The sequence below is a fragment of the Balaenoptera acutorostrata genome, chromosome X, assembly GCF_949987535.1.
Source record: "Balaenoptera acutorostrata chromosome X, mBalAcu1.1, whole genome shotgun sequence".
NCBI lineage: Eukaryota > Metazoa > Chordata > Mammalia > Artiodactyla > Balaenopteridae > Balaenoptera > Balaenoptera acutorostrata.
The window spans coordinates 76,990,348-77,062,436 of record NC_080085.1 but is presented as its reverse complement, the minus strand read 5'-3'; positions in this window follow the sequence as shown (position 1 = coordinate 77,062,436).

The window sequence follows — 72,089 nt, the reverse complement described above, 5'->3', positions numbered from 1 at the left end:
TATGATCACTAAAAAGCCATAGAGTTCAATTAGTGCATGCAGGATTGCTAGATATAGCAAATAAAAATACAAGATACCTAGTTAAATTTGAATTTTAGATAAACAATAAATATATCTTTTTAGTTAAGAATTTCCCATGCAATATTTGAAACACTCTTTTGTTTCAAAAGATCATTGTTTATCTGAAATCCAAATTTAACTCTGCTTCTGCATTTTGTCTGTTAGTCATATCTATGCAGGAACTAGCATATAATGGTATTTACCAGGGGCTGAGGAGAGTGGGAAATGGGATGTTGATCAAATGGTACAAAATTTCAGTTAGTGAAGATGAGTAAGTCCTAGAGATCTACTGGACAGCATAGTACATATAGTTAATATAGATTGTTAATGTATATTGTATACTTAAATATTTGCTAAGAGAGTAGATCTTAAATGTTTTTGTAGCAAAAAATAATAATGAGAGCAAGAGGAAACTTTTGGAGGCAATGGATATATTTATGGCATAGAGTTTGGTAATGGTTTCATTGGTATACACTCACCTCCAAATTCATCAAGTGGTATACATTAAATATGTACAGATTTTTGTATGTCAATAATACCTCAATAAAGTGGTTAAAAACTAATTGGATTGATCATTTTGAGCTTTATTAATTACTTGATATTTTAACACTACAAGGGTGTGTGATGGTAGTTGTGTCAATCCATGTGATAAAGATTGATCTAGTTTTGTCATGGGGACAAAGTAAGTGATTTTACAAGTTTTTAATCATTTCAAAGTTCATCTATGTGGAGGAAAAATGTTAATTTTAATGTGAATATTACATAGTATTAAGTCCATTTATATATATTTAAAAGTGGTATGATAAACATCCAACAATCTAGTGCAAGATATATGAGCTTAAAAAGATACAGCATTTAACTTTTTTGTTTTCTTAAACTGATACAAGGCAAGCTATATCTTTGACTCATCATCTAAGTTACCCCAAAGCAATAAAATAAATAATATCTTAAATACATGTATTACAATGTAGTATGAATATAAATCATAAAATGGGGAAATGGGTAAATATTGAGGATTACTACACTGTTGGTATTTTTAACAGCTTTATTGAGATATAATACAATTCTATTCTATTGATTTATATGTCTATCCTTAAGCCAGTCCCACACTCACTTGATTACTGTTGCTCTGTACCATTGGTGTCTTACTTTTTTATTTTTTTAAAGATTTATTTATTATTTATTTTTTTATTTTATTTATTTCTGACTGTGTCGGTTCTTAGATGCGGCACGTGGGATCTTTTGTTGTGGTGCACGGGCTTCTCTCTAGTTGTGTTGTGCAGGTTTTCTCTTCTCTAGTTTTGGTTCACAGGCTCCAGGGCACATGGGCTCTGTAGTTTGCAGCACGTGGGCTCTAGTTGAGATGCACAAGCTCAGTAGTTGTGGCACGCTGGCTTAGTTGCCCCACAGCATGTGGGATCTTATTTCCCTGACCAGGGATCAAACCTGTGTCCCCTGCATTGTAAGGCAAATTCTTTACCACTGCACCAGCAGGGAAGTCCCCCATTGGTGTTTTAAATTTAATTACCTTTGCTTCCATACCTTTGTTCATAGACATTATGTGTTTTCATCTATGCTTATAAATGCAGAATCACAAATTTTGATACTTCTGAAAGCTTCAGGAATAAATAACAACATGAAAATGTTTTTGTTTGTTTGTTTGCTTTCATTGGGATAGGCTGTTGAATAATGTCCTACATTATAGAAAGCTCTTTTTTAGGTACTTTGAAATGACATAGTGTTTTATAACTGCAATCCGTTGCGAAATGGTCCAAATGAGAGTGTTTTGTTTCATGAGTGATTTGGAGTGGGAAATGAGTTAAGAAGGGCTAAATTGGATGACTTGTTACAAACATTTGACGCTAAAAATAAGCCTCAAAACATTATCCATCTCATCCTTTGGATAGGAAGAAAACTTTTTAATTAATTAAATCAAAGCGTGATTGAACTAAAACATCCCTTAAATTTGAGGTACAAATAAAATCATTACTCTTATTTTTTCATTTATTTTTGTGCTACCTTGTAATGAGGAGTTGAAGTATTTCCCTATGGGACTGTTTACTTGGATTGTCATAAAAACACTGAGTTTTATATTGTCATTACTTTTCTCTGTCAAGCAGGTTTGTTGTTTCATTATTGAAAATAGGTCATACTCATTTTTTTTACAATTTGACAAATAAAATGATTAAATGATTCTGCCATGGTTCTGATATTTGCACAGGATGAAGTGATTCTTTGAGAGAAGGCAATGCCACTACTGTAGAGTTAAGAATTATAATGTGCTCAAACTTAAGCTCACTAGGTTGTACATTTTTCATAACATTTCTACCTCAAAGGCTGTCAGTATCCCCAGAAGCATATAATCAGGACCAGTAGGTATACCTGTAGTTCCACGAACCATCAAAAATCAACCCCTCCTCTCCTTAATGTTTTTGTTTTTGTTTTAATCCTCAAAACACTTTTTTGTCTGCTAACAGTACCTTTCTCCTGAATATGGTGCTACTATTCCTATTCATCCCTTTTTGCAAGACAACCCTCTGTTAATCTGGGAGCCATTACCTACTCTTTTAAAGGCATTTATCTTTTGCAATTCAAAAATTATTTTCCCTTCTAAATGAAGCTTCCCAAAGTGTCCATATCTACCCTTCTATGAGGAGGTACTTCAGTTACATAAGGGGATTTTCTAATACCACTCTTGCTAAGAAAATAAAGAGAGAGAGAGAGAGAGAGAGAGAAACTCTACCTGAGTACCCCATCTTTAATAAGCTCCTTACTAAACTGAAATATTAACATGTCTGACTGTGAAACATTCATTAATGTGAAAATCCTTAATAATTAATTCACCAGTAAGAACAGCCTGATTGGGTGGCATTTTGATATTATCACAGTAAGGTTGAAGGGGAGTTTATAAAAGGTTAGAAAATTAAATTAGAGAAAAATTTTATACTAAAAGTGATGAATGAACAAAGATTGTTGTACCTACACATAAATGCTGCTATTATTCTGGTGCCTAACACTGTGCTATATGTTTCAGCTTGTAAGAGAAAATTAAAGATGTTGTCCCTGGAAAGTCTGGAAGTATTTCTAATCTCTTTGCATAAATATGACCTGCATACATGAAATAATTAGAGAAGTTTAAGAAAGTACTGTGTGTTCAAGGATTAAAATTAGTGATATAATAACAAATGTTTTAACCTGATGGAACAATGCTTCCCACTTATTAATTTCAATGATAGTCTTCAGGGAATAAACTACAAAGGAATTTTTCTGATAAAACTGCATATGCCTTTTTAATGCTTGATAATATGAAATAACAGCTAATCAAGGTTATCTAGGATGGTTATTACTTCCTGCAACATATATTAAGGTTGGCTTTCAAACCAGAAGAGTTCCTGAGGATATACTTGTGCTTAATGTTTTCCATTGTTAACAGTGTTAAAAATTTATCAGTATTTAACCAAGTCTTAAATTGTCTGTAAAAATCAACAGTAAAAGTGCTTTGAATTTATTTTATCATTGCAATACTCTGCTACTATACAACATAAACAATATAATATATATTTATCATATATAAACAGCCATATTGTGCATTGGGGGAAACTTTATAATGATACATGAGAAATTGTAAGTTTTCATTAATATTAATGGTACGTTCACATCTAAAACACAGGCTACTACAATATAAGAATTTTCTTTGTTTTGGAAAACTGGAAAGCACATTTAGTTGAAAAGTTTACTCTGTATATTCTTCTGCAATAGTTTCAACTAAATAATGTATTCGTGTAGGATTAAATCCACTCTATATTTAGTTTGCCCATGAGATAAGAAACTAAAAGGTTATAAACATTATTACATTGATGAGAAATGAGAAGGCTAACAGCCATCAAGTAATTATTTTTTATTATAAAGATAAATGGAGAAAACTTCTGGCTGTAAGGACAATATATCATAAGATATATTAAAGATAATTTACTTACAAAAATTACAAATTGACAAAATCATTAGTTGTAAAGGGACATTTATCTTACGATTATATTCAAGAATAGAAAATTACTGACTAGACGTATGAAAACAGATAAGATCATACACTAAACACCAAGAGTGAGCAAATATGTCCTCCTTGGGTAAGAATAGGAATACAAACATTCCTATTTTTAATGCACAGAGGGGCAATTAAATCCTTTAGCAATTGTTATAGGATACAATATAGATGACAATCTTTCAAACTTGTCTTATTGATTTCACCAAAGTGAAATGCTTAGCAAAGTAGCATTAATTTTAAAACTTACAGGAGAAAAACATTGTGCTATTAAAAATGAAAAATTTTCATACTGTATCAAAAGATTTTCTTTTTAAAAATGCATATAACTCCCAATTCCCACATCTAATTGTGTGCAATAATTTAATGGACAAGAATTCGTATTTCAAAATTTGGACCTCTATTGGGTGAGATGGAAAGAGACTTTGGGAAAGGGTTTATGAGATCATAACAAGAACAAGGTCCAGTCAGACCCCAAAATGGTATAGAAACGTTATGCTTCCCATGGGATCTGTTTGGGAGTTTTCTCCTGAATTAATATCCTGAAAAAATTATATTTTTTCTTCATTTTTTTTGTACCACAGATGTTTTTGGCACAGTGCTGTCAATTTACATAATATATTATATTCATCATATTTGCCTTATTTCTTCTGCACATCTGCCTTGGATTTTAAAGCATATGATTCAGAGTAATATTTAATCAAAGAAATTTTATAGATATTATGCAGATTTGTTTCACCAAAAAGACTGTCTAAATTGGCTAATGACAAAATGTATATTCTAGGCAAGGGATTTCTCTAGACATGAATCTAAGGGAATATTTTCCAAGACAGATAATTTTTTTAAAAAATGTTATTGTCTACTTTTTCATCAGCACGTTGAAAACAAAAATGCTCACAAACAAACACTGGTAAAGGTGTAAAAAAATTAGATACATAAGTAACAAATTGTAAGAAAATATTAATGGTACTGATTATTCTAGTTTAAAAACAGGGTAAATATTAAGATATTGATACATGAATGAGCCAGGTAAAGAATATACCAATTTTATAGTCTTCCTAGATTAAAATATGTACTGGTACACCCCAACCAGAAGCAGCTTACTTGCATGTAGTAAATCAAATTTTAAGAATTTTTGCCAACATTGATGATTTGAGTTGATTTGCAGGCCTATCCACCCCACCTTAAAATACTTTAAATTACTGGATAAAATAGAAAACATAACAAAGCAAAAACAACACTGAAAATAAAATGGATGAGTACAAAAGAAGAAAAAGAAAATCCTCTGGTTCTGGAAACAAAAAGGAAACAAAATCAGATATTTTAGGATTATCTTCTCCATAAATGGCAGAAGGCCAATAAGATTGTTTAAATATATGTCCACAAATTCTGTGATAGTAATCTTGTTCAAAGGTGCATTTGAATTGCCTTCCTCCTTGAATATGGGTTAATCTCTTTTTTTTTTTTTTTTGGCTGCATATAGTGGCATATGGATCTTAGTTCCCCAACCAGGGATCAAACCCATGTTCCCTGCAGTAGAAGCACAGAGTCTTAACCACTGGACCACCAGGGAAGTCTCAAATATGGACTAATCTTAATGATTCATTTATAATAAATAGAAGAATGCAATGGAAATGATTTGTATATTTTCTGAGATTAGATAAGAAAAGGCAATACATTTTATGCCTGTATCTTTATGCTTGCTCTTGGAATCCAGCAATGATACAGTGAGGAAGCCATGCGGCTATAGAAATAGGCCACTAGTAAGTGTTCTGGCCACAGCACCATTCATTCACTTGAGCTCCCACCATCAATCACCATGCAGGTTGTCAGCATCTTGGTGGTGTAAGTCATTCCTTCTTTCTCTCCCATTTTTTTAAACAACTAGACATCCATACATGAACAAAAGTGCCTTGACACCCTATTCCAAGGGATCTGGGAGGACTCTTGCCCACCTATGCATTTGAAAATAAACAAAATGATAATGGCTGTGGGTCCAAGGGAATTGGAAACATTTCTCACTGGTACTTGCCATACTTGTCATGGTGAGGAAAATGAACATGGAGAGTGCTGCCCTGGGTAGATAGTCATAGTGAGAAAGAATTTGTCGAAGTCCAGTCCACCTGAAGGGAGATTCCAGAACACCATCAGAGTGGGATAGAGATGAGTATGGATGAAAAGGACATAAAGGAATTTTGCCAAAGCTGCCCCCCACCCCTGGGTGACACTGCATGGGGCTAAGTTGTCATGAAGCAACCAGAGCAACCTCTCTCACAGAGAAGGTGGGAAGCTAGGACCTCTCTTGTTGAAGAGGTGAAAAAAGGTGTGATCACAGCTGGAGAAACCTATTTTTCACCTGCAGCACCCTGGTCTTTGAGATGGGATCTCCTTGACTGGGGGGAGGGAAGAAAAAAAGAAAGGAAACAGATCAGAATATCAAGGGACATTAAAGGAATGTTGTTCCTGTGTCTGCTTCAGGACATAAGAGGAAGTCTACTCATAAGCTTCTGGGAATACTTCACTTGAGGATCTCCCCACTGGGTCAGTGGGCAACCCCAACACCTCAAGTGCTATACCCACACCTCTCCCCACCCTGTGTCCAGCTTCTTATGTGCACTCCCAAGTGCAGCAATGAGAGCAGGTGGGGTAATTGGAGTGGTCTCAGACAAACAAATCAGAGTCTGTGGGCAAGGGAGACACCACAAACTGGAGCTATATTGCCAACTTCCAAAAAACAAAAAAAGACGTTTCCTGAAGCCAGCCTGGTGAATTATAGAACAAGAGAAAATACAAAAATTAAGAAATCTGCCACAAGAGGTAGTAAGAAGAGTGGAGCAGATATATTCAAAATAAGCCTAGGAAACCCCAGATAAGCAGCACAATAGAGTGGTACCCTATCTGAAGATGGCCAGTAAAAATATTTCAAATATGAAAGAGCAGAGCAAAAATACAAGGAACTTAAAAAATCAAGGGATTATTCCATCATCAAAATATATCTATGCTTCTCCAACAACTAAGCTCAAAGACATGGAATATTGCAATTTAGCTGATAAAGAATTCAAAAGAACTGTATTGAACAAACTCAACAAGCTACAAGAAAATTCAGAAAGTCAGTTCACTGAGATTAGAAAAAAGATACATAAACAAAAGGAGCTCTTTACAAAAGAGATAGAAACCATCAAATATAACCAAACAGAAATCTGGAGCTGCAGAATTCAATGAATGAGATAAAGAATAAAAGAAAGAGCATCTATAGTACAGCAGATGGAAGATAGAATCAGTGATTTAGAGGATAGGAATTTTGAAATAATATAGTTATGAAAGAACAACAACAACAATGAAAAGACTATAAATGAGTGAAGAAAGCATGTATGATCTATGGGACTCAATCAAAAAAGAAAATCTGAATAGTATTCCAGAAGTAGAAAGAAAGAGAAGAGAGCAGAAAGTTTAGAAGAAGAAATAATAGCTGAGAACTTCCCAAACCTGGGGAAGACTTGAACATACACATCCAAAAAGTCAATAGAACACCCTATTATATCAGTGCAAAAAAGACCTTCTTCAAGATACATTATAATGAAACTGCCAAAAATCAATGATAAAAAAATAATCTTAAAGGAAACCAGGGAAAAAAGAGAGTAATCTGTAAAGGAACCTTGATTAGGCTACAAGTGCATTTCTCAGCAGAAACCCTACAGGCCAGGAGAGAGTGGAGTGACATATTTAAAGTGTTAAAAGGTAAAAATTGCCCACCCAAAATACTTTATCTGTCAAAGTTATCCTTCAGATATGAAGTAGAAATAAAGGTTTTCTCAGACAACAAAAGCTGAGGGAGTTTACCATCATTAGACCTGCCTTTCAAGAAAGGAGTTCTTCAAGCTGAAATGAAAAGATGCTAATCAGTGATATGAAAGTACACAATACACAGGTAAAGTTAAAAAATAAACCACCAGAATTAGAAAACTGTAACTCCATATTAGGATGGCGTTAGAAATAATTCTAATTTTCCTCTCTCATCCATTGTATCATTGCTGTCATTCATTTCAATTATATAAAAGAACATATATACATATGAAGATATATGTATATACAAAAGCATACATAATTAAATAAATTGTTGCTTTTATTATTATTTTGAACAAACTGTTAACTTATTTCAATTAATAATAGGAGAAAGAAAAATTTGTTATTTTACTTTAATTTACTCCTTCTTCTATGTGAGTTTCTGATATATATCATTTTCTTCTCTCTAAATAACTTCTTTTAACATTCCTTGCAAGACACGTTTACTGACAACACATTCTCTCAATTTTTGTTTGTCTGAGAAAGTTTTTATTTCTCCTTCACTTTGTAAGGATAATTTTACAGGGTACAGAGTTCTAAGTTGGTGCTGTTTTTCTCTCAACACTTCAAATATTTTACTCCACTCTCTTATTGCTTACATGGTTTCTGAGAAGTTGATTTCATTGTTATCTTTGTTCTACCATAGGTGAGGGGTTATTTTTTTCTTACTTCTTTCAGAATATTTTCTTTATTTTTGATTTTCTGTAGTTTGAAAAAGATATACCTAGTTATAGTGTTTTTGTCACTTATTCTGTTTGGTGTTCTGTGAGCTTCCTGGATCTGTGGTTTAGTATCCATCAATAATTTGGAGAAATTCTCAGTCATTATTCTTTCAAATATTTCTTCTGTTCCTTTCTTTCCTTATTTTCCTTTTGGTACTTACATTGTAGTTTTCCCACAGTCCTTGGACATTCTGTTCATTTTTTATTCAGTCTTTGTTGTCTTTACTTTTTTTCACTTTTTAAAGTTTCTATTGATAAATTTCAAGCTCAGAGGTTCTTTCCTCAGTGCATCCAGTCAACTTAAAAGCCCATATCAAAGGCATTCTTAATTTCTGTTACAACGTTTTTGATCTCTAAAATTTCTTTTTGGTTCTTAAGATTTCCATCTTTGCTTACATTGCCCATCTATTTTTTATGCTCTCTATATTATCCATTGAATCCCTTAGTATTATTAATCATAGTTGTTTTAAATTTCTAGTCTGCTAATTCTAACATCCCTACTATGTCTGGCTTTGATGTCTGCTCTGTCTCTTCAAATTATGTTTTTGCCTTTTAGTATGCCTTGTAATTTTTTTCTTGATAGCCAGACATGATGTAGTGGGTAAAAAGAACTGCTATAAATAGGCTTTTATTAATGTGGCAGTAAGGTATGGTAGGAGGGTAAATGTTCTATAGTCCTACAATTAGATCTTAGTCTTTTGGTGAGCTTATGCCTCTGCACTGATCTTCACAAGTATTTTTCAGTTATTTTCCTCCCCTCTTAGGTGGGAGAGAACAGCTACAGTGGACTGGATTTGTGTGTTTCCCTTCTCCCTCATGGAAAGCTAGGTCAGTTAGGGTCTTATAATACCCCAGCAGGTTAGGCTCTGGTTAACTAGTTTCAGCTGAGGGCAGTGCTCTTGTGTATTTCAAAAGGGTTCCATATCCCCTCCTCCTGCTGGAAGCATTGGGAGATTTTTCTCCAATGTTTACTGTGGGAACCTAGTTGAGCTCCTGGACATAAATCTCAATATTGTGGGGTCCCTTTATAACTGGGTTCCCCTGGATTTTTTAACTCTCAGAATTGTCCACATTGAGCAAGTCATCAATTACAATTCAGGTATTTCTACTCTGACAGTGTTTCCTGCAGCAGTTTACACTCATTATTCTCTGTTCCAGTAAGCCATGACTCCATGTATTCACTTAGCTGTCTTTCCAATCTTGGGCACAGCAGTTTACCCTGTGTTCTCCCCTCTCTTATGGACCCAAGGAGAGTTGTTGATTTTTCAGCCTGTTCAGCATTTTACTTATAGTTAAAACAGTGAGGCAACTCCCAAGCTTCTTACATGTGGAACCAGAAACCCATTATTTTAAGTATAGTTTTAAATTTTCTAAATGGAAGTCTATTTAATAGATGTTACATGTTTCTAGTTTTATTGCAGTGTGATCAACATATTTTTGCCCTTTCTGCTTTATTGAACTTATTAAGGATTTCTTTATCATTTATTACAAGTCCCTATTGTGTATTTGTATCTTCCATATATGCTTGAAAAGATTGTACAGTCTCTGTTATTGGGATATATATATATATATGTGTGTATATATATATAAAACAGTATACACTAATCAGAGATGCTATGCTATTTAACCTATTTATTATGTTCCCATTTAACCTGTCTTAGAGTGTGAGTGTTATAAATTCTCCTAAAATTAGTTTGTTTCTGTTTATTTCTTCTTAGATTTTTTGTAGTTTCTACTTTTTTGATCATTGCAGATTTATTTGGACAAGGCAGCTATTCCTATTTTATCCTCATTTTGTGTTGTGGACTTTATCATTATAAAGATTTCTTCTTTGGCAGTTATAATGCTTTTGTTCTGACTTCTACCCTGCAGAGTACCAGGTTCATAACCTTTGCTTTCTTATTGTTTGCCTTTTCTTTGTAAATGTTTGCCGATCCTCTTATTTTGGCCCTTTTAAATCACTTTTCTTCATGTGTTGTTCTTGTAATCATCATGTATTATTTCTCCACAGAGTTTGCTTTCTTTGATTGTTATGGATTTTGTTTTTATATTTTGTTTTTTATTTAGGAGGTTTATATTTTTATTTGAATATTTATTTTTACCTTAATATTTTTACAGTATCCTTAGTCCCCTCTTTTCTTACTCAGGCTTCTACTCTTTAGTTTGCCATCTTTAACTGATATCTTTTTACTTACATTTACTACTATGTGGCAATTAATGAGATTATTCTGGATACCACATTCTCTGATCCTTCTCCTTTTATAATATGCATCCTTTTTACATTATCAGAACACATAACATCAAAATACATCCTCTTCTTACACCCTTGCCCCATCTATGTTTTAGTCCGTGTTTTGCAATTGCACATGCTTAATGATGTGCACCAATCCTTTCTCTAAAATTTCCACAGTATTACCTTGGTTAGGAGAAATTTGTCCTCATTGAAATTTATCATGAAGAGCTTGTGAGCACAGTACTCCCTAAATCATTATATGCTTGAAAATATCTTATTTTTACTTTGAAACTTGAAGGGCAGTTAGCTTGATAAGTTCTGTCCAAAGACACAGGAAAACTATATTATGGATCAATTATTGAATTAAATTATTTTTATCATGACATTTAAATATCTTCAGTGTAAAGCCTGGTGTAATTTCAAATCCTTATATCAATAATTCTTAAGCTTTTATAGACTGAAAAGCATTCACAAACCAAATGAACAACAACAACAAAAAAACAAAGCTAATTTAATTTAAATTTCAAAATTAATTTAATAGGGTGTATGAATATGACTTTACTAAAATTAAATTGCTGTCCTAAATGAAAATATAATACTAACTACTAAAACATAATTTCATTTGATTTCAAGTGCATCATTCCTATTATATGCCAGAACATTTGTTATATATGAATATTTGCTTAATATTCTCCTATTAAATACCAGAAATATTTGTTCATATAGACTGCTGTGAGAATTCAATACATGATATGCAAATGATATCTACTTCTATTCTAATCTTATTAGCTAGTGATAATTTGTAGCAGTTCTCTTTGGTACTAGTATAATTGTTAATTCCACAAAACTTCTCAGTCATTTATTTATATCATAAGTATTTATGGAGCACTAATTGTGTGTGGGTTACTGTTCTAGGTGTTAAGAATACAACAGTCAAACAGAGCATCTGTCCACATAAAACTTAAATGCTGGAGAGGTATATGATATATAAATAAGCAGATACATAATTATAATGTCAGGTAATGATAAATGATATAAAGAAAAAAGAAGCAGCATAGGAAGATTTTGAGTGATCATTGTCAGAGAAGGCTCCAAATATTGTCTTTGAGCAGAGAGGTAAATAATGCAAATGGAGTGAGGCATTCAGATACCTGGAAGGACGTTTCAAGCAGAAGATACAATAAATGCAGAATTTTTGAAGTAGTGTACTCACAAGAGAATTCAGATGATCTTAAAAACATTTTAAAGTATAATTAAGATAAATATATACATTGTATAAAAGTGTAGAGCAATGAGAAACATTTCATATTATGTCTATTGAAAGCAAATTAATAAAAATTGACATGAGTTGGACATATTTTCTTGCAATTGTAAAATAGTGCTCCATATTTAATGTTTTTATTTTGGAGAAATTACTTTTGATTATATTCAACTTTGGGGAAACTGGTGAACTACTTAAATTTCTGGAAACTGACAATTGTGATTGGAATACATTCACATTTTTAAATTTTAGATGTTTTGTCTTTATTGCATTTTTATATTATTTGTACTTTGAAACAATGTCAAACTTAGAAAAATATGGCAAGAATCATACAATAAAATTTTTCCTGAAATATTTACTAGTATGCTGTTAAACTGATGTCCCATTACCTCTGAAAACCTCAATACAAACCATCACAATCAAGAAATATACATTGATATGTTGTAGACATATTATCCTCAGACCCCATACAAGTTTCAACAATTGTCTCAACAATGTACTTTATAGTAAAGAAAGAATTCAGTTCAGAATAATTCAGTTCAGAATCATGTGCTGTATTTATTTCTCATGCCTCTTTCTCTATTCTCTTTCATCCTTCCTCAGTCTTTATCTGCCTTTCATGAAGATTACAAGCTTGATATTTGGGTATGTCTAATGTTTCCTTGTGATTATATTCAGAGCAGGCATCTTTGGTAAGGATACCACTGAAGTGATGCTATGCCATTCTTACTGTGTTGTATAAGAACTCATAGGATGCCAGTTTGATCACTTTGATCACTTGACATGCTTCTTCCCTATAGTTACATATTTTCCTTTTGCACTTAAAAAGCATTTATGAGGAGATATTTTGAGCATCCCTTTCCTTATCAAAATTTCAATTTATTATTTTATATTAGTACAATTTAGTGGTTTCTAGTTCAATTTCAATTTGTTATTATTATTTTTTTTTTAATTTTTATTTATTTATTTATTTATTTTTGGCCGTGTTGGGTCCTCGTTTCTGTGCGAGGGCTTTCTCTACTTGCGGCAAGTGGGGGCCTCCTCATCGCGGTGCACGGGCCTCTCACCATCGCAGCCTCTCTTGTTGCGGAGCACAGGCTCCGGAAGCACAGGCTCAGTAGTTGTGGCTCACGGGCCTAGTTGCTCCGCGGCATGTGGGATCCCCCCAGACCAGGGCTCGAACCCGTGTCCCCTGCATCGGCAGGCAGACTCTCAACCACTGCGCCACCAAGGAAGCCCTATTATTTATTCTTAATGCCAAAATTGACAAGTGGGAACACCTTTAAGTGGGATTCTATAGCCCTTTTTTTTGTTGTTGTTTTGTTTTAATTTATTTTTGTTAGATATCACTGAAGTATAATTTTCACTCAATAAAATAAATCTCTTTTAGATGTGCAATTTGATGATTTTTAACGAGTGTATCTGGGCATATAGACACTTCTACAAGATATAGAATGTTTCCAACTTGGGGGAAAATTTTCACTGAGTCTCTCACATTTTACACATAAGACATCAACAGTCAATTTGTTCCAGACTATTTTTTTAAAAAATATTTCTATAAGCAGATAATCCTGGAATAATAGAGTTGTTTCTTACTTTCTAAAAATGGAAGTGTTTTCCTCCTCAGAGCAGATTTATTTACATTCTAGGATAGTAAAGATAGAGATGTTTCCCTCCCCTCCACAAAGCAGATTAGCGTACCTCCAAGGAAATAAAGAAAATGCCCCTCTCCAGATGGGATTGTGTTAAGGTAATTTGTGATGCCAACTACAGATGGTTTTGGAGATAAAAGTGTCTCAGAGTTTTTCAAAGTGTGTCTAGGCTCCCTTAGTGAATCTGGATAAATTATAATAGTTATTGTCATTACTCTAGAAAACTCCCTTAGGTTTTATGTTAAAACAAGGAAAACAGTTAAGAAATGTTATAATGACAAAGGGTCAGCAGATTTCCTGTATTAAGGCAGCCCCTTTTAAAAAGGTCACCTCTGTGTGAGAGATGCTTGAGTTAGTCAAGGAGTATAGACACTGGAGACACTCAGAAAGCAATGTGGATGTGGCTGTTGAACCAAAGGATTCCCAAAGCTGAAATAGTTGCTATCAGTAATAATGACCTTGTCATCTAGTATAGGGCTTTGGACAGGTTGAAAACATTGGAAGTTTATGTGGTTGAACCATGAATAGCTTCTTTGATGTTCAAAATTGAAAGTAAATGTGCCTTGCTTATTGGGATGAAGCCACACTCTCCATCCATATCCCTGATCCCTTACTCCCCATTCTACCTTGGCATCAGCAGCTTTAAAGCAAAAAGTGAGTAGGGGTTAGATTGAGATCTCCCAGTTCCTAAAGAGGACCAGTGAACTTATGCACCCAGCTGAATATGCTGGGGACCTCAATCAAGGAAGTAACTAAAACTTGAATGACTCTGATGTACACCAGTGCCCAAGTCACCATCCTACCCAGTCCAAAAGAGGTGTAAAACAGAAGAGGGGTTGGATAAGCACCTGAATAAAAACTGATGCATTTTTTCAGGATTCTTGGTATCGAAGGGAAGCTAATGTAACTTTGTGGGTGGGGTGCTTTGGGCCAATTTGATATACTGTTAGTATTGCTACTATATGTAAACATATAGTAAGAATTTATGTGTTATATGCTTGTATTCCTCTATCCCATAAGTGACAGAGGGCAAACTTCCAATCATTACATGCTACATGTAGGGTAATGGTAAAAAATATATAAATTGTTCCCCAACACATCTCTCTGAAACAATATTGAATCCTAGAAGAAAAAAATGTAGACTACAGATTGGATTGAAGTTTTAAAATAAGTTGGGATAATAAGAGATGATATATCTAATACAATAACTCTGTATAACCAGTAAAAATGACCAATGAGAGTTGGAGGCTTAGAGTGGATTATCATCAACTCTGTTTCTCCTATAACTCTAGCTGTACCAGATATTGTGATTGTAACTGAATTGACTGCACAGACTGATGGCACTTGGAAATTGCAAATGCCTTCTTTTCTATTCCACTGGTACCTTAGGACCAAGATTAATTTGCATTCACATGTCAAGGCCTCCAATATAGGTATGCAGTATTCTTCCAGAAGAACCTAAACTCTGCTTCATGCAACCAGCGGGTGGCACAAGATTTAGCATGATTGCCTTGGCCATCTGTTCCAAAGTCCTAACTATATATCAATAGATGATGACCTAGTGGTTGTTGTAGAGTCAGAAGCTTCAGTATCAACAGCCCTGGTTGTAAATGTTATTACATCTCCACCAGCATGGGCTGCTGATAAAACCTAGTAAAATTCAGGGAACCACTCACGAAGTAACAGTTTCTTGGGATTATTTGGGTAGATTCACAATGTTTAATCTCTCTGGCAGTCAAGGAAATATTGCTGTCTTTTGGCTTTACACTTGAGACTCAACAATATATGGGACTATTTGAGTATTAGAAACAGTAGGTGCCTTACCTACGCCTTTCAATTGATCTTTCATATTAAGTAACCTGCTAATCGGCATGCTTGGAAAGGGACTCAAAACAACAGGATTATTTGGAAGCTGTCCAGCAAGCTACTGCATGCTATCTACCTCTTATCTCCTCAACCTTAATGACCCCACTTGAGCTTCAAGTTTTTAACTGATAATTTTGCCATTTGTTGGCTCTGGCAAAGGGAGGTAATGTCTACCAGGATGTGCTCCTTGAAATTTTGGACCCATCGCCTTCTTAACACACCTACCAGTTACACTACTTTTGAAAAGCAGCTATCAGCCTGCTACTGGACTCTGGTCACAATTGAACACCTGATTAAAGAAGACATTGTGACTCTTTGACCTGATGTTCCCATTTTGGAGTGGGTTAACTCGGACTCAGTGATTAACAAGGTTACAAGAGCCCAATAAGTCTCACTTGTCAAATGGAAATGGTATATTCAAAAAAACAGCCAGCTTGGACTTAATGTAGCATTGCAAGATAAAATACAGGACATCCAATTGAACTTAAATTTCAGATAAACAACATTTCTGGTATAAGTACATTAAAAACACTTTGGGGAGTATAAGTTTCAATATTGAAATTGTCTTAAATTCAACCTTAATTGGGAGTCTTGTATTTTTATTTCCTAAATCTGGCAACCCTACCCAGTGGAATCTTGGCTTTACATTGAAAAGTTACATCTATCCAATTAAGGGAAAGTTCATTCTTGTTATACCGCCTTACGCAAAGCTGCTGGCTTGATGGGGTCCTGGATTTTCCAAAGCTCTCTTAAATGCCTGAGTCTGGTTCATTGATGATTCAGCTAATCTGAATCTATTGATGATACCAGGTATGCTGTAGCTGTTCCTCCTCAGTGCCAGCCATACTGAACCAAATATGTGTGTGGATGCTCTGCTCAAAGGACAGAACTCTAGGTTAATTTCATACATTTGGCCAATAGCCACCTTGATAAACTTTGTTATATTTTCACTGACTCTTGGACTGTTGTCAACAGCCTGGCTATTTTGTCTGCTGTGTAAAACTACAGAATGATAGATGAATTTCATAAATTTTTGAGGCTATAAAATATGGAAACAAATCATGAGTGATGATTGAACTATCTGGTTCATTTCATGTAGATGCTCATTGTAAGAGCCCATTCTATGATGATATTGACTGGAATCAACCTACTGATTGAGACTGCACTACTTGGAATGCCATGATTGTTGCCTGGATTCATCACCATAAAGAAAATGGTAACAGTTAAAGCATATGCTGTTTCTGATGCAGAAGATATGATTGCATTTCAGATTTGTGATTCCTGGCAACATTTGACCCAATTGTCTTAAAATGAGAGAAGGTACACTGCCTGGGATTGGCCCTGCCTGCTCCTGACAGATTAATTGCATCAGACCTTTTACTCTATTTTCAGGCTGTCATAAAGTTATAAAGAAAGGAATGCTATAATCTCCCAGTATCATTTTGGATTTTAAAAATGTTTTGATTTTATTGTTTTTTGCATATTATATATTTATGGTTCTTTTGTTTGGTACATAGAAGATCAGAGTGGTTAGATCTTTTAGATGATTTGTTTCTTAAAGCAATATGTAGAGATCCTCTCTATCAGGGGTTAGCAAATAGTTTCTTAAAAGGACCAGTTATCTGTAGTTAATAATACTGTATTGTACATTTTTAAAAAGGGCCAGTTAGTGAACATTTCAGGATTTGTGGGCCATAAGTTCTCTTTCATAACTCTGCTCAACTCTTACTCAACTCTGCTTTTGTAGTACAAAAGCAGCCACGGGTAATGTGTTTTTAAAAAGGAGCATAGTTGTATTCCAACAAAAATTTCTTTATAAAAACAGGCAGTGGGCTTCCCTGGTGGCGCAGTGGTTGAGAGTCTGCCTGCCAATGCGGGGGACGCGGGTTCGAGCCCTGGTCTGGGAAGATCCCACATGCCGCGGAGCGACTGGGCCCGTGAGCCACAATCGCTGAGCCTGCGCGTCTGGAGCCTGTGCTCTGCAGCAAGAGAGGCCGCGATGGTGAGAGGCCCGCGCGCCGCGATGGGGAGTGGCCCCCACTTGCCGCAACTGGAGAAAGCCCTCGCACAGAAACGAAGACCCAACACAGCCATATATAAATAAATAAATTAAAAAAAAAAAAAAAAAGCAAACAGGCAGTGAGTCAGATTTGGCCCATGGACCATAGTTTGATGAGCCTTATTCTATATTATAATTATTTCCTCCTCAAATTCTACTTTTTGTAATGTAAATCTTACACCAAAGTTCTTTAGACTAGTATATGGTGTGTCTATTTTCATTCCTTTATTATCAAATGTACTTTATAAATATCTTATAAATGTGTCTTTTAAACAGAATATAATTTTATTTTTAAATCCATTTACAAGTATAATTATTAATACATCTATGTTATTTCTACCTTCTTAATATGTTCTTTCTTTTTGTCATACTTTTACTTTGTGTATTTTTCTTTTTCACTAATCGTGTTGGATTAATAGATATTTCAAAGCTCTTTCTTTGTTTTAATCTCTCTGGTTTGGATGCTATTCTTTTATTTCTATTTTTAGTGGATACTGTCAACTCTTTAATCTGCATATTCAACATAAAAATTCAAGCATTAAGCATTATTTCTATTCTTTTCTAAGGAAGCCCAATTACTGCCACTAATCTTGGTTGTTATTAATCTTGGACTTTTTCTTTTTGGTTGTTAGTTTGTTTGGTTTGGTTGTAATTAAGTTTTTGTGGAAATAATTCTAGATTCACATGCAAGTATGAAAAATAATGCAGAGAGATCATATATATATAACTTATTCAGTTTCCCTCAATGGTAACACCTTGCAAAGCAATAATACAATATAAAAATCAGGATATTGACATTATATAATCAATGGATGTTATTCAGATATGTGGTTTTACTTGTATTTGTTGTGTGTATGTGTTTATTTATTTCAATACAATTTTATAATAAATGTAAGTTCATGTATCCACTACTACAGTCAAGAAACTGCACATTCCATAACTACAAGGCAAGACTCCACTTATTCTTAGCTCTGGAAACCACTAATTTTTCTCTGCTTCTAAAATTTTGTCACTTGAATCATACAGTATGTAACCATTTAAAATTTGCTTTTCCTATACTCAGCATAATTCTCTAGAGATTCATCCAGGTTACTACATCAAAGAATAATTTGCTTATTTTAATTGAACAGTCATATTCCATGGTATGAATGTACCAGTGTTTGTTTATTCATTCACTGAAAGATATTTGGGCTATTTCCAGTTTTTGGCTAATAAGAATAAAGCTTCAGGACAGAGTAATGATGGTGGAGTAGGAGGATGTGGAGTTCGCATCTCCTCACAACTAGGGCAACTACCAGGCACTGGTGGGGGACCTCGGACACCTAATGGGATGGGAGGAATCCCCACATGACCAGGTAAAACATGAGGGGAAGGAGGGGGGAGAAAAAGTGGTGGCAGGATGGGACTGGCGTCCCTGAGGGTCTGCTGGGGTCAAGGGTTTCCTACACTTGGAGAGACCCACTCACAGCAAGGGAATCAGCAGGGATGGGGAGAGACCTTTGGAGGATCAGGGGATCGGAGGGGAATGCGGCCAGTGTCTTCCCTGCCTGCTCAGGCCCCAGCAAGCATGCTGGGGTCCCAGACCTGACACTTCACCCTCCAGGGTGCCCTCCAACTGCACAGGTCCTTAGCCGAAACCCCCCCCAACCCTCCAGATCCCCGCCCCCTGCCCACCCCCCCGGCTGCCAAGACCTATTCTGGCTTCTTTTTTCTTTCTTTTTTTTTTTTTTTGTTGTGGTTCTGTTTTGCCTTATTGTTGTTGTTTCATTTTCATTTTTATTTTTTCTAATATATTTTTATGTTTCTAATTTTATATTTTATTCTTTGTTATTGTTCTGCTCCTTTTTGCTTGTTGGCTTTTTTTTTTTTGCCACACTGTGTGGCTTGTGGGGTCTTGGTTCCCAGGCCAGGTGTCAGGCCAGAGCTCCTGTGGTGGGAGTGCAGAGTCCAAACCACTGGACTAACAGAAAACTCCAGACCCCAGGGAATATTAATTGGTGTGAGTTCCCCTGGAGGTCATCTCATAACCAAGACCTGGCTGCACCCAACTGCCTGCAAACTCCAGTGCTGGACGCTTCAGGACAACCAGCAAGAGAGGAACATAGTCCCACGCATCAAAAAAAAAAATGAGATGACAAAAAAATCTGTTACAGACAATGGAGCAAGGTAAAAACCTAAAAGATCAAATAAGTGAAGATGAAATAGGCAACCTACCTGAAAAAGAATTCAGAGTAATGAGAGTAAAGATGATCCAAAATCTCAAAAATAGAATGGAGGCACAGATCAAGAAAATACAAGAAATATTTACAAGGACCTATAAGAACTAAAGAACAAGCAAACAGTGATGAACAACAAAATAACTGCAATGAAAAATACACTAGAAGGAACCAATAACCGAATAACTGAAGCAGAAGAATCAATAAGTGAGCTGGAAGATAGAATGGTGGAAATAACAGAATAAAGAAAAAGAATGAATGAGGATGGTCTCAGATATGTCTAGAGTAACATTAAACACAGCAACATTCAACTTATAGGTGTCCCAGAAGAAGAAGAGAAAGAGAAGGGTCTGAGAAAATATTTGAAGAGATTATAGTTGAAAACTTCCCTAACATGGGAAAGGAAATAGCCACCCAATTCCAGGAAACTCAGTGAGGCCCATACAGGATAAACCCAAGGAGAAACAAACAGAGACACTATTAATCAAACTGACAAAAACTACATACAAAGAAATATTAAAAGCAACAATAGAAAGGCAACAAATAACATACAAGGGAATCCCCATAAGGTTATCAACTGATCTTTCAGCAGAAACTCTGCAGGCCAGAAGGGAGTGGCAGGATATATTTGAAATGATGAAAGGGAAAAACCTACAAACAAGATTACTCTACCCAGCAACAATGTCATTCAGATTTGGTGGAGAAATCAAAAGCTTTACAGACAAGCAAACGCTAATTCAGCACCATCAAACCAGCTTTACAACAAGCACTAAAAGAACTTCTCTAGGCAGGAAACACAAGAGAAGGAAAAGACCCACAAAAACAAACCCAAAACAATTAAGAAAATGGCAATAGGAACATACATATAGATAATTATCTTGAATGTAAATGGAGTAAATATTCCAACTAAAAGACACAGACTGGCTGAATAGATACAAAAACAGGACCTGTATATATACTGCCTACAAGAGACCTACTTCAGACCTAGGGACACATATAGACTGAAAGTGAGGGTATGGAAAAAGGTATTCCATGCAAATGGAAATCAAAAGAAACCTGGAGTACCATTTCTCATATCAGATAAAATAGATTTTAAAATAAAGAATGTTATAAGAGATATGGAAAGACACTACACAAGGATCAAGCGATCAATCACAAAGTAGATACAACAACCGTAAATATTTAAGTACCCAACATAAGAGCACCTCAATACATAAGGCAAATGCTAACAGCCATAAAAGAGGAAATCGACAGTAACACAATAGTAGTAGTGAACTTTAACACCTCAGTTACAACAATGGACAGATCATCCAGACAGAACACAAATAAGGAAACACAAGCTTTTAATGACACAATAGACCAGAGAGACTTAATAAACATTTATAGGACATTCTACACAAAAGCGTCAGAATACACATTCTTCTCAAGTGCACGCGGAACATTCTCCAGGATAAATCACATCTTGGATAAAAAAACCAAGCCTTGGTAAATTTAAGAAAATTGAAATCATATAAAGCATCTTTTCCGAACACAAAGCAATAAGATTAGAAATCAATTACAGAAAAAAAAACTGTAAAAAACACAAACACATTAATGCTAAACAATACACTACTAAATAACCAAGAGACCACTGAAGAAATCAAAAAGGAAATCAAAAAATACTTAGAAACAAATGACAATGAAAACATGATGACCCGAAACCTATGGGATGCAGCAAAAACAGTTCTAAGAGGGAAGTTTATAGCAATTCAATCATACGTCCAGAAACAAGAAAAATGTCAAATAAACAATCTAACCTTATACCTAAAGCAACTAGAGAAAGAAGAACAAAAAAATCCCAATCTTAGTAGAAGAAAAGAAATCATAAAGGTCAGAGCAGGAAAAAAAAAGAAAAAAAAGAAATGAAGAAAACAATAGAAAAGTTCAATAAAATTAAAAGGTCATGCTTTGGGAACATACACAAAATTGATAAACCTTTAGCCAGACTCCTCAAGAAAACAAGAGAGAGGATTCAAATCAATAAAATTAAAAATGAAAAAGGAGAAGTTATAACTGACAGTGCAGAAATACAAAGGATCATAAGACACTACGACAAGCAACTGTATGCCAAAAAAATGGACGACCTGGAAGAAATGGACAAATTCTTAGAAAGGTCCAACCTTCCAAGTCTGAACCAGGAAGAAATGGAAAATATAAACCGATGAATCACAATTAATTAAATTGAAAGTGTAACTAAAATTCTTCCAAGAAACAAAAGTCCAGGACCAGATGGCTTCACAGGCAAATTCTATCAAACATTTGGAGAAGAAGTAACATATAACTTTCTCAAAATCTTCCCAAAAAATTGCAGAGGCAGGAGCACTCCCAAACTTGTTCTACAAGGGCACCATCACCCTGATAACAGAACCAGACAAATATATCACAAAAAAAGAAAATTACAGATCAATATCACTGATGAACATAGAAGCAAAAATCCTCAACTAAATACTAGCAAACCAAATCCAACAACACGTTAAAAGGATCATATACCATGATCAAGTGAGATTTATCCCAGGAATGCAAGGATTATTCAATATATGCAAATCAATCAATTTGATGCACCATATTAAGAAATTAAAGAATAAAAACCATATGATCATCTCAATAGATGCATAAAAATATTTTGACAAAGTTCAAAACCCATTTATGTAAAAACTCTCCAGAAAGTGGGCATAGAGGGTACCTACCTCAACCTAATAAAGGCCATATATGACAAATCCACAGCAAACATCATTCTCAGTGGTGAAAAACTGAAAGCATTTCCTCTAAGATCAGGAACAAACAAGGGTGTCCACTATCGCCACTATTATTCAACATAGTTTTTGAAGTCCTAGCCATGGTAATCAGAGAAAAGTAAATGAAAGGAATGCAAATTGGAAAAGAAGAAGTAAAACTGTCACAGTTTGCAGATGACATGATACTATACATAGAAAATCCTAAAGATGCCACCAGAAAACTACTTGAGCTAATCAATATATTTGGTAAAGTTGTGGGATGCAAAATTAATGCACAGAAATCTCTTGCATTCTTATACACTAACGATGAAAGATCAGAAAGAAATTAATGAAACTATCCCATTTACCATTGCAACAAAAAGGAAAAAATACATAGGAATAAACCTGTCTAGGGGTGGCAAAAGACCTGTATGCAGAAAACTATAAGACACTGACAAAAGTAATCAAAGATGACATAAACAGTTGGAGAGATATACCATGTTCTTGGATTGGAAGAATCAACATTGTGGAAATGACTGTACTACCCAAAGCAATCTACAGATTCAATGCAATTCCTATTAAATTACCAATGGCATTTTTCACAGAACTAGAAAAGAAAATTTACAGCTTGTATGGGAACACAAAAGACCCTGAATAGCCAAAGCAATCTTGAGAAAGAAAAATTAAGCTGGAGGAATCAGGCTCCCTGACTTTACACTATACTACAAAGCTATGGTAACCAAGACAGTATGGTACTGCCACAAAAACAGAAATATAGATCAATGGAACAAGATAGAATGCTCAGCAATAAACCCACACACGTATGGTCACCTAATCTATGAAAAAGGAGGCAAGAATATACGATGGAGAAAAAGCAGTCTCTTCAATAATTGGTGCTGGGAAAACTGGACAGCTACATGTAAAAGAATGGAATTAGAACACTACCTAATCCCATACACAAAAATAAACTCAAAATGGATTAAAGACCTAAATGTAAGACTGGACATTATCAAACTCTTAGAGGAAAACATAGGAAAAACACTCTTTGACATAAATCACAGGAAGATGTTTTTTGACCCATCTCCTAGATTAATGAAAATAAAAATAAGAATAAACAAATGGGACCTAATTAAACTTAAAGGTTTTTGCACAGCAAAGGAAACCATAAACAAGATGAAAATACAGCCCTCAGGATGGCAAAAATTATTTGCCAATGAAGCCACTGACAAAGGATTAATCTCCAAAATATACAAACAGCTTATGCAGCTCAATATCAAAAAAAACAATCAACTGAATCAGAAAATGTGCAGAAGACCTAAATAGACATTTCTCCATAGAGGACATACAAATGGCCAAAAGGCACATGAAAAGATGCTCCAAATCACCAATAATTGGAGAAATGCAAGTCAAAACTGCAATGAGGTATCACCTCACACTGGTCACAATAACCATCAACAAAAAGTCTACGAAAAATAAATTTTGGATAGGGTGTGGAAAAAAGGGAACCCTCCTACATTGTTGGTGTTTATGTAAATTGGTTCAGCCACTATGGAGAACAGTATGGAGGTTCCTTAAAAAACTAAAAATAGAACTACCATATGACCCAGCAATGCCATTCCTGAGCATATACCATGAGAAATCCATAATTCAAAAAGACACATGTACCCCAACGTTCATTGCAGCACTATTTGCAAGAGCCAGGACATGGAAGCAACCTAAATGTCCATTGACAGAGAAATGGATACAGAAGATGTGGTATATATATACAATGGAATATTACTCAGCCTTAAAAATGAATGAAATCGGGTTATTTGTAGAGATTTGGATGGACCTAGAGTCTGTCATGCAGAGTGAAGTAAGTCAGAAAGAGAAAAACAAGTATTGTACATTAACTCATATATGTGGAATCTAGAAAAATGGTACAAATGAACCTATTTGCAAGGCAAGAATAGAGACGGAGATATAGAGAACAGACAGGTGTACATGGGGTTGATGGGGAGGTAGGGATGAACCGGGAGATTAGAATTGACATATATACACTACCATGTATAAAATAGATAACTAGTTGGAACCTGCTGTATAGTACAGGGAGCTCAGCTCAGTGCTCTGTGATAACCTAGATGGGTGGGATGTTGGGGGTGGGAGGGAGGTCCAAGTGGGAGAGGGTATATATATACATATAGCTGACTCACTTTGTTGTACAGCAGAAACTAACACAACATTGTAAAGCAATTATACTCCAATAAAAATAAAATAAAATAAAGACTAAAATGGCAAAGAACACCCATGTACTGATCATTCATTTTTTAATGAACATATGTTTATATTTTTCTGAGTTAAAAATTTGAGTGTAATTTTTAAGTCAAATAAATAATTATAAGACCTCCAACCTTTTCATTTTTAATTTTATTTTGGATATTCAGAGTCTCTTGAGATTCAATATTAATTTTAGGATGGATTTTGTTTTTTTTTTTTTTTTTTTCTGTGAAAAAAAATAGCCAGCCATGATTTCCTTAAGGATTGCATTGAGTTTGTAGATTGCTTTGGGTAGTACTGTCATCTTAACAATATTAAGTCTTCCAGTCCATGAACATAGTATATATTTCCATTTGTTTGCATCTTCTTTTATTTCTTTCAACAGTATATTGTGATTTTCAGTGTACATATCACAGACTTTCTTGGTTAAATTTATTCCTAAATATTTTATTCTTTTGGATGCTATTATAAATATAATTACTTTTGTAATTTCCTTTTTGATTGTTCACTTTTTAGTGCACAGAATTGCAACAAAACCCTTTTGAGTGTTGATTCTGTTACTGAACAAACCTTTGGTCCACTCACCAAACACAATACTATAAAGCCAATCTACTGACACCAGGTTGTGGTGAAGGAAAGTACAGAGTTTATTGAAGGGCGCCAAGCAAAGAAAATGGGCACCTCATGCTCAAAAAACCCAAACTCCCCAATGGCTTTCAGGAAAGGGGTTTTAAAGGCATTGTGAGGGAGGGGGCTGCAGTGTGCATGATCAGCTCATGCATAATTCTCTGATTGATTGTCGTCCATGTGCAGTTTCAGGCATCATCAACCTTCTGGTTTCAACCAGTCTAGGGTCTGTGTTCTTGCAGTAAGCTGTTTTTATCTGCTGAGGGTCTGTTTCCTGTAAAAGCAACTTAGGAATGTATGTCAGGCCTTTGTCTGTATCTTTCAGGGAACTGTGAGTTCAGTGATTTTGCTATGTGGCGGATATGGTCTAAATTGTTACCCGTTTCCCAGTCCAACAGCTATTCTTTGTTTCTACATCTTCACATTCCTAATCGTTAACTCTTGAGTCAGCCTTCTGACACTCAAGGAAGGCCTGGGAGGCTAAAGAAAAAGCTTTTTCCTTCAAAGGACAGGGACACAGGGTCTTGCATACAGTTTCAATTTTCTATCTTGCAACTTTGCTGAATTCTTTCTTTCCAATTTGTTGGCCCTTTATTTCCTTTTATTGCTTAATTGCTCTGGCCAGATCTTCTAATACCTTGTTAAATAGAAATTGCAAAAGTGGCATACTCGTTTCATTCCTGGTCTAAGGTAGAAAAAGTTTCAGTCTTTTACCATTGAATATAATGTTAGCTGCAGGACATTTCCTTATACTCCTAGTTTATTGAGTTCTTTTTTATTATGAAAAGGTATTGCATTCTGTCAAATGCTTTTTGTGCATCAATTGAGATGATCATGTGTTGTTCATGTTCATTCTATTAATGTAGTATATTATATTGTTTGATTTTCTAATGTTGAACTATCTTTGCATTCTGGGAATAACTCTCAGTCATGGTGCACAAAACTTTAATATGTTGATGAAATTGGTTCACTAGTATTTTCATTTTAAAGATTTTTGTTTCAATATTCATGAGGGATATTGTTCTAAATTTTGTTATGGTGTCTTTGCAGAATTAGATATCAGGATTACTTTGGCCTCATATAATGAGTTCTAAAGTGCTCCATCTCTTCAAACCATATTGAAACATTTCAGAAGGATTAGTGTTTATTCTTTTTTTGATTAAAAATAATTGACATATAACATTGTGTATGGTTAAGATGTACAATGTGTTGATTTAGTACATTTATATACTGCAATATGATTACCACCATAGCTCTAACTAACACCTCTACAGTGACACATAACTATCAATTATTTTTGTGGTGGGAACAATTAAGAACTACTCTTTTGGCAACTTTGAAGCTTATAATACAGTGTTGTTGACTAAAATCACTCGGCTGTACATTAACTCTCCAGGACTTATTTATCTACTAGTCTCAAGTTTGCACCATTAAACAACATACTCCCAGATCCCCCATCCCCCAGCCTCTGGTAGCCACCATTCTACTCTCTGTTGTTCTGACTTTGGCTTTTTAAAATTACACATATAAGTACTATCAAAGAGTATTTGTCTATCTTTGTCTGACATATCACTTAGCATAAGGCCCTTAAGGTCCATTCACATTGTCATAAAGGCAAGATTTCCTTCTTTCACATGGCTGAATAATATTCCATTGTGTGTGTGTGTGTGTGTGTGTGTGTGTGTGTGTGTATCTCACAACTTGTTTATCCATTTTTCCATTGATAGACACATAGGCTGTTTTTACATCTTGGCTATTGTGAATAAATACTGCAATAAATAAGGGAGTACACTCATGTCTTTGAATTCTTGTTTTCATTTCTTTTGCAAATGAAACCAGAAGTGGAATTTTTGGATCATATTGTAGTTCTATTTTTTTAAATTTTTTAAGGAATCTTCCTACTGTTTCCCATAGTGGCTGTACCAAATTGTATTCCTACCAACAGTGCATTTTGGTTACCTTTTCTCTACATCCTCATCAACAACTGTAATCTCTTATCTTTTGAGGATAGCCCTTCTAACAGGTTTACATTTTTCTCATTGTGGTTTTTATTTGCATTTACCTGATGATTACTGATATTGAATGTCTTCCTATGTACCTTCTGGCCATTTCAATGTCTTCTTTGGAAATATGTGTATTTAGTTTGACCATTTTGTTTAATCAGATTGTATGTTTTTTGCTATTGAGTTCTATAAGTTTATATATTTTGGATTATTACTGCTTTTCAGATACATGATTTACAAATATTTTCTCCTATTCCATACTTGTTTTTCCATATTATTGTTTTTTTTAATTTTTATTTTTTTTTTGCTGTGCAGAAGATTTTTATTTTCATGTAGTTTTACTTGTTGACTTTTGCTTTTGTTGCTTCTGCTTTTGGTGCTGTATCCAAAAAAATCATTACCCAGTCCAATGTCAAAGAGTTTCTTCCCTATGTATTCTTCTAGGAGTTTTATAGTAATAGGTCTTATGTTTATGTCTTTAATCCATTTCAAGTTAATTTTTGGAGTGGTGTAAGGTAGGGGTCTTATTTCATTTTTCTACGTTTCATTATTCTGTTATCCCAATACCGTTTGTGAAGAAATTCTTTCTTCACTGAGTGTTCTTGTCTCCCATGTAAATGTAAGTATATTGTACATGTGGGTGTTTATTTCTGGGCTCTCTATTCTGTTCAATTGGTCTATGAGTCTAATTGTATGTCAGTACCATACTGTTTTATTTACTATAGAATTGTAATATACTTTGCAATCTGGAAGTATGGTGCCTCCAGCTTTATTCTTCTTTCTCATAATTATTTTGAATATTTGAGGTCATTTGGGGCTCCATACAAATTTTAAGACGTTTTTATCCATTTCTGTGAAAAATATCATTGGAATTTTCATAGGGATTGCATTGAATCTATAGTTGGCTTTGGGTAGTATGGACATTTTTAAAATATTTATTTTTCTAATTCATGAACACAGGATATCTTTCCATTTGATTGTGTCTTCTTCAACTTTTTTTTTTTAAATCAAGGTCTTGTAGCTTTTGTACAAATCTTTACTTCCTTGATTAACATTATTCCTAAGTATTTTATTGTTTTTGATGTTATTGTGAGTGGGATAGTTTTCTTTAGTTCTTTTTCAGATATTTTGTTGTTAATATATAGAAATGAAACTGTTTTCTGTATGTTAAATTTTATATTCTGTAATTTAACTGAATATGTTGATTAGTTCCACTTTTTTTTAGTGGAATCTTTAGTATATTCTACTTTTAAGACCATATTATTTATAGACAGAAGTTTCCGAACTGAAGTCCACTCACCCAACACACAGCAAAGCCAATCTACTGACACCCAGTTGTGGTGAAGGAAAGTACATTTATTTACAAGGTGCCAAGCAAGGAGAATAGTTAGCTAATGCTCAAAAAGACCCAGACTCCTTGATGGCTTTCAGGGAAGGATTTTTAAAGGCAGCATTAGGGGTGACGTTAGCAGGGTGCATGATCAGCTCATGGACATTCTTCTAATTGGTTGGTGGTGAGATAACAGCATGGTATTTTTGGAATCTCTATCATCAGTATTCTGGTTCCAACCAGTCTGGAGTCTATGTACTGGTGGTCAGCATGCAGTTAACTTCCTCCACCTGGTAGTGGTGGGGTTCTTGATTTCTTCAAAACAAGTCAAGAATATGTGTCAGGATAATATCTATAGCACTTGAGGAGGAACTAGGGTCCTTGACTTAGTTTTATGGGTAAGCTATTATTATTTTGTCTTGCTTGACTGCTTTCCTTTGTTTCTGCATTTTCTCACTTTTATAATTATTAACTGATTGAATTTGTTTTGATTTGTTTTATTTTATTTTATTTTATTTTATTTTTGAATTTGGGGAAGGCCTAGGAGGCTAAAGCTTTTTTATAAACAAGAAGTGAGAGACACAGGGAGGGAGTCTGTTCCCAGGAAGACCCCACAGTGTTCTGCTTGGTTTCACAAAGACAATTTACTTCTTCTTTTCAATTTGGATACTTTTTTCCTTTTCCTTTCCTGATTGCTTTGGTTCAGACTTCCAGTACTATTTTGAATTGGAGTGGTAATAGTGGACAACCTTATCTTGTTTTTACTTTAGAGGAAAATCGACCTCTCACCATGGGTATGATATTAGATGTGGTTTTGTCATATATGGTATTTAATATGTTATTGAGAGTTTTACTCAAGAAATACCTATCTAGAAATGTATCAATTTCTTCTAGGTTATTCAATTTTTTGACACATTTTTTGGTTCATAATAGTCTCTTAACATCTTTTGTATATTTGTGGTATCAATGTCTTCTCTTTCATTTTTTATTTTATTTGTTTGAGTCTTGTCTCCTTTTTTTCTTAGTCTAGCTAAAGTTTTGTTGATTGTTTTATCTTTTCAAAACAATCTCTTAGTTATGTTAATCTGTTCTATTAATTTTCTGGGCTTTCTTTCATTTAATTCTTTTCTGATCTTTGTTATTTCCTCCCTTCTGGTAACTTTAGGCTGATTTAGTCTTCTTTTTCTAGTTCTTTAAGTTACACATTTAAGTTGTTTATTTGAGAGCTTTCTTTTTCTTAATTTAAACATATATCACTATAAATTTTGCTCTTAGCAATGCATTTGCTTCTTCCCATAACTTTTGGTATGTTGTATTTTCATTTTTATTTGTTTTAAAATATATATTTAAAAAATTTCCTTTAGATTACTTCTTTGACCCATTGGTATTCAGGAGTGTGTTGTTCAAGTTCCACATATTTGTATATATTCCAATATTCCCCTTGTTACTGATTTCTAGTGTCATACCATTGTGGTCAGAGAAGGTACTTGGCATGATTTAATCGTCTTAAATTTGATAAGACTGTTTTGTGACCTAACCTATAATCTATCCTGGAGAATGTTCTGTGGGCATTTGAGAAGAATGTTTATTCTGGTGCTGTTGAAAGGAATGTTCTCTATATATCTGTTAAGTCCATTTGGTATATGTACAATTGAAGTCTTTCATTTTCTTATTGATTTTCTGTCTGTATAATCTATCCATTGCTGAACATGGGGTATTGATGTCCACTACTATTATTGTATTCTGACTCTTTCTCTCTTCACATCTATTAGTTTTGCTTAATATACGAAGATGCTCCAATGTTGTGTGTGACTGTATATTTATTGCAATTGTTATATCTCCTGGATGAATTGAGCCTTTTATCATTATATAAATACCTCCTTTATCTCTTGTCACTGTTTTTGGCTCAAAGTCTATTTTTTTTTCTGATATAAATACACCCACTTCCATTTCTTTTGGTTTTCACTTGCATGGAATAGCTTTTTCCACATCTTGATTTTTAGCCTATGTGTGTCTTTAAAGCTGAAGTGAGTTTCTTGCAGGTAACATATAGTTGGGTCTTTTTCTTTTATCCATCTAGCTACTATGTGCCTTTTAATTGGTGAATTTACTCCATTTACATTTAAAGTAATTGTTAATATGTTAGGACTTACTAATGTAATTTTATTAACTGTTTTCAGGCTGTTTTGTGGTTCCTCTGTTCCTTTTTTCTCTCTTTTTGTCTGTCTTTGTTATTCGATGCTTTTCCATAGTAGCATGCTTTGATTTTCTTCTTTTTTTATCTTTTGCTTGTATACTGCAGGTTTTAGCTTTGTGGCTATCATGAGGCTTACATAAATCTTCCTATAGTTAAAACAGTCCATTTTAAGCTGATAGCTTCAATTGTGTAAAAAAAAAAAAAAAAAAAACAAACCACACAACTCTGTCCTTTTATTCTCTCCTAATATTTTATGTTTTTGATGTCACAATTTATGTCAATTTTTATTGTGTATTCATTAACAACTTATTGTAGCTATAGTAATTTAACACTTTTGTCCTTTAACTTTTATATATTAGAGTTAAGTAGTCAACGCACTATCATATTAACCTATTAGAGTATTCTAAATTTGTCTTACCTCTAACAATGTTTTACATATTTTTATATATTTCCATGTTACTAATGAGTATCTTTTCATTTCAGCTTGAGGAATTCCTTTTATCATTTCTTGTAAGGCATGTCTAGTGTTCATGAACTCCCTCAGCTTTTGTTTGTGTGGGAAAGTTTTTATCTCTTCTTTATTTTGGAAGGACAGCTTTACCAAATATTGTATACATAATTGTCAGGGTTCTTTTTTGTTTGTTTTCTTTCAGAATTTTGAATATATTAACCCCCTCCATTTTGGCCTGCAAGGTTTCTGCTGAGAAATTTGCTGATAGCCTTATGTGAGTTCTCTTGCATTTGAGGATTTTTAATTCTCTCTTTGTATTTAATTTTAGACAGTCTTATGTCTTGGAGAAATTCTCTTTGGCTTGTAACTGTTGGTGAATTATGAACTTCAAAACTTGGATATTCAAACACCTGACTGTATTTGGGAAGATCTCAGCCATTGTTTTTTTTAATAAGCTTTCTGGCCCTTTCTCTCTCTCTTCTCCTTCTTGGAATCCCATCTTGTGTATGTTGTTTATTTTTATGGTATTCTATAATTCACGTAGGCTTTCTTCATTCTATTTCATCCTTTATTCTTTGTTCTTTTCTAACTGAATCATTTGAAATGATGTTCCTTTCACTTCACAGATTGTTTCCCTCTGTTTGATCAAGGCTACTGTTGATGCTCTCTATTGCATTTTCATTTCATTCATTGTATTATTCAGCTACATATTTTTGTTTGGTTCTTTTCGTGATTTATATCCCTCTGTTAAATATCTCATATGCTTGTGTATTGTTTCCTCATTTTAGAGAATTTTCTCTCTGTGTTTCCTTGTAGCTCACTGAGCTTCCCTAAAACAAACATGCTGAATTCTTTATCAGACAAATCAGTTCTTCATTTTGGGGGGATCAATTATTGGAAAAATATTGTATATTTTGGTTGTGTCATGTTTCCTTGATATTTCATTTTCATTGAAGTGTTACATTGCTATCTTTGCTTTTGAGCAAGCAGTCACCTCCTCCAGTCTTTACTTACTGGCTATGAAAAGAAAAACCTTCTGGCAGGTCTCCTAGAGATTCTGAGGCTTTCTCAGATTTTTTTCTGTGGGTACACCTGATCCACACTTCTTGTTCCCTTTTTGGTGGGATTTCTTAAGGTTACATGTCTTCTTTAGTTCTGAAAGACTTTCATTTGCTTTCCTGAGGGTGGTGCTGAATGCTCAAATTTATGTGCTTTTTCCTAATCCTACAGAGTTGTGCTGGCTTTCTGGGTGTTTTCAGTAGCCATATGCAAAGGCTTGTGGTCACCACCCTTGGGGGTGTGCACTGGGTGCCAGCCACTACATGGGGGTGTATGTTGCTGTAACACACAGAGGATCGGTGATGCCTCTGGGCCACTTGAGGATATCTGCAGGTGAGGTGTTCCCAGTGGTTTGTGGGTTGGCCTCCTGATGGAGTTCATGATGTGGTTAATAAGATATGTGTCTTTTTAATGAAATATAAACCCTGCCTACCTTCACCCAGCTTATTTCTGCCACTCAGTTATGCAGCTTACCTCAGTATTTTGGCTGGGGTAAAACCAAATTGGGCTTCTTTAGCAGCATTCACACATCTGGGGAAACAGAGCCTGTATTCACAGATTCTCACTTTCCCCCATGGTAAAAATCATGAGTTGAGAGGCTCTCTGTTGGCCTTGAACTTTGTTACATGGGGGGAGAGGTGACATGGAAAGTGAATCTATTCCTCTTACACATCTGAACACATCAGGGTTTTTTGCTCTAATTGTGTAGTGGGATTTCTTCACTAGATTCCTATATTTCCACAGATGTACTCTCATCCATGGATGATTATCAAAATCAGTTTTCTTTAAGGGCAAGATGGTAGAAAACTCCTATTCCACCACTGTGATAATATCACTTTCATAACCATTTATTTTTCTAATTCTTTTTTCATTTGCTAAGACTTTGAATCCTTCTGGAAATTGTTTTTTAATTATGTTTAATGTTTTTAATTATTTTTAAAATATTTATATTTCCTTTAGGATTCTTTTCTATTATATCAGAGTTTAGAGTTTTAATAGTGAAGTTGTGTCTCTTCACTGTCCTTAGTAGATAGTTTTCTCATATTTTGTATTTTTGAAAGTTCCTATTTATAGAATTAAGTTTTTGTGTAAGACTTCCATTTGGCAGGTGTCAAGTTATCTCCTGAAAATGGTTTTATATTTAGTTGTTAAGGCATATACTGTTTTTCACCATCCTACTAAAAGAAAATGTTTGTGATTTTCTAGAGCAGGGGACATCAAAAACATTTTCGTAAAGGGTCAGAAAGTAAACATGTTAGGCTTGTGAGCCATGAAGTCTCTGATTCAACTACTCAACTCTACTATTGTAACATTAAAACAACCATAAGTAATAATTAAATGAATGTGTATAGCAGTTTCCAATACAGTTTTTGTTTACAAAAACAAAAATCTGCCCCCAGGCTGTAATTTGCCAACCCATGATCTATAGGCTTACATCCTCATGAATCTCATTAGTAATGGCCATTTTTAGTCCAAATCATACAAAATGAAGGTTTAATAATTGATATCTCATGGTGGACTCCCATAATCCCTGGTACTTTATATTCATGTCCCAGGTAAAGAAACTATTATGTTTACCCCTAGTGCCAGTGAGTACATAGTCTTCAGTCAACTATTTCCTTATGCTTGAAGCACTTCAAGTAATATGGCTTTTCGTAGGGAATACAAGTAAAATTCTTAACATACAGCAAGTCCAGCTTCATTTTGAGTGTTAGAACCCAAGATTCTGAATTCAGACTTATTTTGACACTATAGTTGACTAGATTATTTTGATATCCCTTCTAATAAAAAAACAAAGAGATGATGAATAAATCATAAATTTTGCATTTCTGTGTTCTCAGGAAGTAGGAAATTTTCCAAGGGTCAAAAGTAAGCCAATAACAGCTCTGTAAGCAGCAAATTAAGCTGTGAGATGTGATTACATGTGAAGGGCAAGGTATTGGGGTAACGGTTGCAATGTGGACTTTGTGCTCAGAGCACACATTGGACACAAAGTAAGTATAGTAAGGATTAAGGTCATTATATTAATTAATTACACTACTAGTTATAACAGATTTTTCTTCAAATTTTATAGTTTTAACAGAGGTGACATGTGTTTCTCATTTATATGAGATTCAAAGTCACAAGGTTCCCTCTCACTGTGGTTCCATCATATTCAGATATGTCTTCCTAAATCATAAAACTTATTTACAACAAGCAGGACTAAAGGGGAAGAGCATGGACAATCATGCATGATCGTGCATGGAAAACTTATGTTCCAGGCTTGGTAGTGGCCTTATCACTTCCACTCACATTTCAAGAACTAGACCTCAGTTATATTTTCAGAAAAACTGTTAAGTATGCTGTAAATGTTGTTTAGCTCTGTGCTCAAGAAAAAAAAAATAATTTGGTGATCATCTGGCAGTGTGTCTCATCCTCTTTTCTGGTTGCTAACTATCCTTTTCACCCTCTTCATTCATGCAGAATCTACTTCCCAATTCCCAAGTAAGACAATCCAAAATTCTACCCAGTCACTGCATACATATCAATCTCCAGGATTCCTCATTGATTCCCATCCCCTTTCACAATGTTATAGATATTCATGTTGTCTGCCAACATATAATCTCAAAAGACAAGTCATACTCCTATCCCTCCATCCATGTAATGTATGATGGTTGATATGTAACAAAATAACAACAATAAAAACTTACATTTGGAAAATGGAACAAAGAAGCCTCCTAGAAGTAACTGATTCATAGAAAGGATGAAATACTGCTAAGCAGGCATTGTAAAATTTTTGAACACAAGCAGTCATGTAAGGTACTTGGTTATAATATATGTATCATATTATATATATTTTATCTATATTCTCTATGAGCATATTTAAATCAGGTGTTAAGTAGTTTTCTCTAATACTTCCTTCTTTTGCAGGTTTAGGGGCCTGAGTGTTGCTTTTTAACTTGAATAGTCAAAGGAATTTTTAGTCCAGGTTCATGTTATCTTTAGTAATGTATTTACCTCCAAGCCATAGTAGACTTGAAAAATTCGTAGCAGAAGGGAAGGAAGGAAATAGCAAAGATCAGAAGAAAAATAACTGAAAAGAGACCAAAAAATAATAGAAAACTCAACAAAGTGAAGAAATTTTTTAAAAGACACAGAAAACTTACAAACCTTTAGCTAGACAAATGAAGAAAATGAGAAAAGACTGAAATAAATAAAATCAGGACTGAGAGAGAAGATATTACAACTGATATCACAGAAATACAAAGGTTCATAAGATACAATCATGAACAATTACACACCAACAAATAGGATAACCTATGATAAATGGATAATACCTAGAGACATAAAATTCACAAAAGCTGCATCAGGAAGAAATAGAGAATCTGAGCAGACCAATAAAAAGTAAAGAGATTTAATCAGTAATCAAAAAATGTCTCAGCAAAAACAGTAAGACCAGATAGTTTCAATGGTGAGTTCTACCAAACATTTACATAAGAATAAATACCAATCTTTATCAAATGCTTCTAAAATTTGAAGAAGAGGGAAGAGTCCCAAACTCACTTTAAAAGGCCATTGTTACCCTTAGAAAAGGCAAATAAGGACACTCCAAGAAAATAAATCTATGTCTCAGATGAACTTTTAGATGCAAAAATTCTCAAGAAAATTTGAGCAAACTGAATTCAGCAGCACATTCAAAGGATCTTAACCATGATAAGATGAGATTTACCCCTGGGATATAAGGATGTTTCAACATATACAAACCAATAAATGAGATACATCACATTAGTAGAATAAAGATAAAGATCATATTATCATCTCAATACATGCAGAAAAAGCATTCAATAAAATTCAACATTTTTTCATGATAAAAATTCACTACAAATTGGTATAGAATAAAAAAGACATCAACATAATAAATGCCATATATGACAAATCCACTGTTAGCATCATACTGAAGGTGAAGCATTGAAATTGTTTCCTCTAAAATAAAGAACAAAGTTCCCTATTCTCACCACTCTTATTCAATATAGTATTGGATGTTCTAGACAGAGCAGTCAGACAACAAAAAGAAAAGAAGGCATCCAAATTAAAAAAAAAAAATAGTTGTAACTGATACAGATAATATAACCTTATATGTAAAAAATACTAAAGTCTCCACCAAAAACTGCTAGAACTAATCAATGAATTCATTTAAGTTGCAGGATACAAAACCAATATGCAAAATCAGTTGTGTTTCTATATACTAACATTGAAACATTTGAAAATGTAATAAAGAAAGCAATCTCATTCACAATAGCATCAAAAACAATGAAATACTGGGAAATAAAGTTAACCAAGGAGGTGAAAGATTTGTTTAACAAAAACTGTAAGGCTTTGCTGAAATAAATCAAAGACAAAAACAAATGGAAAGACATTCCATGTTTATGGATAAGAATAATTAGTATTGTTAGAATGTCCCTATTACCCAAAGCCATCTATAGAGTGAATGAAATCCCCATCAAAATTCCTGTGGATTTTTCACATAAATAGAAAAAACATCTAAAATATATATGGAGCCACAAAAGATGCTGAATAACAAAAGCAGTCCTGAGAAAGAAGAACAAATGTAATGGTATCACACCTCCTGATTTCAAACTATACTACAAAGGTATAGTAATCAAAACAGTATGGTAATGGCATAAAAATAAACACATAGACAAATGGAATAGAATCCAGACCCCAGAAATAAATCCTCTTATAAATGGTCAACTAGTATTTTAAAAGAAAGTCAAAATAATCAATGGAAAAACATTGTCTCTTAAATAAATGGTGTTGGGATAATTGGATAACCACATGTAGAAGAATGAAATTGGATTCCCTACTATACCACTCAAAAGTTAACTCAAAATGGATTAAAGACTTAAACATAAGACTTGAAACCCTAAAGCTCCCAGAATAAAATGTAGAGAAAAATCTCCTTCACACCGGTCTTGGAAACTACATTTTGTATGACACCAAAGCATAAGCAACAACAACAAAAATCAATAAGTGAGACTACACTAAACTAAAAGGTTTCTGGGACTTCTCTGGAGGTGCAGTAGTTAAGAATACGTCTGCCAATGTGGGGGACACAGGTTCGATCCCTGGTCCAGGAAGATCCCACATGCCGCAGAGCAACTAAGCCCATGCACCACAACTACTGAGCCTGCAGTCTAGAGCCCATGAGCCACAACTACTGAGCTCATGTGCCACAACTACTGAAGCCTGAGTGCCTACAGCCCATGCTCTACAACAAGAGAAGTCACCACAATGAGAAGGCCGTGCACCACAATGAAGAGTAGCCCCTGCTCACTGCAACTAGAGAAAGCCTGCACGCAGCAACAAAGACCCAATGCAAACAAAAATAAATAAATACATAAATAAATAATTAAAAACAAACAAACAAACAAAAACTAAAAGGTTTCTCCACAGCCAAAGAAACAATCAATAAATTGAAAAGTATCTATGGAATGGGAGAAAATATTTGCCAATTACATATATATGATAAGCAATTATAATTCAAAATAAGTAAGGAACTCATGTGACTCAATAGTAAAAAATCAAACAATCCTAATAAAGAATGAGCAGAGGAACTAAATAGATATTTTTCCAAAGAAACATACAAACAAACAGACAACAAGTACATAAAAAGACTCCCGACATTACTAATCATAAGGTAAATGCAAGTCAAAACCACAATGAGTTATAACCTCACAACTATTAGAATGTCTATCATCAAAAACACAAGTAATAAGTGTTGGTGCGAATGTAAATTCATACAACCACTATGGAAAACAGTATTTAATTTTTTTCTTCAAAAAATTAAAAATAGCACTACCTTATGATCTAGCAATTCCACTTCTAGGTATATATCCAAAGGAAATGAAAACAGGATCTCAAAGAGACATCTGCACTTCCATGTTCACTGTAGCATTATTCATGACAGTCAAGATATGGAAACAACCTCTGTGTCTGTCAACAGATGAATGGATAAAGAAGAAAAAAACATATTATGGAATGGAATATTATTTAGCCATGAGAAAGAAGGAAATTCTACCATCTGTGACAACATGGATGGAACATGAGGCCATTATGCTAAGTGAAATAAATCAGAGAGAAAAAGACAATTACTGTATTACATCACTTATATTTTGAATCAAAAAAGGTCAAACTCATAGAAGAAGAGAATGCAATGTTGGTGAATAGGTGTGGGGTGGAGGAAATGAGATGTTGGCTAAAGAGAAAAAATTTCCAATTATAAGATGAATTAATTCTGAGGAATATAATGTGCAGCTTGGTGATTATAGTTGATTATATTGCATTATTTACAATATATATAGTGATGAAGCCAGTAGATCTTATGTTCTTACCACAAAAGGAAATGGTAATTATGTGAAGTGATGGAGGTGTTAGCTACTGATATGGTGGTAATCATTTTGTAATATATAAGTGTATCATATCAACATATACATACTTTAACTTACATGCTATATCTCAATTATATCTTAATAAAGCTGGGAAAACAAAACAAAACAAAACATAGTGGTCTTCATGTCTACTTTCTCCTGATCAGTTTCATGTGCCAGTAGCCATATCCAAGGTTCTTTCTTGATATAATTTTTAGGTCAGATTTAGTTTTTGCTTGGCCCCCATGCCTCTTTGTCTCTCACATTAATGTTGGCTACTATAAATCTATCAGAAACGACATTTTGGAAGACCATATATCCTTAATCTAATCTTTGTTTCAGAGCTGAATTTTTCATTCAATTATGTAAACTTATGGTATCTTTATCCCTTAAGACCTTAACTACTATCTTTTAATATGTAGAGTAGAAAAGCAATGGACTTTCCCATTTGTATAAATCCCCTGGTCTCTGGATTTTGTCTAGTATTCCCATCAATACTCTTGAATATTTGCCAAATCTCACTTGAGTTCATTTATTTCTAATAATACCTTGCAAAATGCAGACAATTCTATCCAAAGCACAGCATCTCTGATTCTTCTCAACCACTTCTTTTAGTGTTACAGACTCAGTCAGTAAACACAAGATGTGTATAATATATTGTAGGCAACCATAAAAAATACATTTTGCCATTTCATAATTCAGATTTTCCAGACTCTGATTTTAGTTTCCTTACCCTACAACTGAGCCAATCACAAATATACTTTTTACTTTTTTGTAGAAGCTTACTTTGATTCATTCTACTTGATATACATTGTGCATCTTATAAAAGACTCAATGAGAAATAACTATTTTAAAAGGTTGATAAATTTGACTACAATAAAATTAAGAACTTTAATTCATCTTAATATCTATTAAAAAGTGAAATACAAATGACAGTCTTAAAGAAAACATTTAAAAACAAATTGAATAAAGGGTAAGTATCCAGAATATATTAAAGCAATAAGTTTGAGAAAAACAACTGATTATAAAATCGTGGGGGGGGGCTTCAAGATGGCAGAGGAGTAAGACGTGGAGATCACCTTTCTCCCCACAAATCCATCAAAAATATGTCTGCTTGTGGAATAACTCCTACAGAACACCTACTAAATGCTAGCCGAAGACCATAGACTTCTCAAAAGGCAAGAAAATCCCCACACACCTGGGTAGGGCAAAAGAAAAAAGAAAAAACAGAGACAAAAGAATAGGGACAGGACCTGCACCTCTGGCAGGGAGCTGTGAAGGAGGAATAGTTTCCACACACTAGGAAGCCCCTTCAGTGGTGGAGACGGGGGCAGGGGGGAAGCTTCAGAGCCATGGAGAAGAGCACAGCAACAGGGGTGCAGAGGGCAAAGTGGAGATATTCCCACACAGAGGATCAGTGCTGACCAGCACTCACCAGACTGAGAGGCTTGTCTGCTCATCTGCTGGGGTGGGTGGGGTCTGGGAGCTGAGGCTCAGGCTTTAGAGGTCAGATCTCAGGGAGAGGACTGGGGTTGGCTGCATGAAGACAGCATGAGGGGGGGTGGGTAGTGTACAACAGCTAGCCATGAGGGAGTCCAGGAAAATCTCTGGACCTGCCCAAAAGGCAAGAAACCATTGTTTTGGGGTGCACGAGGGAGGGGATTCCTTCCCTGTCTGACCACAGGAGGCAGAGCACCGCCTAAATGAGCTCCAGAGATGGATGCATGCCATGGCTATCAGCTCAGGCAGCAGAGACGGGCATGAAACACTAACACAGATGCTGCAGCCACCAAGAAGCCTGTGTGCAAGCACAAGTCGCTATCCACATGCTCCCTGCACTCCCCCTGGGAGCCTGTGCAGCCTGCCACTAACAGGGTCCCGTGATCCAGGGACAACTTCCCTGGGAGAACACACGCATGCTTCAGTCTGTTGCAACATCTCACTGACCTCTGCCACTGCAGGCTCACTCTGAATTCAAATTATAAGTAACTTACCCCTCCCTAGCCCCCAGCATGAGTGAGTCAGAGCTCCCTAAACAGCCACTGCTTTATCCCTGTCCTGTCTGGATGGGAATAGAAGCCTGAGGGAAACCTACATGCAGAGGTGGGGCCAACACCAAAGCTGAAACCTAGGAGCTGTGCGAACAAAGAAGAGAAAGGGAAATTTCTCTGTGCAGCATCAGGAGCAGTGGATTAAATCCCCACAATCAATTGAGGTAACCTGCATCTGTGGAATACCTGAATAGACAAGAAATCAACCCAAAACTGAAGTGGTGGACTTTGGGAGCAACTGTAGACATGGGGTTTGCTGTCTGTGAGTGACTTGTTTCACATTTTTATGTTTATCTTAGTATACTTTTTAACACTTGTTATCATTGGTGGATTTGTTTATTAGTTTGGTTGCTCTCTTCTTTTTTTAATTTTATTACTTAATCTTTTTATTTTAATAAATTTTAATTTTTTTATTTTAAATATTGTATTTTATTTTACTTTTTAAAACTCAAAAAAAAATTTTTTTTCTCCCTTTCTTTCTGAGCCATCTGCCTGACAGGGTCTTGGTGCTCCAGCCTGGTGTAAGGCCTGAGCCTCTGAGGTGGGAAAACTGAGTTCAGGACATTGGACCACCAGAGACCCCTGGCCCCAAGTAATGTCAATCAGAGAGAGCTCTCCCAGAGATCTCTGCCTCAATGCCAAGACCCAGCTCCAGCCAATGGCCAGCAAGCTCCAGTGCTGGACGCCCCAAGGTAAAGAACTAGCAAGAGAGGAACACAACCACACCCACGATCAGAGAGGCTGCCTAAAATCATACGAAGTTCACAGACACCCCAAAAACACACCACTGGAGGCAGCCCTGCCCACCAGTAAGACGAGATCCAGCCCCACCCACCAGAACACAGGCACCAGTACCCTCCACCAGGAAGCCTACACAAACCACTAAACCAACCTTACCTACTGGGGAAAGACACCAAAAACAACAGGAACTACAAACCTGCAACCTGTGAAAAGGAGATGCCAAACACAGTATGTTAAGCAAAATGAGAATACAGAGAAATATGCAGTAGATGAAGGAGCAAGGTAAAAATCCACCAGCCCAAACAAATGAAGAGGAAATAGGCAGTCTACCTCAAAAATAATTCAGAGTAATGAGAGTAAAGATATTCAAAATATTGAAAATAGAATGGAGAAAATACAAGAAATGTTTAACACTTTAGACCTAGAAGAACTAAAGCACAAACAAACAAAGATGAACAACACAATAAATGAAATTAGAAATGCTCTAGTAGGAATCAATAGCTGAATAACAGGCAGAAAAAGGGATAGGTGACCTGGGAGACAAAATAGTGGAAATAAGAGCAACAGAGCAGAAAAAAAAAAAAAAAAAGAATGAAAAGAATTGAGGACAGATCCAGAGACTTCTGGGACAACATTAAATGCACCAACATTTGAATTATAGGGGTCTCAGAAGAAGAAGAGAAAAAGAAAGGGACAGAGAAAATATTTGAAGAGATTATAGTTGAAAACTTCACTAATATGGGAAAGGAAAGAGTCAGTTAAGTCCAGGAAACACAGAGTCCCATGCAGGATAAATCCAAGGAGAAACACGCCAAGACACATATTAATCAAACAATACAAAATTACATCCAAGAAAAAATAATAAAAGCAGCAAGGGAAAAGCAAAAAACAACATACAAGGGAATACCCATAAGGTTAACAGCTAATCTTTCAGCAGAAAATCTGCAAGGCAGAAGGGAGTGGCAGGATATATTTAAAGTGATGAAAGGGAAGAAACTACAACCAAGATTACTCTTCCCAGCAAGGGTCTCATTCAGATTCGATGGAGGAATTAAAACCTTTACAGATAAGCAAAAGTTAAGATAATTCAGCACCACCAAACCAGCTTTACAACAAATGCTTAAGGAACTTCACTAAGCAGGAAACACAAGAGAAGGAAAAGACCTACAATAACAAACACAAAAAAATAAGAAAATGGCAATAGGAACATATATATCAATAATTACTTTAAATGTAAATGGATTAAATGCTCCAAACCGAAGACATAGACTGGCTAAATGCATACAAAAACAATATCCGTATATATGCTGTCTACAAGAGACCCATTCAGACCCAGAGACACATACAGACTGAAAGTGAGGGGATGGAAAAAGATATTCCATGCAAATGGAAAACAAAAGAAAGCTGGAGTAGCAATTCCCATATCAGAAAAAATAGACTTAAAATAAAGACTATGTCAAGAGACAAAGAAAACCACTACATAATGAATAAGGTATCAATCCAAGAAGAAGATATAACAATGTAAATATTTATGCACCCAACACAGGAGCACCTCAATACATAAGGCAAATGCTAACAGCCATACTAGAGGAAATCGACAGTAACATAATGGTATGGGACTCTAACACCCCACTTTCACCAATGGTCAGATCATCCAAAATGAAAACAAATAAGGAAACAAAAGTTTTAAATGACACATTAAACAAGATGGACTTAATTGATATTTATAGGACATTCCATCCAAAAACAACAGAATACACTTTCTTCTCAAGTACTTAAGGAACATTCTCCAGGATTGATCATATCTTGGGTCACAAATCAAGCCTTAGTAAATTTAAGAAAATTGAAATTGTATCAAGTATCTTTTCTGACCAGAATGCTATGAGACTAGATAACAATTACAGGAAAATATCTGTAGGAAATACAAACACATGGAGTCTATACAATACACTACTAAATAACCAAGAGATCACTGAAGAAATCAAAGAGGAAATCAAAAAATACCTAGAAACAAATGACAATGAAAACATGATGATTCAAAATATATGTAATGCAGCAAAAGCAGTTCTAGGAGGAAAGTTTATAGAAATACAATCATACCACAAGAAACAAGAAACATCCCAAAAAACAATCTAACCTTATACCTAAAGCAATTAGAGAAAGAAGAAGAACAACAACAAAAAACAAAACCCAAGTTAGCAGAAGGAAAGAAATCATAAAGACCAGATCAGAAATAAATGAAAAAGAAATGAAGGAAACAATAGCAAAGATCAATAAAACTAAAAGGTGGTTCTTTCAGAAGATAAACAAAACTGATAAAACACTAGCCACTCATCAAGAAAATAAGGGAAAAGGCTCAAATCAACAGAATTAGAAATGAAAAAGGAGAAGTAACAACTGACACTGCAGAAATACAAAGGATCATGAGAGATTACTACAAGCAACTCTATGCCAATAAAATGGACAACCTGGAAGAAATGGACACATTCTTAGAAGAGCACAACCTTCTGAGACTGAATCAGGAAGAAATATAAAATATATTTTATATATTTAATATAAATAGAAAATATAAAGACAAATCACAAGCCTTGAAATTGAAACTGTGATTAAAAATGTTCCAACAAACAGAAGTCTGGGACCAGATGGCTTCACAGGTGAATTTTGTCAAACATGTAGAGAAGAGCTAACACCCAACCTTCTAAAAATCTTCTAAAATGTAGCAGAGGGAAGAACACTCCCAATGTTATTCCATGAGGCTACCATCACCCTCATACCAAAACCAAAGACGTCACAAAAAAGAAAAGTACAAACCAATAACACTGATGAGCATAGATGCAAACTCCTCAACAAAATACTAGCAAAAAGAATCCAACAGCACATTAAAAGGATCATACACAATGATCAAGTGGGGTTTATCCCAGGAATGCAAGGATTCTTCCATACATGTAAATCGATCAATGTGATACACCATATTAACAAACTGAAGTATAAAAACTATATGATAATCTCAACAGATGAAGAAAAAGCTTTTGAAAAAGTTCAACACCCATTTATGATAAAAACTCTCAAGAAAATAGGCATAGAGGGAACTTTCCTCAACATAATAAAGGCCATATATGACAAATACACAGCCAAGATAGTTCTCAATGGTGAAAAATTGAAACCATTTCCTCTATCATCAGGATCAACACAAGGATGCACACACTCTCTGCTATTATTCAACATAGTTTTAGAAGTTTTAGCCACAGCAAGCAGAGAAGAAAAAGGAATAAAAGAATCCAAATCAGAAATGAAGAAGTAAAGCTGTCACTGTTTGCAGATGACATGATACTATACATAGAGAATCCTAATGATGCTACCAGAAAACTACTAGAGGTAATCAATGAGTTTGGTAAAGTAGCAGGATACAAAATTAATGCACAGAAATCACTTTCATTCCTAAAAACTAATGTTGAAAAATCTGAAAGAGAAATTAAGGAAACACTCCCAGTTACCATTGCAACAGAAAGAATAAAATACATAGGAATAAATCTACCTAAGGAGACAAAAGACCTGTATGCAGAAAACTATAAGACACGGATGAAAGAAATTAAAGATGATACAAACAGATAGAGAGATATACCATTTTCTTGGATTGGAAGAATCAACATTGTGAAAATGACTATATTACCCAAAACAATCTACAGATTCAATGCAATCCCTGTCAAACTACTAATGGGATTTTTCACAGAACTAGAAAAATAATTTCACAATTTGTATGAAAACACAAAAGACCCTGAGTAGCAAAAACAATCTTGAGAAAGAAAAATGGAGCTGAAGGAATCATGCTCCCTGACTTCAGACTATACTACAAAGGTACAGTAATCAAGAGAGTATGATAGTAGCAGAAAAACAGAAATATAGATCAATGGAACAGGATAGAAAACCAGAGATAAACCCACAGACATATGGCCATGTTATCTTTGATCAAAGAGGCAGGTATATACAATAGACAAAATACAACCTCTTCAATAACTTGTGCTGGGAAAACTGGAGAGCTACATGTAAAAGAATGAAATAAGAACACTTCCTAACACCATACACAAAAAATAAACTCAAAATTGATTAAAGACCTAAATGTAAGGCCAGACACTATAAAACATAGGCAGACCACTCTATGACATAAATCACAGCAAGTTCCTTTTTGATCCACCTCTTAGAGAAATGAAATAAAAACAAAAATAAACAAATGGGACCTAATGAAACTTAAAAGCTTTGCACAGCAAAGGAAACCATAAACAAGATGAAAAGACAACTCTCAGAATTGGCGAAAATATTTGCAAAGGAAGCAACTGACAAAAGATTAATCTCCAATATATACAAGCAGTGCATGCATCTCAGTATCAAAAAACAAACAACCCAATTCAAAAATGGGCAGAAGACCTAAATGGACATTTCTCCAGAGAAGATATACAGATTGCCAACAAACACATGAAAGAATGCTCAACATCACTAATCATTCCAGAAATGCAAATCAAAACTACAATGAGATATCACCTCACACCGGTCAGAATCGCCATCATCAAAAAATCTACACACAATAAATGCTGGAGAGGATGTGGAGAAAAGTGAACGCTCTTACACTGTTGGTGGGAATGTAAATTGATACAGCCACTATGGAGAACAGTAAGGAGGTTCCTTAAAAAAGTAAAAATAAAACTATCATATGACCCTGCAATCCCACTACTAGGCATATACCCTGCGAAAACCATAATTCAAAAAGAGTCATGTACCACAATGTTGTTTGCAGCACTATTTACAATAGCAAGGACATGGAAACCACCTAAGTGTCCATCGACAGATGAATGGATAAAGAAGATGTGGCACATATATACAATGGAATATTTCTCAGCCATAAAAAGAAACGAAATGGAGTTATTTGTAGTGAGGTGGATGGGTGTAGAGTATGTCATACAGAGTGAAGTAAGTCAGAAAGAGTAAAACAAATACTGTAGGCTAACACATATATATGGAATCTAAAAAAAAAAAAAGAAGGTTCTGATGAACCTAGGGCAATTCAGGAATAAAAATGCATACTTAGAGAAAGGACTTGAGGACACGGGGAAGGGGAAGGGCAAGCTGGGGTGAAGTGAGAGAGTAGCATTGACATATATACACTACCAAATGTAAAATAGATAGCTAGTTGGAAGCAACTGCATTGCACTTGGACATCAGCTCAGTGTTTTGTGACCACCTAGAGGGGTGGGATAGGGAGGGTGGGAGGGAGACACAAGGAAGATATATGTATACTTATAGCTGATTCACTTCGTTATACAGCAGAAACTAACACAACATTGTAAAGCAATTATCCTCCAATAAAGGTGTTAAAAATAAAATAAAATAAAATAAAATATATGAGTTCACTCTGTTACATCTAGTTTCAATCTAATATCAATTCACTGGTGGACCAGTGGTTAGGACTCTGCACTTTCACTGCTGAGGGCCTGATTCAATCCCTAGTTGTGGAATTAATACCCCACAAGTGAAGAAGCATGGCCAAAAAAAAAAAGAAAAAGAAAATAGGAAGAGATATTGTATTTTTACATCCATGTCCTCTCACACCATTTTGTCATTTTAATGATTTTATTCCCAATTGCCAGCACCAGAAAATTTTTTCTTTTTTGAGGAACTTGTGTTTCAGGAGTTGTTTCTGTTGGTCTGCATGGTGAGTAGACGGTAACTTAGAAATTATGTTTCCCTGGGGACAACTCTTAACCGAGAAGGTGGGTGTGGTGGCATTAATATTTATTGTTCCCTTCTGTATCCCACAGCTACACTGCTAAGTGTCTCCTGTAAATATTTCCTAAGAAATGTTATTGCATGAAGCCCCAACTCAAGGTCAACTTCTGCCGGGCCCACCCTAAGATAGACACAAACTGACACTTTAAATAAAGGAAATACAAATGGCAAACATGAAATGAAGCAATACTTCTTTAGTCATCAAGGAAATGTAGATTAAGTTTACAATTAGATCAAATTTTATACCCATTAGGTTGATAAAAATTAAGATGTCTGAAAACTTCAAGTGTTAATCAGGATGTGAATCAATGAGATCTATAAATCACTGGCAGGGTGTGTAAATTGGTACAAACACTTTAGTAAATTTTTTCACACTATTTGTAAAACTGAACATTCACATACTCTGTGACTCAGAAATTCAACTCCAAGATATATAATCTGTTATCTTGCTACTCAAAGTGTGAATTGAAACCAGAAATGTTGGAATCACTTGGGATATTGTTAAAAATCATGAATTTAGATTCACACCTCAGATCTACTGCAATACATCTAAATTGTAACAAAATCAACCAGTTTTGTCAAAATCTATCATTTGAGAAATACTACCCTAGAGAATTTGTCATAGACATTTACTGCTCATGGAACATCTATGTTCTGCCCTGCATTTACTAGATACATCCTAGTTAATCATGATCAGGTAACTAGTTTTGACCTATGGGCTAAGGGTGGAAGTGACATGTGTCACTTCTGGGATGATGGATTTAAGGTACATTATCCTCCAGGTCTCTCCTCACATGCTGTGATGATCTGGAAACCATGTTTACTACAAATTGGTATCTGAATGATTGGTCATTCTGAAGCAGTGATTCATCTCTTGGAGAACCTTCATACTTAGGTTAGATGAAGCCTTTATTTATATCTTAAGCCACAAAATGTTCAGGTTTTGTAATCATTTAATTTTTTCTCTTTTCCTTTTTTTATAAGTAAGCAAAACGTGAAACATTTGAAACGTAGATTTCTTCTTTCGTTCCTTCTTTCTTTTTTCAAATTTATGTTGGAAGAGATGGAATTTTTTTAACAACTTTATTGGAGTATAATTGCTTTACAATGGTGTGTTAGTTTCTGCTTTATAACAAAGTGAATCAGCTATACATATACATATATCACATATTTCCCCCTTCTTGTATCTCCCTCCCACTCTCCCTATCCCACCATTCTAGGTGGTCACAAAGCACCGAGCTGATCTCCCTGTGCTCTGTGGCTGCTTCCCACTAGCTATCTATTTTACAGTTGGTAGTGTACATATGTGCATGCCACTCTCTCACTTTGTTCCAGCTTACACTTCCACCTCCCCATGTCCTTAAGTCCATTCTCTACGTCTGCATCCTTATTCCAGTCCTGCCCCTAGGGTCTTCAGAAAAAAATTTTTTTTTTTTAGATTCCATATATATGTATGAGCGTATGGTATTTGTTTTTCTCTTTCTGACTTATTTCACTCTGTATGACAAACCATACATCCATCCACCTCAGTATAAATAACTCAATTTTGTTTCTTTTTATGGCTGAGTAATATTCCATTGTATATATGTGCCACACCTTCTTTATCCATTCATCTGTCGATGGACACTTAGGTTGCTTCCATGTCCTGACTATTATAAATAGAGCTGCAATGAACATTGTGACACATGACTCTTTTTGAAATACGGTTTTCTCAGGGTATATGCCAAGTCGTGGGATTGCAGGGTCATATGGTAGTTCTATTTTTAGTTTTTTAAGGAACTTTCATCCTGTTCTGCATAGTGGCTGTATCAATTTATATTCCCACCAACAGTGCAAGAGGGTTCCCTTTTCTCCACACCCTCTCCAGCATTTATTGCTTGTAGATTTTTTGATGATGGTGATTCTGACTTCTGTGAGGTGATACCTCATTGTAGTTTGATTTGCATTTCTCTAATGATTATTTATTTTGAGAATTCTTTCATGTGCTTGTTGGCAATCTGTATATCTTCTTTGGAAAAATATGTGTTTAGGTTTTCTGCCCATTTTTGGATTGGGTTGCTTATTTTTTTGATATTGAGTTGCATGAGCTGCTTGTAAATATTGGAGGTTAATCCTTTGTCAGTTGCTTCATTTGCAAATATTTTCTACCATTCTGAGGATCATTTTGCCATCTTGTTTGTAGTTTCCTTTGCTGTGCAAAAGCTTTTAAGTTTCATTAGGTCCCATTTGTTTAGTTTTGTTTTTATTTCCATTTCTGTAAGAGGTGGATCTTGCTGTGATTTATGTCATAGAGTGTCCTGCCTATGTTTTCCTCTAAGAATTTTAAAGTGTCTGGCCTTACATTTAGGTCTTTAATCCATTTTGAGTGTATTTTTGTGTATGGTGGTAGGCAGTGTTTTAATTTCATGCTTTAACATGAGGCTGTCCAGTTTTCCCAGAACCACTTATAGAAGAGGCTATCTTTTCTCCATTGCATATTCTTGCCTCCTTTATCAAAAATAAGGTGACCATATGTGTGTGACTTTATCTGTGGATTTTCTATCCTCTTCCATTGTTCTATATTTCTGTTTTTGTGCCAGCACCATACTGTTTCGATTAGTGTAGCTTTGTAGTATAGTCTGAAGTCCGGGAGCCTGATTCCTCCAGCTCCATTTTTCTTTCTCTAGATTGCTTTGGCTATTCGGGGTCTTTTGTGTTTCCATACAAACTGTGAAACATTTTGTTCTAGTTCTGTGAAGAAATGACATTGGTAGTTTGTTAGGGATTGCATTGAATCTGTAGATTGCTTTGGGTAGTATAGTCATTTTCACCATGTTGATTCTTCCAATCCAAGAACATTTTATATCTCTCCATCTGTTTGCATCATCTTTAATTTCTTTCATCAGTGTCTTATAGTTGTCTGCATACAGCTCTTTTGTCTCCTTATGTAGGTTTATTCCAAGGTATTTTATTCTTTTTGTTGCAGTGGTAACTGGGAGTTTTTCCTTAATTTCTCTTTCAGATTTTTCATCATTAGTGTATAGGAATGCAAGAGATCTGTGCATTACTGTTGTATCCTGCTACTTTACCAAATTCGTTAATTAGCTTTAGTAGTTTTCTGGTAGCATATTTAGGATTCTCTATGTATTGTATCGTGTCATCTGCAAACAGTGACAGCTTTACTTCTTCATTTCCGACTTGGATTCCTTTTATTTATTTATTTATTTATTTATTTTCTTCTCTGATTGCTGTGGCTAAAACTTCCAAAACTATGTTGAGTAATAGTGGTGAGAGTGGACAACCTTGTTTTGTTCCTGATGTTAGAGGAAATGGTTTCAATTTTTCGCCATTGAGAATGATGTTGGCTGTGGATTTGTCATATATGACCTTTATTATGTTGAGGTAAGTTCCCTCTATGCCTACTTTCTGGAGGGTTTTTTTCATAAATGGGTGTTGAATTTTTCAGAAGCTTTTTCTGCATCTCTTGAGATTATCATATGGTTTTTATACTTCAGTTTGTTAATATGGTGTATCACATTGATTGATTTACATGTACGGAAGACTCCTTGCATTCCTGGGATAATCCCCAGTTGATCATTGTGTATCATCGTTTTAAAGTGCTATTGGATTCTTTTTGATAGTATTTTGTTGAGGATTTTTGCATCTATGTTTATCAGTGATATTGGCCTGTAGTTTTCTTTCTTTGTCAAATCTTTGTCTGGTTTTGATATCAGGGTGATGGTGGCCTCATAGAATGAGTTTGGGAGTCTTTCTCCCTCTGGTATGTTTCAGAAGAGTTTGAGAAGGATAGCTGTTAGCTTTTCTCAAAATGTTTTAATAGAATTCCCCTGTGAAGCTATCTCATCCTGGACTTTTGTTTGTTGGAAGATTTTTAATCACTCTCAATTTCAGTGCTTGTGATTGGTCTGATTATATTTTCTATTTCTTCCTGGTTCAGTCTCAGAATGTAGTGCTTTTCTAAGAATTTGTCCATTTCTTCCAGGCTGCCCATTTTTTTGGCATATAGTTGCTTGTAGTAATCTCTCCTGATCCTTTGTATTTCTGCAGTTTCAGTTGTTACTTCTCTTTTTCATTTCTAATTCTATTGGTTTGAGCCTTCTCCCTTTTTTTTCTTGATGAGTCTGGCTAATGGTTTATCAATTTTCTTTATCTTCTCAAAGAAAGAGCTTTTAGTTTTACTGATTTTGTTCTTGTTTCCTTCATTTCTCTTTCATTTATTTCTGATCTGGTCTTTCTGATTTCTTTCCTTATGCTAGCTTGCTTTTTTCTTCTTCTTCTTCTTCTTTCTCTAATTGCTTTAGGTGTAAGGTTAGGTTGTGAATTTGAGATGTTTCTTGTCACTTGAGGTAAGATTGTTTTGCTATAAACTTCCATCTTAGAACTTCTTTTGCTGCATTCAATAAGTTTTGTGTTGTCGTGTTTTCATTGTCATTTGTTTCTAGGTATTTTTTGATTTCCTCTCTCATTTCTTCAGTGATGTATTGGTTATTAAGTAGTGTATTGTTTAACCTCCATTTGTTTGTAAGTTTTACAGATTTTTTCCTGTAATTGATATCTAGTCCCATAGCGGTATGGTCAGAAAAGATACTTGATATGACTTCAATTTTCTTAAATTTACCAAGGCTTGATTTGTCATCCAAGATATGATCTATCCTGCAGAATGTTCCATGAGCACTTGAGAAGAAAGTGTATTCTCTTGTTTTTGGATGGTATGTCCTATAAATATCAATTAAGTCCATCTTGTTTAATGTATCATTTAAAGCTTGTGTTTCCTTTTTTATTTTCATTTTTTATGATCTGACCATTGGTGAAAGTGGAGTGTTAAAGTCCTGTATTATGGCTGTGTTACTGTCGATTTCCCCTTTTGTGGCTGTTAGCATTTGCCTTATATATTGAGGTGCTCCTATGTTGGGTGCATAAAGATTTACAATTGTTGTATCTTATTCTTGGATTGATGCCTTGATCATTATGTCATGTCCTTCTTTGTCTCTTGTAATAGTCTTTATTTTAAAGTCTATTTTGTCTGATATGAGAATTGCTACTCCAGCTTCCTTTTGATTTCCATTTGCATGGAATAACTTTTTACATCCCCTCACTTTCAGGCTCTATGTGTCCGTAGGCCTGAAGTGGGTCTCTTGTAGACAACATATATATGGGTCTTGTTTTTGTATCCATTCAGCCAGTCTATGTTTCTTGGTTGGAGCATTTAATCCATTTACATTTAAGGTAATTATTGATATGCATGTTCCTATTACCATTTTCTTAACTGTTTTGGGTTTGTTTTTGTAGGTCTTTTCCTTCTTTTGTGTTTCCTGCTTAGAGAAGTTCCTTTAGCATTTGTTGTAAAGCTGGTTTGGTGGTGCTGAATTCTCTTAGCTTTTGCTTGTCTGTAAAGATTTTAATTTCTTTGTCAAATCTGAATGAGATCCTTGTTGTGTAGAGTGATCTTGGTTGTGGTTTTTTCCCTTTCATCACTTTACGTATGTCCTGCCACTCCCTTCTTCCTTGCAGATTTTCTGCTGAAAGTTTAGCTGTTTATCTTATGGGGACTACTTTGTATGTTATTTGTTGCTTTTCCCTTGCTGCTTTTAATATTTTTTCTTTGTAGTTAATTTTTGATAGTTTGGTTAATATGTGTCTTGGCGTGTTTCTCCTTGGATTTATCCTAAACGGGACTCTCTGCACTTCCTGGATTTGATTGCCTATTTCCTTTCCCATATTAGGGAAGTTTTCAACTATAATCTCTTCAAGTATTTTCTCCGTCCCTTTCTTTGCCTCTTCTTCTTCTGGGACCCATATAATTCAAATGTTGGTGTGTTTAATGTTGTCCCAGAGATCTCTAAGATTGTCCTCAATTCTTTTCATTCTTTTTTTCTTTATTCTGTTCTGCAGTAGTTATTTCCACTATTTTATCTTCCATATCACTTATCCGTTTTTCTTCCTCAGTTATTCTGCTATTGATTCCTTCTAGGGAATTTTTAATTTCATTTATTGTGTTGTTCATGATTGTTTGATGGCTGTTTAGTTCTTCTAGCTCCTTGTAAAAGGCTTCTTGTATTTTCTTCATTCTATTTCCATGATTTTGGATCATCTTTACTTTCTTTATTCTGAATTCTTTTTCAGGTAGACTGCCTATTTCCTCTTCATTTGTTTGGTCCAGTGGGTTTTTACCTTGCTCCTTCATCTGCTGGGTGTTTCTTTGTCTTCTCATTTTGCTTAACTTACTGTGTTTGGGTTCTCCTTTTTGCAGGCTGCAGGTTCGTTTTTCCCATTGTTTTTGGTGTCTACCTCCAGTGGCTAAGTTTGGTTCAGTGGGTTGTGTAGGTTTCCTGGTGGAGTGGACTTGTGCCTGTGTTCTGGTGGATGAGGCTGGATCTTGTCTTTCTGGTGGGCAGGATTGCATCCGATGGTGTGTTTTGGGGTGTCTATGCCCTTATTATTATTTTAGGCAGCCTCTCTGCTAATGGGTGGCTTTGTGTTCCTGTCTTTCTAGTTGTTTGGCATAGGATGTCCAGCACTTTAGCTTACTGGTTTTTGAGTGGAGCTGGGTCTTAGCATTGAGGTGGAGATCTCTTGGAGATCTTTCACCATTTGATATTATGTAGACCCAGGAGGTCTCTGGTGGACCAATGTCCTGAACTCGGCTCTCCCACTGCAGAGGCACAGGTCTGACACCCAGCCAGAATGCAAAGTCCCTGTCCGCCACACAGCTCTGAAGAAAAGGGAGAAAAAAAGTAAAGAAAGAAATAAAATAAAATAAAGTTTTTAAAATAAAAAATAATTATTAAAAATGAAATAAAATAAAAATTTAATGAAAAACCACAAATAAAGAAAGAAAGAAAGGAGAGTAGCCAATCCGAAAAAAGAAATCCACCAATGATAACAAGAGCTAAAAGGTATAAAAAAGAAAAAAAAATGGACAGACAGAACCCTATGACAAATGGTAAAAGCAAATCTATACAGACAAAAATCACACAAAGAATCATGCACGTATACACTCACAAAAAGAAAAAAAGGAAAAAGTATATATCTATATATAAAAGGAAAGGAGGAAGAGAGCAACCAAATCAATAAACAAATCCACCATTAATAATAAACTCTAAATACTAATCTAACATAAACATAAAACCAGAAACAAATTAGTTGCAGAAAGCAAACCTCAAGTCTACAGTTGCTCCCAAAGTGCACTGCCTCAATATTGGGATGATTTGTTGTTTACTCAGGTATTCCACAGATGCAGGGTACATCAAGTTGTTTGTGGAGATACAATCCGATGCTCCTGAGACTGCTGTGAGAAATTTCCCTTTCTCTTCTTTGTTCACACAGCTCCTGGTGTTCAGCTTTGTATTTGGCCTCACCTCTGTGTGTAGGTCGCCTAAGGGCCTCTGTTCTTTGCTCAGACAGTATGGGGTTGAATAGCAGCTGATTAGGGGCTCTGGGTGACTCAGCCTAGGGGGAAGGAGGGTATGGAGTGCGGGGCAAGCCTGCAGTGGCAGAGGCCAGCATGATGTTACAACAGCCTGAGGCATACCATGTGTTCTCCTGGGGAAGTTGTCCCTGGATCATGGGACCCTGGCAGTGGTGGGCTGCACAGCCTCCCTGTGGGTGGGGGGAGGTGTGGATAGTGACCTGTGCTTGCACTCAGGCTCCTTGGTGGCTGTAGCAGGAGCCTTATTGTTTCATGCCTGTCTCTGGTGTCTGTGCTGATAGCCGTGGCTCACGCCCATCTCTGGAGCTCGTTTAGGCAGTGCTCTGAATCCCATCTCCTCACGCACGCCGAAACAATGGTCTCTTGCCTCTTAGGGAGGTCCAAACTTTTTCCTGGACTCCTTCCCGGTTAGCTGTGGCACACTAGCCCCCTTCAGGCTGTGTTCATGCAGCCAACCCCAGTCCTCTCCCTGGGATCTGACCTCCGAAGCCAGAGCCTCAGATCCCAGCCCCCACCTGCCCCGGCTGGTGAGCAGATAAGCCTCTCAGGCTGGTGAGTGCTGGTTGGCACCAATCCTCTGTGAGGGAATCTCTCCTCTTTGCCCTCTGCTCTCCTGTTGCGGTGCTCTCCTCCATGGCTCCGAAGCTTTCCCCCCTCCCACCCCCCGTGTCCACCAGTGAAGGATCTTCCTGGTGTGTGGAAACTTTTCCTCCTTCACAGCTCCCTTCCAGAGGTGCATGTCCCATCCCTATTCTTTTGTCTGTGTCTTTTCTTTTTTCCTTACCCAGGTACATGGCTAGTTTCTTGCCTTTTGGGAAGTCTGAGGTCCTCTGCCAGCGTTCAGTAGGTGTTCTGTAGGAGTTGTTCCACATGTAGATGTATTTCTGATGTATTTGTGGGGAGGAAGCTGATTTCCACGTCTTACTCCTCTGCCATCTTGAAGGTCTCAAGATGTAGATTTCTTGCAACAAGAAAACTTTTTATGGTTGATTCATACCATCTTTTCTGAATTCTTTCCACAAAATATGCTTATTCATGAATTAAAAGCTAGTGGTAGGCAATATTGTCAGTTTCATGAAAAATTTGCCTTGATACAGAGGGTAAACTTGCACAACTGTTGTAACTCTTTGTCATAATGAAACAGAGACAACAAACTGTCAGCAAACCTGCTGTATAAAGCCAAGGCAATTGAACTTATTTTATCTTAATTTGCTCCACTGAGCTATGTGTAACATTCACCTTTCTGTCATAATTTTATATTTCTGGGGCTTAACTGTGATACTACTATCTGTGTTTTCTGTGGTGTTGTTCATTTAAAGCTATTAGAATGAACATTAAAAACTATATACAGCTCTGATATATTCTGATTTAATGGACATATGATTTAAATGCATAGAAAATTAGACATTTTTCCTTTTGCAAGTTATTGACAGAACACATGCAAATGTTTTCCAATTACTAGTATGTAATATAAAATAAATAACTGTTCTAAGCCATGGCACATAATTCATATTCTTCCTTTTATATAATTGGATAATTCTGAAAGTTCTGGATGATTTTTTTTTAATTTAAAATTTTCACAAGTTTAACATAACCATTATTGTTTGATATGCTTACAAAATCAAGCAGATGTTAATCATATTTCTAAGCTTAGAGAGAAAGTGCCAAGCTTCCCAAAAGCCATTGTCTTTCATTGGAATTAATTCTATGGTGTGAAAATATTTCTCTTTCAACTAATAGTTAACATCAATTATTTCCACATTTCCCTTTAAGTGCTGAGACGTGTATAACTCACATGTCATATAAAGGATTTTTTTTGCAAAATTCATTAGAAGCTTTTTTTTTTATGTGTATCAGGGGCATTTTAAAATTCAGTACAGATATATCTGTGTAGTTACTTACTACTAACCATGTTAGAAATAAAATTATGCGTATGTTTTTTGATATTCCAGACTGGCAAAAATATCCCAGGTATCACTTTCTTTTTCCTGGGCTCCCGGTATTGGGAAAAGAAGACAGCATTTCTCAGGAGGAAAAAAGGAAGAAGATGGATAGAAAGAAGAAAACTAAATAAATTTTAAATAAGTAAACAATAGTTGCAATCTGAAAACTAATTTTTATATTTATCCTGAGTATTATCTCCCATTCCACAGTTAAAAATAGAACCTCTTCAACACTATTTAATATATTACTCTGGATATTGCTCCAGCTGCTAATGCAGGATGACAGCCCTCTGAAAAGACCCTCTGCAAATGGTTCTAGGTATTCCCATGGAGTATCTTACAATTGCTTATGGACAAGCATAATTTATTACCATGAGGCATATTTTGGGTAAAGCTGTCTCTGTTGGACACAACAGCAATTTAGTTACATTCAACTACTATAAATTTCTTAGAAACTCATTTTTCCTGGTTACCATCATATCTGCTGTGCAGCAGTAGGAACACCCATGCTAAATACTGCTACCAACACAAATTTACTAGAACATTCTAATATGTCCAAAACTTTACAGTGTACTGGGGTGAAATGAGAAACAAATTTTATCTCCCATTTATGGATTATACTCTGCTAAGGGGTCCCAAAGCTGTAAATCTTATAATACAAAGTTTTAGAGGTTTTCATGAAAAATTATTTAATTTTTATCTACAATATGTTTGCTCTTCATGTGAGCCAGGCATGTTTCATAGAAGTAGACTGACGATTAATTAAAAGGACACACAGAATGGTATCTTCAAAATTACAACTTTCTTCTAACTAAAGCTTGCCATTTTCTACACTCTCTACCCTAAAATGAGTTCACTCTTAGAAGTTCCTAGTTACATTGTGAATAGAGATGCTGGCAGGCTTATTCTACCAGTTTATTAACTCTGGTCAGGCTTGTATATATCCTAGAAGTGGAAACAATCACAAGTAAGGGCAGGTAGCCTTTGACTATATATACACACACATACACACACACAGGAACACACTTCTATATCTAGTTATCTATCTATCTATCTGTCTATCATCTATCTATTACACGCTTGTCTAGAGCTCTTTTTGTTATGCATTTCCTGCTCAGTTTAAGGAACTATGTTAAACCATGGCGACAAGCTATATATATATATATATATATATATATATATATATATATATATATATGTGTGTGTGTGTGTGTGTGTGTGTGTGTGTGTGTGTGTCTGTGTGTTCCTCTGTAGGCATCCCTGTATAGAAGAAAGTTCTTGGTTTTTCTGCACTGCTGTTTTCCCTGGGGATGTAACAATGAAATTTATAAATCCTAACTGTATCATAGAACTAATTTTATTCAGACTTAGTACTATCCAAATAAACACATACATTTTTAAAGGACGTCATCTAAGATTCCTAATGGTCTTCTAATACTAGTCAACTAATTTTTCAACTTCAATGAATTGAAGATCTGCTTAATTTACAATGAATTATGGATACAGAAAAATTTTATCTGGGATTAAAAGAACCAGCATTTAATTCTCTGTCATTGCCTAATTCTTTTTTTGTTTTTCTATTATTATGGAAGTCTTTCTCTCCTCTTGATGAACTCAAGATTTCTGTTTATTTTTTTCTTCCACAAGAGGTATTAAAGACACGTTTAATCACTTGGCAAGTTTTCTAGCTCTTATCTAGCTAAAGAGGGTCTATTAGAAGAAGAAAGAATAATGGGAAAGAAAAGGATGTCTGCTTATACAAAATCCATATTTCACCTCTCCAGATGATACTATTCATCCCCTTTGGGTAGGAAATAGCTCTTTATTGTTAATTCCAGATTGGTCGCCAAATTACTATGAATATTTCTGGAATTCAGCAGTTTAATTTCCCCAGTTATGTTTCTTATCTTAATACCTCACAAGATAACAGCCTTGGCTTAGCATTAATGAACTTGAAGCTAGTGTTTTACTGTTAAAACCAAGAATTGGGCTTCCCTGGTGACGCAGTGGTTGAGAATCTGCCTGCCAATGCAGGGGATATGGGTTCAAGCCCTGGTCTGGGAAGATCCCACATGCCACGGAGCAACTAGGCCTGTGAGCCACAACTACTGAGCCTGAGCGTCTGGAGCCTGTGCTCCGCAACAAGAGAGGCCGCGATAGTGAGAGGCCTGCCCACTGTGATGAAGAGTGGTCCCCACTTGCCACAACTAGAGAAAGCCCTCACACAGAAATGAAGACCCAACACAGCCAAAAATAAATATAAAAATAAATTTAAAAAACCAAACAAACATTGTTTTCCCTCCAAATCTACTTTTGTGTAAATTTCTCTAATCTACTTTGCTTTAGTCAGGTTCACTATTTGAGACCGACATAGTAATGAAACCCATTTTCTCTTATAATTCCCTCCCACCTGAAGCCTAGCGGTTGCTTTCCATTCATTCTCCCAAGCAGAGAGAGGAACTAGAGGGTTTGTTGGCCAAATCCTCACCTCACTTCATGCTTCTTTATAATAATGTTGGTCAGTCATCAATTATTTCTCACTCCCTTTATCTATGAAGTGTTGATTCCACTAATGTAGGTCTTGGTAGGGCATTGAAATCATGGTAGTAAACCCTGGACAGTCAGGGACAATGAATGAGCACTGGGTAAGTACGAAATTGGAAGCTAGACATAGAAGTAATTGAAATTGAAGATAAGAGGCACCTAATTTTGCTTAAGTTTGTACAGTAATGAGCATTCTTATAAATAGAGTTTATTTCTACTTGAGAATATTGACAAAATATTAGCTATTTTTTTGGAATCTGTAATTCAAAGACAATTATTGTGAGTTCGTTGCAAATGCTATTGGAACAAACAATGGTAGTTAAGATTAAGAAGCACACTCTTTTTCCTCTCTCTCCCCATATATAGATATGAGATAAAGTTGTTTTTAAGGCAGGATAAGAAAATTTTTAAATATAAAATTCTCTCTGCCCATTTGGGCCACTAACTCTCTTTAGTGTGCATGTGCATCTCCATTATACATTAACTAGACCTCCTTAGAAGACACAGAAATGCCTGCTCAACTGAAAAGAGCAATTTTCTCCTGGTGCCAGCAAGGTATCTCCCTAAGAGATAACATTCCTTTCTAAATCCGGTAAGGGGTCACAATGACCCACTACTTGCCTTGTATGTGCAGATCTGGACTATGTAAACTGTCAAACTCTGACTTTGATGTGTGACCCTTTGTCTCGAAAATGTGTATGACTGTGCTTTGACCTCTAACCAGTGGAACAGTCCTCAGAGATTTCTGAAAGACTGCCGGGTATTGACCATCAGGTTGGCTTGAATAAAATTCTCTATTTGTTTCTTAGACTATTAACTAACTTTCATTGACAATATAAACATCTGGAAAAGGCAAAACTGTAAGCACAGAAATCAGTAGGTAGTAGGTTTTAGGGATTGGGAGTGTGTGAAGTGTTGATGACAAAGGGGCAAAGTGGGAAAATTTTCTTTGACTGATAGAATTGTTCTGTTTCTTGATTGTGGTAGTTGTTCTAAGACTTTATGCATTCATGAAAACTCATAGACTTATACACCAAAAAAGAGAAATTTATTGTATGTAAATTAAAATAAAAAGACATAAAAATTCAAACAAGTAAAAAATAGAGGAATTACAGAAGCTAACTTTGGCACCTGCAAGGCATTGAGAAGGTATGATGTAGCCTGGTGTGTGCAGGTGCCTGTGTGTGTGAGTGTGTGTACTTTTTATCATTGTTGTTATTATGATTATCACTACCATTGTCTTGTAGTTCCCAGATTTAGTTAAGTAACAAGAGATGATTAGGCTTGTTTTCTTCTTTATTGTTTCCAATTTGGACCCAGAGAGAAAATTATTGCTAGATTTGGATTTTGTTGCCAGGCGTGATTTATAGCCTTTTGTGTCTCCCTTCTTTCACTTAGCATAATTCATTTGAGATTTATCCATATTACCACTTTGTATTAGTAGTTTATTCCATTTTATTGATGAGCATTACTTTATTGTATGGATATACCACAGTTGGTTTATCCATTCACATGGTGAAGGATATTGATTGTCTCCATTTTGGGCAATTATAAATAAAGCTGCTATAAACATGCACTATAGGTTTTGATGTACACATAAACTTTGTGTCTCTTGGGTAAATACCTAGTAGTGAGGTTGCTGAATCATATGGCACAAATACATTTCACTTTATAATAAACTGCTCAATTGTTTTCCAAAGTAGTTTTACCATTTTGCATCAGCAGTGAACAATCATTTCAATTGTTTCACATCCTCATCAGGGATTGCTAATGTCAGCTTTTTGTTTTGTTTTGTTTTGTTTTAACTATTCTAACATATGTGTACTGGTATCTGACTGTGATTTTAATTTTTGGTTCCCTTATGACAAATTATGTTGAGCATCTTTTCATATGCTTATTTGCCATCCTCATATCTTCTTTGCTAAAAGTCTATTCAAATATTTTGTCTACTTTTGAATTGAGTGGTTTTCTTATTTTTGAATTTTGAGTTCTTTTTATACATCTTGTGACTACTTCTGAATTGTAATTACAACAGGCAATGAAATCTCTATCCAGGATCTTTGCAAGGATCTCTTACACATAGTTTAGGTGGCTAGCTCAGAATATGGTAGTAATCTGTTGTAGCAGTAAATCAAGTCTATGTTTTACCTAATCATGTTTTTTTTCTATCTCTACTTCTTTGATGAGAATGTAAATTGGTGTACCATTTTGGAATTTTACCAACGTCTACCAAAACTTGAAAATGTGCAAACCCTTTGACTTAGTAATGCCATTTCTTAAATAATTAATCAGAGTTAGTTAGTGTATCAAAAGTGGACTTATTGACTTAGGATGATGTTCCTAATTTGTGTTCTGAAACTGTTACTGGATAATAAGTTTTAGCCAAATTATATGTATAGTTTGATCCATTTTTTAAAAATAAAAATTTATGCAAATCTAAAAATAATATTAAGAAGCACACTCTTTTCTAGATATACTAGTTGTGTTTACAATTGCCTGCTAACATAAACATAATTTTTACTGTCTTATTGAGCAAATAATAAAAAGTAATTAACAACCGACAAAAAAGCACAAATTGGGGACAAGTAGAAGAAAAACATTAATTGCATAGAATCCATGTAACCCACAATAACACTGTCAACTCAGTAACAGAATCATTTTCATTCTGTTTTAGAAACACTGTGCATATGATACTGTCTAGAACATTCAGAGGTAAAGTAGCTAGTTGTCCTTGAATCACGTGAAATAGCATACAACATTTGTGAAGAAGCAAGATTCACTTTTTCTATCCTTCCCTCAGCAGCGTTCCCAGCACACACCTTCTTCCTTTGAACTCAGTGTGACCTTGATGCTCCCTGACAGACCAGTTAACTCCCTTCCCAAAATAGCACACTAAAATCAGCATTCTGACTTTGAATCACAATTTAAAGACTTTTTCTGAATTCACCTTTTTTCAAAACAAACATTAGCTTTCAGCGATTGTTAAGCTGGGGTCATCCCGGCCAGACATAGGATGTCGGATCTCATTGTCCTCCGAGGCCTTCGACCCTCCCCTAAAGCCCCTCAATAAAATGGTTTGATCCTCCCCCAGGCAAAAAAAACAAACAGAACACTAGTCTTCCTGGCCTTTTCCTATTTGGGCCTAGGTTTGTCTCACACATAAAAGTTTTTTTATAAAAGATTTTTGACAAATGGGCATTATTACATCATTCATTCATCTCTTCATTCAAACATAGCCACTAAGTATTTCTTTTTTATCATGTACCGTGCTAGTTGATGGTGATATAAAAATAAACATAATTCAGTGATTGCCCTTCCCTTCTGGATTTTAGAGTCCAGCTGGAAAATCAGATAAGAAAATTGTTATCACATAGTATGTTAAATGATATAATAAAATATGTGAGACATCTCTGGGTAACAATTCAGACTGTCCTGAAAGAGTCAGGACTAGATATTTTTTGTGATTCTTGGAAGACCCTTCTCATTAAAATATTTGCATATTAACAGGGTATTTCCCATGTCCTAACACAAAATACATATTTAAGAGTTGGAATTTTATCAACTATTTTAGGAGGGTAGGTTTTTCATGTTTCTCAAATTACGCTACATAGGTAGGACTATATTCCATCTTGACTTATCAATGACAAACACAAGAAATATAAAAAACTATAAGTTACACATTTTTATTTGGCTACAGAAAGACGTGATTTTTCTCATACAGTTGACAACTTTGTGTAGGACTGTGATTCTATATAGCTAAAGTTAACACAAACACAGAATCTTCTGCAAAGCACACTGAAGAAATTGCCATTAGGGATTCAAATTATTAAAATGTTCATGTACATTAATTGTCTATTCCTTGAGAATAGGTGGATAATAATGTTCCAACTAACTAAGAGATACCATCTGTGACACATGTTTGAAAAAAAATCAAAGTAGAATAAAATATTATTAATGATAAAAGTATGGTATATGAAATATATCTCCATTTTATCTACCTTTCACTTCAATACACATGCATACTTTGGCATAAACTACTTATCCTTCAGAATTAAGCTCAAAGGTAATTTAATTAGGGAAGATTTTTCTGATCCCCAGACAAGATTAATTTCTTTTTTTAAACCACTTTTTCATAATTCCCAGACCTTGATGTTTTAGCGTTATGTGCAAAATGGAGCTTCAGTACCTTCAATCCATTCATTCTTCTCATTGCCACTTGAATAGATATTTTAGTGCAATGATATACCATGATTATAATATTAGAGACACTCAATATTAACAGGACAGACAATGGTATGTTTTGTCGTTGCTTTAGTCTGAATAATGTTAAGTACCTCCCAAAATGAAGCCAAGAATGATTATATATAGTCTTAATTGTGAAGTATCTGAAAAGAAGTTTCTCTAACCTCAAAGTCAAGAAATGTGTTCAGAATGGACCTGGGAACTTGGAAAATGTCGGTGCATGAAGATGCTAGCCAGACAATTTTTCAAGTTTGCCTTGAAATCTTTATATGTGTTATGCTGAACAAATAAATTCACTATAGTAAATTAATTAATTATTGCTAGGCCAATTGTACTCAAAGTATAGAGACAGAGGGTACAAACACAATATATTGGCCCTGGATGCTGTTTACACTTACTAAGTCACGGCAAAGATCATCATATTCTTTTAAAGAAACTGGAGAGTTTTTGTATTCTTAATTTTTGCATTGCTGCCAGATCTACCTTGAATAGTTTCAAGCCAAGGTCTGGAGCCACTGGATAGCACTGCATCCACTGGAAATATGTCCAAGTTTGTGAGACTTACAAATAAGGAGGCATTGGAATCTCTGATATGAGCTACTTGTTAACAGGAACTTGATAAATTTATGGGAAGTTATATTCTGTGGTTTAGGAAAATACTTTAGGTTGAGGATAGTACCAAATAAATAATACAAAGATGTGCGTGTATGGAAACAGAGAGATCTAATAGTTGTGTAAAACTTTGCAAGGTCCTACACTGGGTTTTGGATTAAAAGACACGAAGACAAATATATTTTCAAAACTTTCACATGCTAGAAGAGTAAATAGTAGGGTAGATAGCATTGAAAGTCATATAATAAATTTGTAACTGCTCATTAGTGACCACTGAGCAGCAAGTGTCCCCTGTCAATGTTACCATAATTATGACTGATATAGGCAGTTACATACTCAAATAAAGAATTACATAGGTCCACCTGTGCGAGAATAAACTGACAACTAATTAGGGTCAGTGGTGGCTTCATAGAAGAGGCTTCTAGTGTATGCTTTCACCAATGCTTTCTTTTCCTTACCACAGAGAAAACAATTATAATGAAAAAGGAAGAATTAAAAATCCAATTCCGAGCCTTAAGTGTTTTGAGAAGTAACTGTGATGTACTCAACCAAGTTCTCCGTGGTACTACTTCCATATGCACCAAGAAGATTCTCACATACTAAAAGGAGAATAGAAGTATCTGGTGTCTGGGGAAGAAGCAAGGAATTTTGGTGTACATTTGCATACAGGAATTACCTCATGGGGAAAGAATAAGAGTGTAATGATCAAAATTGTATTAATTGATGAGAGTTCAGTCTTTCCCAAATATCCTACACCTTCCCCTTCATCAAAAAAAAAAAAAATGTTTCTATTGTTTCCATTTGGGTAAATATAAAACTTGAACACATTTTTTACAAAAAAAAAATAAATAAACTGACCAAGAAGAAGAAATTGACTCATAAGAAGATGTACATCATGGAATAATATGATTTGTTATGACAACACATTAAAGGGAGGCATTTACGGGAATAGGTTGGAGCAAAGTGTAATAGGTGTGGATTAGAAAAAGGATGAATTTGGGGAAAGAAATTAAGAGGATCCAATGAAATTCATGATGCTAAGAAATAGGAAGAAACAACTGAAATTTATGAGTGGCTGTGGACTATATATTTAGCATCCCCTAAAAAATTTTAAAAGGCAAAAGGAACATTTGTAATTCATTTTGGGGCTATTTTTAAAGTCTTCCTTAAAGAGTTCTGTCACGGTAAACCTAGTCAAAGACAAGGTTCAGCTTGAAAGCATGTAAAATGTGGGATAATTTAAAATCAGCTTTTTGGTCTCCTTTGACTAACATAAAATTTCAAATATTTTAAAATTTCATATTAGCTGTTCCCCTTTGTGGTGGGATTTTTATTTTCAATAGAATTTCAATAAAAATGAATAAATATTCTGTTAATACTTTTTAAGACATCATAGCTTTCTGTTAATAAGAATAACAGAATATTTACTGGAAGTTTTGACCTATACATAAAGTATTCAAATGATCTAAACATGATGAATATTACAGATATTTTGAAAGAGCAACAATAATACATCAGGTTAGACTTATTTTTTCTAAAACAAGTCTCTGCGATTACACCAAAATTTTTATTAATTCAGTTTATTGAACAAATACTATGTGAATAACATTTTCATTATATATATATATATATATATATATATATATATATATATATATAATATAAGCATCCACCTCTCAGAAATCTGAAATCATGATGTTCACTACTTTAAGGAAGCTGCCAGAACAGAATCAGATAATAAAGACATTTCATTTTTATATTCTTGTCTTTAAAGTTGCAAAGTTTCAATTACTTTTCCAGGTATGAACCAAGAAAGACCTGACAAAATATGGAATCAAGCAAAGCCAGTTCTTGGCTTTAACATCTCCTCCTAGCAAATATATGAAGATCCTCTGAGCAGAGGAGAGAGAAGAAAGAAATGGAAAAGAAGAGAATTAGATTAGTTAGATCTATGAGAAGGGGCATCCACACTCTGTTTCCACTACAGAGTTAGTTTTTATACGAAGAATCTTTCCAAAATTTAGAGATATGAGAATAGAGAGTAATCATGACCTCCTTGTATATGTTTATTCTGAGAAGTTGCTAGCTAACTTTACAGTTTTTGAATCACCACACTACTAGAGAATAAAGACAACTACATGTGGTGCCCAAGAAGTTAGGATGGGAGTAATATGATAAAAAGTACACATTTATATGACCTTCAAGGACAGAAAGAGAAGAAATCTTGGAATGGCACGTCAATGAGCAAGATAACAGTATTCTTCCATCAGGAAGAATAGTTTGAAATCAACAGTGAAGTTGAACTAGAAAAATTTTAAATAGTATTTTGTGGATGCCTGACTTACATGGGGTACATGATTGAGTGAGTGTGTGTATGTGTGTGTGTGTGTACATGTGAATGTAAGCATATGCATGTTTGTTAGTCCTCAAATGAAGACTATCAGAAAACATGAGAACCTATAGATCCCAAAGTCCATGATGCTAAGGAAGCAGAACATTTTAAAGGGAGTGAAGTTTTCAAAAGTGTCAAGTACTCCAGAGGCACAAAGGAGAGGAAAATTAGCTTTCAAGAATGACATTTTAGTAAAGTGGTAAAATAGAAGCCATATTGTGCAAGGAGTTAAGTAGAATATGTGTGAGGAAATGAAGATAACATGAGCAGATCATTCATTTGAATGTTTAGCAGTGAATACAGGATGATTACTTAGTGCTGGATTCAGGGCCATGCAGAACTTCCCTCCTTCATGGTAAGAATGATTGCTTGTCAGAGGGACCAAGAAGCTTTGACTTATTGAATTAATTTAGTAGTGCAAGTATGAAGTTTTTCTGAAAACATTTTTTAGAAACATTTTAAGAGATCAGAATCCTCTACAACAAAAATTTTTCTCATTAGGTCAAAGCCAACCCAGATGTCATGATTCATTTCACATGAATAAAAAAAATTTATTCAAAGAAAACAAGATCAGGACCAATTATGTCTTTGAGAATTATTGAGACAATAATGTTAATTTAAAGGCAAAATGGTTTTAATCTCTTCAAGCTGTGCAGGAATATTGCTATGCAATTCATTATGTCAATTATACTCACGTGAACATTGGTGGTACACAGTCTCTTTGGCAAACACTATAATTGCTTTCAAACATCACATACTCTCCTGCTTATGCATGGTGCCTACTGGCCTGACAAGCAGCTGAACAGCCAATGTACCAGGATACTCATTGTGGCTCCTACTGCAGAAACTAGATGAGTATATGTACTACAGTATTTGGGCCACTAATTTTTTGGCCCTAACTCAGGGAAATGAGAGCTCTCAAATCAAGTGAAAAGTTGTGGGTTAGTAACAAAGTGAGTTTCTGCTAAGAAAGGGAGAGAATAATGTCAGAATGATTATTTGAATTCCTTATTTAGAATTTGCTCTTCCTGAACACTGCCCACCACAATTCAGCAGTCAGTTACCTAGAGCATATATTCATGGGGGTCCCCACATTTTCACCTGGGATGTACAGGTTGCTAGGTAAGCTGAAACATTTTAGCTGTGCACAAAAGGATAGACTGACATCAACTGGCATGGGTAACCTGATTATCTCCTCATTTGCAGCAGAATTTCTGCCTTTCTTTGTCTCAAAATTTAAAATATACTTCAATATAGTTCAGTAAGAACAGTGGCCCTCTTGAACATACAGGCCAGTCTTGACCTTAACACTCATACAATAACATTTTAAAATAAACACATAACTTTTAATAATGAACATAAAGAATCAAATTATAAATGTGAAGTATGGATTGATCTGAAATAAGATTTATCAACTTATTTACCTACTATTAGTAATTAATATTTATTTTAAAAGCACTTGCATATATATGAAAATAAATTTATAAAAGACGAAATTATTTGAACAAGACAATTTATATACAGCTTAATGTTATGTTTATATGAATCAAAGTAGAGTGAAAAATTTAGAAACATGAACACTTCCTAATTTCTGAATATTTTAATTTTTCTCAGCCCAGTATCCATATGGCAAAATTATTTTTTCTCATTTCTTCTGACAATATTCTGGCATTATGTATACAAAGATTGGAAATAATTTAGGTCTTTAAAGAATCATCATTATTATTATCATTATGATGATGATGATGGTGATGAAACGAGAGGTCTCCTCTTTCTCTTTCATTGTGTTATCTCTAAACATTTTTGGGGTTTAACCTCTTACATTTTGATTTTAATATACAATGTATTATCTATCTGGTCACTGCTATTTTCTATTGCCACACTCTTTAAATAATTTTCTTTATTTCAGACAGACAAATATTATATATTAGTTTTCTATTGGTACATAAGAAGTTACCACAAATTGAACAGCTTTAAAGAACACACATATAATTTCTCACAATTTCTGTGACTTAGGAGTCTAGGTACAGTTTATCTGTGTCTTCTTCAAGGCTGTAATCAATGTGTAGGCCAGGGCTGGGTTTTCATTTGGATCCTCAGCTGTGAATGGGTACACTTACAGGCTTACTCACGTTGTTGGGATAATTTATCTCCTTGATTGTAGGACTGAGGTTCCAAATTTCTTGTTGGATGCTGGTGAGGTGCCACTCTCACTTCCTAGGGGCTGACTGCAGTTTCTTGCCATATGTCTTTCTACATAGGCCCTCTTACAATAAATATAGCAGCTTACTTCTTCAAAGTCAACAAAGGAGAAAGTTAGCAAGACAGAATTATATACTATAACATATTCATGAAAATGACATGACTTTGTCATATTTTATTTGTGAGAAATAAGTCATAAATTCGACCCAAACTTATGGAGAGGAGATTATACAAAGGTGTTGCAAACCAGGAGGTGAGAATTATGCCAGCCACTCTAGGGTCTGTCTGCCACCGACTGATCTTATTTTTTTCCTTTGGTGATGTTTTTGCTTTGGCTTCAGCCACTTTTTGTGGTATTTTGCCTTGACACTGTAATTTGATAATTTTTCCATTCATAGAATTAATTAATTACAAACCTGCACATTTATTTCTAATAGTTGTTTATTACATTTTTAATAAGCAAAGTCAGTTTACCAAATGAGAATCCTCAAATGGAAATTTTCATCAAATATCCAACAAAATTATTAGAGCAGAAGTAAGATATTTGAAAGCAGATGACTAGTTATGCAATAGACTGTGAGTGATAAAATTGCTTAAATGGAAAGGTTAAACGTAATTAGCTTAAAATAATAATTCAGAAATAGGTTTCCATAAAATGGGTTTCTTCAAAGTCACAATTAACAAGCATAATATTTGTTGGTTTCTTCAAAGTCACAATTAATAAGCATAATATTTGTTGGTTTAACAATGTGTAAAGGCGATCTTTAACCCCCAACACTTGCACAAATTTTGACAGAATAATAGTTGTTACTCAAATGAATACACACTGCAATAATAACATAATTTCTGTGCTGAAAATTAATCTGAAATGCTGTGAAATATATATATATATATATATATATATGTAATTTTAAATCCAAATTGACATATTTAGTTTATTCTCTCAGTTACAGATACAAGATGGTCTAGCTTTACCCTGATAGATTCCTTACACAAGTGAGAAAAATGCATCTTTTTCTCCCTTACAAACTCAATAATCTAATGAGGTGTTGTTGCTATGACACATAACCTTGATCTGTTTTGTTATTGTTTTGTACTGAGTAGTGTTCAAATGATTCCAAACAAAAGTGACATTTGTAGAATACTTATCTGGTAACAAAACTAGCAGAATCCAATTTAATACTTAAACTAAAAGATTAATATTTAAAAACCACCATAAATTAGAATTTTTCATTAAGTTTTCATGCTATTCTTCCTGAAAAAATGAACAAAAATCATTGAGCAATTCAGAAATGAGCTAATGGAGATTCTGAATACATAAGACTCAAAGCACAGTGGAAAAGAATAAATATTTAAATATATTGTAATCTTCAAATTACATTTGTGATTAGGAATGAAATCACTAAGTAGGATGCACTTTCTCCACTTAATGTGAGGGAACAATATTTCACAATATATTACTTATCTTATTTTAGGAAATGGTGGCACTCTTCTACTAATGAAAATGGCATCCCATAGTACAACGTAAGAACCTTTTATATGTTCATCTAAGAAAAGTTCAAATCCAAGATTCAAATAGAGACAAAAACATCCCTTACTAGTCTTAAAATCTCTGGTTCACATAGTTTCTAGAGCTTGACCAGGGATTGAATATGTTTTGTGGATCCTTTTTAATTGTATATAATTAACAATTCCCCGATGAACCCACTCAAGTTTCCTTTAACCTTCTGTCTATTTGATTTCAAGACCAGTAGCTTTTAACGGAAAAAAAAAGACTTCAAAATTGGACCTCATGGAGTAGTCCCGAGCCATGCTCCAGACGATTAGTGTAGCAAAATGGTTCAAGTTACAAGTGCGCAAATCTATGTCCTATACAACTTGTATAATGAGCTAAAAAAAAATGAGTTTGAGATGGTTCACTTATTTAGCCTTTTTCCTCACAATAAAATTGTAACAACAACAAAAATTAAATGGGAGAAAATGACGCCTTCATAATTCTTTGCCTCTAGTGAGGATCGTAAATTAGTATGACCAATACCTCTGGTTCTCCTAGCAAATGATGGGAACCCAATACTTTAATTCATATTTTGAAACTCGAATTGACTCTCCAAATAACCGATTAAGTGGAACATTAAAAGAAAGATCAAACACTAAATTACAAAGATTCTCTTTATATGAACCACTGATATTTCCAGTCATGTGTCAAGATAAAAATAAATTGCCTTCACTATGGGGCAATCTGAATCATCAATTGAAATTTTAACTAAAGTTATTGCTCTACAAAAATAAGTATATCATACATATGCACACACATAATTTACAACAGGTGGTGATAAACATTACATTAAAAAGGGTTTCATTCAGCTGGTATACTGGGAAAATAAAAACATTATTCCCTTAATATTAGGTTTTCTCAAGTCTACGTAGCAGAGTTTAGAATAACTTTTCCAACTAAGATATGCATTCTATGTATACACACACACACACACACACACACACATATATATACACACACACACAGATAGGCATTATATATGTATATACATATGAGCATATACTTATACAAGCATTATGGATTTATATAATTGTAAAATATCAAGAATTACTGGAAATAAATCACCATTCTGTTATTGAGTTACACACTGGATGTATATCACTAAATTGTTGGTCAAATTCATGAAATATACTAAAAACCTCATGATTTCAAATACTTTCCCTGATGGCTTCTGAAGGTAGAATAGACATCTCACAGGAAGGGCTGAAGTACAAAGTTACAAACCAGGTCATATAGAACTCATTATTCATATGCAAGTATATGTGAGATCGAAAGGTAAATGATAAAAATCATTGTTTGTAAGCATTTTTCTTCATTTTGGAGCCCAGATTTTTTTTTCCATTAACCAAACTCCAAAAAATTTATCTAACTTCCTTTCCCTTTAGGATTAGAAATCTAGAGCACATTTAAACAAAAATATCTAATTATAAATATATATTCTAATGCATAAATTATAAATAAGAATACATATATAAATATATATTAGATATTGTATATAGCAGTTTTATGTTACTCCTTATTCTTCATAAAGATTATAAAATATTCTGAAATATGTAGATAACATTT